Source organism: Bufo gargarizans, chromosome 2 (genome assembly GCF_014858855.1).
Source record: "Bufo gargarizans isolate SCDJY-AF-19 chromosome 2, ASM1485885v1, whole genome shotgun sequence".
Classification (NCBI taxonomy): domain Eukaryota; kingdom Metazoa; phylum Chordata; class Amphibia; order Anura; family Bufonidae; genus Bufo; species Bufo gargarizans.
In genome coordinates this window covers 38,765,297-38,837,385 of record NC_058081.1, presented here as the reverse complement: position 1 = coordinate 38,837,385, position 72,089 = coordinate 38,765,297, and the positions used below count along the sequence as shown (strand labels likewise).

The 72,089-nt window shown below is 44.2% G+C and overlaps 2 protein-coding genes across 3 annotated transcripts; both read right to left on the bottom strand.

The window, feature by feature from the left end:
* Nucleotides 1–30,295: 30,295 nt before the first annotated feature.
* LOC122925566 (intercellular adhesion molecule 5-like) lies at nt 30,296–47,195 on the bottom strand. The gene is made up of 4 exons (XM_044276926.1): nt 47,165–47,195; nt 46,473–46,618; nt 44,982–45,216; nt 30,296–31,198 (listed from the first exon to the last, which is right to left on the bottom strand). The coding sequence occupies exons 1-4, from the start codon at nt 47,193–47,195 to the stop codon at nt 30,993–30,995; spliced, it is 618 nt and encodes a 205-aa protein (XP_044132861.1). The 3' UTR covers nt 30,296–30,992.
* On the bottom strand, nt 45,110–68,576 carry LOC122927177 (intercellular adhesion molecule 5-like). 2 transcript variants are annotated; one of them, XM_044278783.1, is made up of 7 exons: nt 68,178–68,576; nt 55,246–55,506; nt 52,952–53,263; nt 50,716–51,003; nt 48,651–48,922; nt 46,385–46,618; nt 45,110–45,249 (listed from the first exon to the last, which is right to left on the bottom strand). In XM_044278783.1, exons 1-5 carry the CDS (start codon nt 68,221–68,223, stop codon nt 48,819–48,821), a joined length of 1,011 nt encoding a protein of 336 aa, XP_044134718.1. In that variant the 5' UTR covers nt 68,224–68,576; the 3' UTR covers nt 45,110–45,249; nt 46,385–46,618; nt 48,651–48,818. The 2 variants fall into 2 exon arrangements, with proteins under 2 accessions (XP_044134718.1, XP_044134717.1); XM_044278782.1 differs by lacking the exon at nt 68,178–68,576 and adding an exon at nt 60,439–60,534.
* Between the last annotated feature and the right edge of the window lie 3,513 nt (nt 68,577–72,089).

Below are 72,089 nucleotides of genomic sequence, written 5' to 3'. Positions count from 1 at the left end.
AGGTTAACTTACCTGGAGAAAGGGAAGGAGAAAACCAATCCTCTCTGGTATCTTGCAAAAAACGTCCTCCCTAATGATGAAAAGGAATAATATTGAGATATATACAGAAAAAATAATAACAAAAATATAGACAGAACAACTAAGGACCCGTAATAGAACAACTAAAGCCCTATATTTACAGTTAGTGGACACATTACAAGACTAAGTCCCTCCGGATGCATTACCATATACAAATTGAGATCAGCGATAGACCTTCTAAGCATGCCTTAACACTAAGTAGTGACGCATGCACAGAGTACATACTGAATAAATTCCGGAGAGGAAGGGAAAAATCTTGAAGTATAGGGGCATGCGCACTTTGATGCTACTAGACGGGAACCTAACATAAAGTACTTTCGCATGCGTAAAAGGTATCTGGACGAATATAGAAAATCTTCTAAGTGTTTACGCATGCGCATTCGAAGGGATGACGCGAAGAGATGACGGAACAGAAGCTCCCAAGGTACCGGATTGGGTGTTTAAGCTGCCACACGAGTTCTAAGCAGGGATTGGGCAGAGGATGACTAACGGCCCACCCCTAGCAGTTATAAACATCCTTCGATGAAGCACTCGTGTTGACAGTAGCTCCATCCCCTGATGAAGCCACATCCAGTGGCGAAACATGTTGGGGGAGCTCTAGTTTAACTTTTAAATTAGGTGCGTGAGGGATACTTGTGTCTAAGCGGTGAGAACTGCAGACTCACCATAACTTGGACACGCTAGCGAAAAGAATCGCATCCAGAGTGACTTTAATAGGGATTTATCCCAAAGCGATATACCAGGCCATCTTTGGACACTTTAGCGGCAGCGGCTGTATTTAAAGCGTCGCTAAGAGGGAATCATCCCCAAGCGACATATAAGACTATCCTCCACCTTGTCATATACGGAGAGACGTTTAGCAGGACTGCTAAAAGGAAATAAGGAGGCACTTATATGGGAATTATACCCTAATCCACTGCCGCTAGTATCCACATAGCACCTTTAAATTTTAAAAAGCACTTTTTCTTTTTTCTCCTGTTCTGTATTAGTTTTAATAAAAAGAAATAAACGCTACGCTTTATTTGACCAGAAACAGGAGCTTTGTAGCCTTCGGCTATCTGAACTATATAATTTCGAAATCCTGGGTCCAAAAGGGTCTATGAATAATAAAATTATGAAATGGTATCATCATCCTGAGGAATTCAGGAGGGCACCTGCGGCATCTGACTATTTTCAAAAGTGCCTGATGCTCCTATATGAATTAAAGCTGAGAGGATCAGATGTTTATGTACCTGGCTGGCGACCATGAGGAGGCCCACCTGGAGGCCCACCTGGAAATTTCCCTGTAGGGTCTTTGGCCAGTTCATCCCTGCACTATGCAGATATTAAATTAACATTCGTATAAATATGACTCCATAACTGAAGGGGCATCTCTATATTGTTTATTGCTTGCTGTCTTTGACACAAAGCACAGGATCAAGAAAGTCCAACCTTCAAACAAAAATTTTATAAATGTTTAACATTAACCTTCCCAACACTTGAACAGGGTTTACCAACACAGGCATTTATACAGTCATGGGCACCTGGGACCAACAACCATGTTTAGCCAAGCTAAGGTCTCCTCATCTGCTGGCAATCCACCTCTGGTAACCTAGCAATTAGGGAGGTTGGTGTTCCGGTGGGGTATGATGGTTGAACACCACAAATTGTAAGGCCAAGATACAGTCACAGAACAGTCAACGCTCAGGGTACATCACAGGTAGAATTGCGGTAAAACCAGCATATGTTCTTGGGAACACAACTGGTCCCTTTTTTTTAACTGTGGCTTGTCTGGCACGTAGATAGCTCTGCAAGAGCTCCCCGTAAGCTGAGGTCTTCAACTGTCCTCCTTTGCAATAACTTCTGTATTCTTCCTATACGACCTCCTTCCAGGTGGGTCACGTCGCCATGTACAGTGAGAAACAGAAGTATTTGAACACCCTGCGATTTTGCAAGTTCTCCAACTTAAATTATAGGTGTATTCCCACTCTGAGAGATAGAATAAAAAAAAATAAAAAAAAAAATGAAATCACATTGTATGATTTTTTAAGAATTTGTCTTGCACTGATGAACATAAGTATTTAAACACCTGAGAAACAGCAAGAATTCTGTCTCTCAAAGACCTGTTTACGGAGCCTTTAAAAAGTCCACCTCTACTCCACTCATTGATCAAAACTTCTTTTTGGCTGTTGTATGTTCCCATATTTCTATTGTAACTATTACACATCCATATGTTGCGGTGTAGTCTGTAACCATTTATTGATGTGGTGTTTCATCATTTGCACTTGCACCTTAGTATTTTTAGTTTTTTTTTTCCGCCCCCATACACTAAGTAATCGTGGTTACAGAACTACACGCAGAATTTAGGCAGGCATTGTACTTAACTTTTCTGCTTCCGTTCTTGTACTCCATTCCTCCCCTTCATGTTTCACCTGTGCTGATATGCCTCCTCAGATGTAGCCATTTTTTATCTTTTTATCTGTTGTCTCACGTTCTCGTCTATACGGTATATGTTATTTATTCAATAAAGGATTTATTTTTGATGATATCCCTGTTTAATCTCAGTTTATTCTCGATGTTTGGTGTATCTATGTACACTGGGTTTTTACTTACTCTTTCCGGGTCTATTTAACATAGTACATCCAATTACCGTTTATGTGTATGTCTATGTTTTGTGTAACCTACTTGTAATTATCCCTTGTCAGAGGCCTGAGAGGCAGAAAATGATCACTATACCCCATTGTGAGGGGTCCTATTTCTGCAGTTGTGATGGATATATCCCTAGTACTGATCTCATGGTTACTACCACTGCCAAATCGCTCAGCAGCGGGAGCACGGATGTTGTACGGTATATCTCCCAGCTCTTAAATGCCTCCAATCAAAGGGGATACAAAGAGGCAATCACACCAGGCCCCAGGATTGTCCCATGTAATTGCCGATTAGGACATACTGATTACAGTGTACAGGCAGAAAACTGATGAAATTATATGCGATTAAACAAATGCAATAAAAAGTTATATGCAAAAATAAGCAAAATAAAGTAAAACTTCTCAAAAGGACCACATCCTTATCCAGACTAGAAAAAACTTATAACAATCACATATTTGGTTATTCCCGTATGTGAATATACGTACTTAGTTTAGGTCAGCAACAAACAGAAAAATGAAAAAAGGAAGTGGTTAACTGGTTGTTGTGAAATGCCTAATATAATCCGCAATTGTGTCCACATTGTGAAAATGTGGAGGGCCGAGGACAACACTTTTAGTGGTGGCGATATGTAAGGAGAATGATTAACCCATATATAAGAGGTATTATGGGTCAGATTCACAATATGCAGGCCCTGTGATATGACATCTACCTCCAGGACTTACTGTAAATGGACAATAGGACAATAGATAGAATACTTCATTTAGGTCAGCAACAAAAGGGAAAATGAAAAAGGGAAGCGCTTGAAGGGGTTCTCAGCATTTGGATTGCCAATAGGGGGAGCTTTGGTGGAAGGGGAGGGACCCCATGGTGATGGCACTTGTAGCTACGGTGGTGGTGGTAGGGCCAGGGATAATGACAGTGACACTCTGGGCAAATGCAGAGCAAGGAATTGGGAGGAGGGCCAAGGAGTTCACAATGACATATCATAGTCTGCGAAAAGTTAAGGCGTGAGGACTATGATGATGATTGTGTGTTAGACAGAATCTGGGAGCCGGATCAGGGTATTGAGGAGGAGGAGACATCAGAGGAGAAAGCTGGTGGCTATTGTAGCCAAAACCTCTCAAAGAACTGGTAGGGCCAGATCTGCTTCTATCATGGTCAGCTTCGGAACTGGTGATGCCACTGATACTGTGGGCCCAAGCTCAAAACGTCCAAGACCTACACCATGATCAACTGCTTAGCTCTGTGGGAGCAGCTCCCATATGGCGGTTTTTAGAACCACAGGGGGGCGTAGTGATACCTAAACGGACCAAGTTGTCCTCCACCAGCGTCCAAAATATCACTTTCGTCAAAATGAATGAGGCATGGATTCAGGAGGATTTTCATGCTCCACTGGCTAAGGCTGATGAATAGATCTGTTCTTGCTGGCAGTGCCCCATCTGGCACTGCTGCTGTCTGCCTGTCACCATCATATTGCCTTCCTACCATCATGTTCTGTACAGAAGGGCTGCTGATGATGCTGCCTACTACTACCCCTAAACAGCCAATCTACTGCCCTGTCTGTTCCATACTATGCTACTGCTGCTGCCCCTACTGTTGTGGCCACATGCCATGATTACTCTTATTTTTCTGCATCCACGCTGTACTCTGCTGCTCCCAATTAAAAGGGATAATTTTTCTAGGCTTGTTCAGAACCAGCACTCTTTCTTCTGACAATTAATACTTGTGCGTGGCAGATCTTCTGTTTCTGTTAAGGCATCATTTTTGGATGCTTGGTTCCCCAACACCATAACACCTGTGAGGGGCCCTGCAGTCTATAGGAGTGGGCCCTCAAGATCATTTTCTCTGGTGGGCCCAAAGAACTTTAGTTTGATACTGATTAGTTATTTGTTCTAAGGCGGAGCTCCAGCCTGCAGGGGAAAAGTGAGATGGAGAGGAGGATAGGAGGGGTGGCAGTGGCAATGAAGGTGGTCGTAGTCCTCACAGTGGGTAATCCCTACCTTACTCCAGCACTCTCCTAGGCCATGCATGAAGTGATTGGAGGGGTGCAAACCTTCTTCCCCTAGGAGCACACCCTGGACTTGTGCATGATGGGCAGTGGAGAGTTGCAAATCCCCCTACTTGGCCAGGACCTGTAAATGGAAGCTTACTTACCTGTTTGCCATCTCTTTATCCCCACTACTTCTCCTCTAGGCATGTGATGCACTGCTAGGCTCCCTTGTAAATAAAAACATCCGGTTTGACTGCAACAAATCACTGGCCATGGCGGTGACCATATCCTCTTGTGTCATGTGACCATTTGTCAAGACATAAGGGGAGACAGTTCCAAGAAGCAGGTCATGCACAACCCCTTTAAGGTTTCCTGCCTGGTAGTGGCTGAGGTGCCCTTGACGTTAGTTGAGCAGTGGGGTGTGTGGCAGGAGAACAGGAGCCCAGGTCAGATATGTAGACCAGTGACTAAACTAGCCCAGTTATAGTAAAATATAGTCCCTCTCTTACTGAATACATGATGGGAGTCACATTGCAAAAACAAGCAGTAGGTACAGTTCTCAAGTATTTCAGTAGGGATTTCCCAAAAGCTTTGTATAGGGCATGTGCAGCGAGTCCCAGATGAACAGGTGCAGAGGATGGGAGTGGTAGTGGTCATGATGAAGTTTTGTTGCTCTGGAGTACTACACTCCCCCCTTGGTGAAAGCCAGGCCGTCCTCAGGCTGTGCTTGTGGTCCCTCCTGGTAACCTGGCATCAGATACCAAAAGCAGCTGTTAATGCTGACCCTTCCATCTCATTGCTCTGGAGAGACCAGGTTAAGGGCATAAGTTCATACATGAACATACATTGCCTAGGATAACATCTAGCTAGGGTGACATATAACTAGTGCACGTGGAGGCCCAGTCTATGATGGTGCCAAAGAGGGGTGCTAGCTAACCCTAGGCTAAGCATGGAACAAAATCCCAAACTGTTGGACTCTAGTACTTCAGAGTCCTGGTATCCACAGTTGGGAGGATTTTCCTGGGGTTGTGGCTCTTGACAAGAGTCCCTGTAGCACAAACCCAGGCTCGTCTTGGCTCAGGTAGGGGAAAGTCCTCAAGACGGGTGCATCCTTAGAAACGCTGCAAAAAAACATTTGGGGATCCCTTACTTGCAGCTCTCAACCAAGAGTCCCGGAAGCACAGGTGAGGCTATACCTCTGGCAGAAACTCCATGGATGGTCCTCTGGTGGCCTTCTGTGGCGTAATCTGGAACTGCAAGATCAGCAGCTTCAGCTAATGGAACAGGATTAGAGACGAGCTGTAGAGAAAAGAGCAATTGATCATAGCAACCAAAGTGTACAATTCTGTATCAGGTCAAACCACCACCGCGCCCTGACGTGTGTTTCGCCGTCAGCTTTCTCAAGGGGTAGTGGCTGGTGGGAGCAGAGCAGATAGTTATAGTGCTGCTATTACACTTTTACACTTATTACTCTTTTCTCTATATACATCTTTATTATACTATATTCTCTCCAGTATATTTGGCACATGTTATATACTTCCACAGCTACACTGCCATAGAGTGTTTCTAATACCATCCTATTATTTTGCACTTTATGTCTATCCCGTTGTCCGGCCACCACAACTGTGTTGTTTTTAATCTTTTTAGCCAGTTTGTGTATGCCAATCATGTTGTTAGTATATGTTTATTAAAATTAAATGGTGTGACTACTCAGTGATTTAGTATTTAACTACATATACTCCTTTTGGTTTCTGCAGTCTATTATGTACTGTATATGGGTGAATGTTACTCTAGAAGGGGAAGTAGATTTGGTATTCCTGCCCACACTTTGGCCTGTTTCTGGCACATACCATGTTCCCTGACCCCATGAACTTTTTGGCAAGCAGACTGGAACAGTGGCTGAAACTAGCTCAATATGCTCTCTGTTTCTTGTTTACAGCGCTGCAGGGGGCATGGTGACACCCAGACGGACTAAGTTGTCCAAATGAACCAAGCCTGGATTTGGGAGGATTTTCATACTCTTCTAGCTGAGGCTGATGCATAGATCTGGCCTAGCTGATGGTGCCCCATCTTGCTACTGTTGCTGTCTGGCTGCATGCTGTCCTGCCTACCATCATGTTCCGTACAGCAGCTGCCACCATCATGACACTGCTGCTGCCTGCTGTTAAAGATGTGTGAATTTTATTCTATATTTTGTATCTCTAGGACTGTAATGAGTTAACTTCTTCTTCTTCAAGTGCCTCCCACCCCCTCTTTGTTACAAGACTGGAGAAGAGAGGGGGGAGCAAAGGGCTGTGCTATGAGAAGTGTCTGTTTTCTCATCTTTGTACAGGTGTCCCAAGGGAGTCATATAGACTGTGGAGGAATGCATAAGCCAATCATATGGGTTGATGATATATACCTATTATTCACTGCCTATAGAGAAGCACCTCCTTCAAGTGTCACACGTGACGTATGCAGTATTCTTGTTAGGATAAACGCCATTACAAAATGGTGACGATAACCAGATGTTTACATTTGTGGCAGGGGCTGAGGTGTACATTGGCGTGGAGTCGGGAGGGATGCCTATCACCCTCCATGATCCATCTGGCTGAACTGTGCCCGGAGCCAGTGCGGGGTAGGCCTGAATAAGTGGGCAAAAAGACTACCCACGCTGTAGGAGGGAAATAGTTAATTGGACCGACTGACACGGGAAGTAACAAGGGCCAGAGTGATTCAGGCAGGAGCTGGGCTGTTAAATGACCTGAGCGAGCCGGGAAGGCACTGGGTAGTTGGTAAAGTGACGGTCCAGGATGACAGCGGAAGGGCAAGCTTGGGCGATCCAGGATGAGAGAGGCAACGTGGGCCTGGGCGATCCAGGATGAGAGAGGCAACGTGGGCCTGGGCGATCCAGGATGAGAGAGGCAACGTGGGCCTGGGCGATCCAGGATGAGAGAGGCAGAGTGAGCTTGGGCGATGCCGAATGACAGACAGGGCGAGCCTGGGCGATCCAGGATGACAGGAGCAGAGCGAGCCTGGGCGATCCAGGATGACAGGAGCAAAGCGAGCCTGGGCGATCCAGGATGACAGGAGCAGAGCGAGCCTGGGCGATCCAGGAAGACAGGAGCAGAGCGAGCCTGGGCGATCCAGGAAGACAGGAGCAGAGCGAGCCTGGGCGATCCAGGATAACAGGAGCAGAGCGAGCCTGGGCGATCCAGGATGACAAGGGCAGAGCGAGCCTGGGCGATCCAGGGTGACAGGAGCAGGGCGAGTCTGGGCGAACTAAGATGACGGGAGCAGGGCGAGCCTGGGCGATCCAGGATGACAGGGGCGGAGCGAGCCTGGACGATCCAGGATGACAGGGGCGGAGCGAGCCTGGACGATCCAGGATGACAGGGGCGGAGCGAGCCTGGACGATCCAGGATGACAGGGGCGGAGCGAGCCTGGGCGATCCAGGATGACAGGGGCGGAGCGAGTCTGGGCGAACCAGAATGACAGGAGCAGAGCGAGCCTGGGCGATCCAGGATGGCAGAGACAGAGCGAGCCTGGGCGATCCAGAATAACAGGGGCGGAGCGAACCTGGGCGATCCAGGATGACAAGAGCTGAGCGAGCCTGGGCGATCCCGGATGACAGGAGCTGAGCGAGCCTGGGCGAACCACGATGACAGAACGGGCCAGGGCGATCCTGGATGACAGGGGTAGAGCGAGCCTGGGCGGACCCGCCAGGGGACTTCGGATGACGTGAGAGTGTGTCAAGAAGCAGGGAAGACAGACAGAAGAGGTATGCATGATACCTGAAGAGTTCGGGAAGCTGATGAGCGGCTACTTGGCTGATCGGGAGGACTGAGTATCAGACAGAACCGCAGCCGTGTTTGATTTAAGAAAATAGTGCCCAAAATGGTACATTAGGAAACCGGAAAATAGCACGGCAACTGAACCCCACTACTAAGACAACCTTCATGGGGTTAGCTACACTTTTTTTTTTTTTTTTTCGTTCTGTTCCCAGGAATAGAAGCTCTGGCATACGCTCCCTCCCCTCTCTGTCTTCATACTTGACTCTCCCCCCAGCAGAAGCAGGACCAGCCCACTCCCACCGGAATGGAAAAACAGGCCGGCAAGCCCCGTGCCTGCCAACTGATGCCAACCATGGCTCCTCGGCTGAAATGCACTGTGAAATAAATGAAAAATAGAAAACAATACATGCAATTCTACCTGATTACAGTTGGAGATGCCCCCAGGTCCGGTGTACTGAGGAAATACTTGTACCAATTAGATTTTATTCTTATTATTTTAATAGACACCGCTTTAGGAGAGACAGGAAGAGAAGGAAGATGGGGGAACGGAGGGCCGTGGACAGGGAGCAAGGAAGGATGACAGAGGCAGCGTGGGCCTGGGCGATCCAGGATGACAGAGGCAGCGTGGGCCTGGGCGATCCAGGATGACAGAGGCAGCGTGGGCCTGGGCGATCCAGGATGACAGAGGCAGCGTGGGCCTGGGCGATCCAGGATGACAGAGGCAGCGTGGGCCTGGGCGATCCAGGATGACAGAGGCAGCGTGGGCCTGGGCGATCCAGGATGACAGAGGCAGCGTGGGCCTGGGCGATCCAGGATGACAGAGGCAGCATGGGCCAGAGACAGTGTATACCTGGGAGATCCAGGATGACAGAGACGGAACGAGCCTGGGTGATCCAGGGAGACTACAGATGAAGTGTGAGAGTGAGACAAGAAGCATGGAAAACGGACAAAATGACGTGTGCGTGATACCTGAAGAAATTCGGGAAGCTGAGCAGCAACTTGGCCGAACCGGAAGACTGGATATCAGACGGTACTGCAGCCCTATTCATTTTGGAAAAATTTATCAGCACCTAGATGAAGACAACAAGCTCATGAAGACAGCCCCGAGCCCGAAATGGCACATAAGACAACCGGAACAGCCGCTGCACCTGAGAAAGGAAGGGCCCGTTTAAGGGTTATCGCGCCCTCCCCCATACATGTGGCAGGGCGGAAAAACATGGCAGAGCCACACGCATGTGCACAGGAGGGCGGCACGAGACAGCTGTGCCAGGTACCGGAGCATGGAGGGTGGCACAACACCGCTAAGCCGTGTAATGCGCCCAGGAGGGTGGCATAAGATAGGGGTGCCGCACACGTGTGCACAGGAGCGTGGCATCACACCACTGCGCTATAACCAAGTGCTCAGGAGGGTGGAATGGAGAAACAGGCCGGCCAGCCCCGTGCCTGCTAACCATGGCTTCTCGGCTGGAATGTACTGCAAAATAAATGAAAAATAGAAACAATACATGCAATTATACCTGATTACAGTTGTAGATACCCCCAGGTCCGGTGAACTAAAGAAGAACTTGTACCAATTAGCTTTAATATTGTCATTATTCTTAAACATTGCTTTAGGAGAGCAGGGAAGAGAAAAAAGATGCGGGACCGGAGGACCGGGCGGGGAGCGAGGAAGGATGACAGAGGCAGCGTGGGCCTGGGTGATCCAGGATGACGGAGGCAGAACGAGCCTGGGTGATCCAGGATGACAGAGGCAGAACGAGCCTGGGTGATCCAGGATGACGGAGGCAGAACGGGCCTGGGTGATCCAGGATGACGGAGGCAGAACGGGCCTGGGTGATCCAGGATGACAGAGGCAGAACGGGCCTGGGTGATCCAGGATGACAGAGGCAGAACGGGCCTGGGTGATCCAGGATGACAGAGGCAGAACGGGCCTGGGTGATCCAGGATGACAGAGGCAGAACGGGCCTGGGTGATCCAGGATGACAGAGGCAGAACGGGCCTGGGTGATCCAGGATGACAGAGGCAGAATGAGCCTGGGCGAGCGAGATAAGAAGCAAGGAAAACAGACCCAAGTATAGACAACAAGCAATAATCAGCACCCAGGTGTAACACGGCGGTGCCACACGCATGTGCACAGGAGGGCGGCGGGGCAGCTTGTGCCAAACCTGAGCATGCGAGGACGGCACTGCAATGGTGCCAGACGCATGCGCCCAGGAGGGCGGCAGACACAGCCGCCAGACCTGTGTGCACAGGAGGGCGGCACCACGCTGCCGTGCCATAAACCAATGCCCCGGGGCGGAAAACATATGGAGTGATGCACAAGCACGGAACAAAGGTAGAATTCGCAAGAGCAGTTGAATTTAAAAGAAAACATTTAGAATGAAATCTTTAAGGAAATAAACTCTTGGCTCCGAATCAGAAACCCTTCTCTAGAATATGAATGTATTATTCAATACTCAATTACTTACTGTACTGACGGGATGAAAAAATAAATAAAAAATGCAATGTTATTATCAGTACAGGAAATGTTTTATCCCAATATGGCTTGCTTTATAGGCCGATTTAGCCTTCTTGTGACTAATGGACCGAGAAGGGGCGTTCACACTCTTCCATGTCAGTTACCTCCGGCCATTTATATCCATCAATTACAGAGGCCAACCTGTTGTACCCACGATTGTAGTTGTGATGGGGGGTGACCATGTGGACGGGTGGACTAGGGAACAGGGCCCCCCGTCCCAAGTCGCAGGGAGAGCAGGAGACCCAGATGTAGGAGCAGGTATCGGCGTGCGTTCCACACTGGAACGCACGCCGATCCGACCACAAGAAGCCCGGAACATGGGGGCCCGGACAGGATGCTTCTGGGATGAGGGACCCGGGGGAGACCCGCAGGCCGGACCCCACCCGTCCTGCCGACCCTGACTAAGAGCTATACGCAAGGGATGCGGAGGTGCACGCGGCAGCACAACAGGTGTCATGGACATGGCAAAGAGAGTCAGATGGGGATGGCATTGGGAACATGCCTCTGGCATATAGGGAACCACATAACATTTGAGGAACCTGCTGGATAAAACAAAAGCATAAGAAAATAGAACACGGGCAGCAGAGCAGTGTGTGCTCTTTTTTTTTTTTTTTTTTTTTAACATACTCCAGCTCTGCTACACCGCTGAAGACCTGAGGCGCAGGGGGAGCCGAGCGGAACAGTGCGCCCCCACCTGAAGCGCTGCAGGCGCCGGACCCGCCGAACCCTGCTGAGGACCAAAACAGACCTGACAAGAGGAGGCTCCCTCGGAGCTGGAGGGAAGAGAGAGTCCGGCCGAGCCCGGCCGGGCGATGGACGAACGCTGCCCCCAGCCGAGGCAGCCCAGGGAGCCGAGACTCACCCGGAAGTGACGCGACCGCGAACCGGAAGTGACGCGACCGCAAACCGGAAGTGACGGGGCGGAACGGAGAAAGCCTGCATGAAGCGACCGTCCTCAGGGGGAGGTTGCGTGGAAAGATATAGCCAGCAGCCCCGCCCACAAATACAGGCTGTAACCAGCCTTAATACTAGTTCACATTCCAAAGTAGTGCCCAGTGCTCAGAAGCCAGGGTGCCATCTCCTCTCTCTTATCTCTTCTTCCTTTTGAGCCAATGAAATAATGCCTGGGCCTCAGAAAGTACTGCCCTTTTATGAAGATACATATATCACTTACTCTGTGTAATAAAAGTTAAATATTGCTTTGACCAACTTCTGTGTCAGTGTCCAGTCTCTCAACCACGAGTGGATATTAACCCCTTGGGGGTACATTGATTTGGAGCACCAAAGTGCATCTCAAATGCTCTAATTTAGGGCTACTTTAACAAATGGCACCCCAGATGGGACCCCAAGGCAAAGGGAGCATCAACAGGCTTAGTCTGCTGTGAGGTGGTACCCATGTAAGTATAGTAGTCGGCTAATATGCTGAAAGCCTGGGGTCCATAGAACCATAATCTGAATTGATAGATAACTCTGGTGTGTATATGTTTTGTGTGTGTCTGTGATTTATCTGAGGAGTGAGTTGAGCACAGACGGTAAAAGTACAGACATAGGGAGAGGACAGTAACCTCCTAGTTTGGAAGAGGGCGCTGTAGCGCCGAGGTGTGGGACAAAGACACGGGTGTGGGACCTGGCCAGGAAGACACGTGGAGTCTCATGACCCTTAGAACGGAAGACTGCGGAGATATTCTCCATCTGACCTGACCCCCAGGAAGATGCGTGCAGAGCCCGTCTGACCCCTGGAGAGGGGAAGGCATGCGGGGAGTCCCAGCTGACTAGTCAGACGTGATAGTCAGATTTGAGCCAACCGGAGGGAGGGTGAATCCTTTGTCTGTGGAAGAAAGGGTTAAAGGTGCCTCTTTACTCCTCTGTTTTGTGTGTGTCAGTCTGAAATACTACTGTTGAAATGGGTCAGTCCCAGTATTATGAAGAAGGAGAAAATACAGCCCCTAGCTAGTAGCGAGGGAAGAGGGAGATGATAGGATGTGACATTAATGGAGAATTGAAAGTTAAAATGTGAAAAAGAATGTTACAGAGCAGTGTCAGGATGTTAATTGATGGCACCAGCAAGAAAGAAAGTGCCCCAGTGTCTGCAATCAGATCGGCGCTTGTGTTAAATGTTCAGAAATGAACTGGTTAAGTTTTGTTACCCTAATGATATGTGTGTGTTTATATAGGGAAGATCCTAGCACTAGCATTAGAGATTACAGCAGTAAAAGATGGTCAGTTAATGGAAGCATTGTATCCAGTGTGAGCTACAGAGATTCACTTCCCCCTGCCTTCACACAGAAACATTCCTGAGATAAGAGGAGCGGGCAAAGGGAAAGGGGGGAGGGAATCATGCAGAGTAAGTGATGTGTATATATTATACAAGACAAAGAATTGTTCAATAATTTTCTTTCTTCTTTCCGAAGCAGTGTAATGTGGGAATCCAGCTTTTAACAAAATGACTGTATGATTATAACATGTATATTGTCTTACAGCGACAGAACATCAGCAATTCTGGGTGTGGTGTGGCTATCTGTTTCCAGGAAAGCTGTGTTTGTCTGTGCTGCAAGTTTTGGGATGAAACAAAGTAAAATGTGTGGCTGGGTTAAAAGACAAATGATTCAGCGGAATGTGAATGGGTGTGGCTTTGAGTTGTAGTTGAGGCGAATATGTGTGAAGACTGATGGATGTTTTTAGCAGAGCTGTGAATGCAATTCATATTTTATGTATTAGGGCGAGGTTATGAGCTGTTTGTGAAAATGAGTACATGAAAATGTGACTGCGTATGGAGTACGATATTTGTTTTTAAATAATATGCGCATTGAGAATTTTATTTTATTTTTCTTGGAAGATTTTTGTTTTTTTATTGGTGCCAACAGTGTTGATTGAGCTGTACATTTTTTTTTTAATTGAAGTCAATGAAAAGTTTCTTATGGGCCTTTTGTGTGTTCATGTCTGTATTCTCAGATCTGTTTGTTTCAATGTTTGAAGTTACGTGTTACATGTTAAGTTTTGTGCTTCACATCAGAGCTCTGTTCTTATGGATAGCTGCAATCAGCTATCCATAAGACGGACAGAAGGAGGACCACAGCGTCCGACTGAAAGGGGTGGACTTAGATGACTCACAGCGGAGGGAGGAGGATAGGGGTGGATGTTACAGACAACAACAGCCCTTGTGACCATCCCCTAGTTATAAGACACTCCCATGGAAGATGAGAAGTCATGTTTTCAAGTCTATTAATTCTGCGATAGGAAAAGTTGGATACTTCTGTAAGCCAAAATGCAGAGTAACATCAAGCAGCATTGGGTGGTTCAGTGGTGCCAACCATAGATAGTGTTCTTTTGGCATTGCTTCAGCCCTGATGTCAAACGCCTAATTGAAATGAGGAAAAAGTAAGTCTGCCACCCTATGATGGGCCTGCAGAGTCTGTGGGACCCAGATCCCAGAAGAGAGAGTGTTGTGCTGTGTTTGGTACTCCTCGTCCACACCACATGAGAGGATTGTATTCTATGTTGACCATGCCTGGATCACTGTCCGTCCCCACAGACACCCATGTTTTTTGTCATAAGGAGAACACAAAGACATGTAAGGGGGGGGGGGGGGGAGTTAGATTCAGTCTGGCCCAATGATATCCCTCATTCTGGGTGATAAAAGAAGTAGTCCCATTTTTGATTGATACTGGAGTAGCCAAGACAGTTGTGCATAGCAAACATGGCCTCCCCTGATTTACTCTCCAAGGACACCAGTCTTTGGGTAGAAGTGGATGGGAAAGTAGTACGCTCCTTTTTCAACAGAAACCATCCATATTAGATTTGCCCCTAACCAAGATGCGCTTGCCCGTTTGCTGGTCAGTGGTAACGCCCCTTGTTGCCTCCTAGGTGCAGATTTGTTTGCAAAAGTACATGCTGGTATCTCATGTCAGGAGGACGGCACTGTGAAGCTTACAGGTGCCCTCAATGACCAGGAACTTTGTTGGCCATTAGTGATAAAATTCCCTGGTCCATGTTTGTATCAGTACTCCCAGAAGCTGAGAAAAGCAAAACCACTCACCATTGGATGGTACATGACCCACATGCCATTAATGAAGCCACAGTTTCTAACACCCACATCGTGCCCAACACACACACACCTTGTTGGCTCAGGTTCCCATTACCCCTACTCACTCCACTGTGATTGATTTGTCCTTTAGTCCCTACCGCCTCACAGATGAGGTGGTAGATGCTTTTTATGCCTAGAGCTGGCAATTTTGTGTTCCCCCACACTGGGCCTATAAGATTATTACATTTATATTGTATTGTTATGAAGTGAGTGGCCATGACTCAGCTGTCCTCACCCAACTGCATGGCCAGCAATAACGCCCCGTAGCATATTATTCAGTCAGACTTGATCCCAGGGCCAGAGGTGCCCCTTTCTGCATCAGAGCTGTAGTAGTTGTACTAGTTATGCTTGATGAAAGCTCTGAGATAGTTCTGGACCACAAAGTGATGGTGATATTACATCTATCCTCATGAACGGACAATCCAAATGATTGTTTTGTTGCCTGTTATTTTAGAATGCAGTGTTCCATTTTGTTGCCTGACAATGTTGCTCTCCAAAGGTGTAATACTTTTGACCCAGCCACCCTGTTTCCTCTGGACCAAGGGGGGGGGGGGGGGGGGGGAAGAGTTAGGGCACTGTACTTTAAACTTTTCTTCCAGATTCAAAGGAACTGAGGAACTGACTGTTTGCAGATGATGTCACAAGAGGTAGTGGGATTTGGTAAATCAGCCATTAGGTAATCAAGATCATGTGCTCTTTGTGGATGGATCGAGGTATGGCCAGGATGGCAGGTACTACACAGGTTGGGCAGTGGTGATTAAATGTGAACTGCCACACATGTCTGCTCAAGAAGTGGAGCTAAAAGACTCTGAAGATGGCTTGCAGATATGCAGATGGAAAAACAGCCAACATTTACACTGATTCCAGGTGTGCTTTTGGGATAGCCCATGACTATGGGCCCATATGGAAAGCCAGAGACTCCTTGATCGCTTCAGGTAAACCCATCGAAAATGGGGAAGCAGTGAGGTCTCTGATGGAAGCCCTCTTGTCACTAACATGAGGGGTGATGATAGCAACGAAAGGCCACTGTAAACGGATGCAGAGGAGGCAAAGGGGAAAGCCACGGCAGATCAGGCGGCAAAAATGGCTGCCATATTGCCTAAGTAGACCCCTGTCTTAAGTGGCCACAGTTCAGGTCCCTGAAATAACTCCTCCTGTCTCCCGAAAGTTCTTAAGACCTTACAGAACCAGATGGGGAAGGAGGAAAGGGACTGGTGGATGGAAAAGGGGGGACCACAAATAAGAAGGGAAACTTTGCCTTCCCAGGTCCCTCTACTCCACGATGGCACAGGCAACCCATGGAGTGATGCACCAGACAAAAACTGCTATGTGTGATTTAGTACGTAGCATATGGTACGCCCCAGGGTTCAGCACTGTAACAGTCAGACATACTCAAGGATAAATAATTTGTGCCCAGAACAACGTGGGCAAGGTGGTTAAGGTACCCAAGAAACACTTCTTGCTTTTTGTATCTGTTTCAAAGTTTGCAGACTACCTTCAACTAACCAAGGTGGGCATGTATGAGTATGTATTGATATGTGATGACTTGTTTTCAGGATGGCCAAAACCGTACCCAAAGAAGTAAAGAAGATTATGGCCGAAGTTGTGGCAGGTATGGGGTACCTTAGATCATTGAAAGTAACACAGGTGTTCACTTCACAGTTGAAGTGATGCAGAAGATGATGAAGGTTTTGTGTGTAGGACAGGCTTTACATGCTTCGTACCATCCACAAAACAGCAGTAGAGTAGGAAAAAGGAACTGAACGGGACGCTAAGTTCAGTAAGGTATACGCCTAACCGTGAGACAGGCCTTTGTCCCTATAAGGTCCTTTTTGGGTCAGCCCCTAGAATAGGATTTTATTTCCCACAACAGCTTCAGATGCAACATGGTTGTCTGACAGATTATGTGATCAGTTTTGTACAAGTATTTGACTAAAGTACATTTTCGAGCTTTTGCTTCACTTCCAGGTTTTGATAAAGTACCAGGAACCCACCCACTTGTGTCTGGAGATTGGGTGGTAGTAAAAGACACGTTAGAAAAGTCCTAATACCCTGGTTTGATGGTCCATTCCGAGTGTTGTTGACCTCAAGCACAGTGAAGCTCAAAGAAAAGCATAATGGATTGATTTCAAGGAAGTGTTGGGACTGATTTTCCCTTGTGTGACTGTTGATCATGACTATGGAAGAATATGGAAAAATTGCATGAAAACTTCGATCCAGAAAATCAGGAGCACTGATGACCTCCAGTCTCCCCCATATAATGTCAATGCCAGTTAGGGAAAGATCATCTGACTTCCCCTTGCTCAAATCCAGTGTCACGGGAGGCTGTTTGCTAGGAATGGCTTGTCGTGGAAGCTGGTGAAGAGGAGGCGGAGCATTGGGACAGATGTTTAGGTTTAGGGAGAGAATGAAATTCAAGGGGGGACTGTTAAAGATGTGTGAATTGTATTCTATATTTTGTATCTCTAGGACTGTAATGAGTTAACTTCTTCTTCTTCAAGTGCCTCCCACCCCCCACTTTGTTACAAGACTGGAGAAGAGAGGGGGGGGGGCAAAGGGCTGTGCTGTGAGAAGTGTCTGTTTTCTCATCTTTGTACAGGTGTCCCAAGGGAGTCATATAGACTGTGGAGGAATGCATAAGCCAATCATATGAGTTGATGATATATACCTATTATTCACTGCCTATAGAGAAGCACCTCCTTCAAGTGTCACACATGACGTATGCAGTATTCTTGTTAGGATAAACGCCATTATAAAATGGCGACGATAACCAGATGTTTACATTAGTTCACATTCCAAAGTAGTGCCCAGTGTGCAGAAGCCAGGGTGTTATCTCCTCTCTCTTATCTCTTCTTCCTTTTGAGCCAATGAAATAATGCCTGGGCCTCAGAAAGTACTGCCCTTTTCTGAAGATACATATATCACTTACTCTGTGTAATAAAAGTTAGAGATTGCTTTGACCAACTTCTGTGTCAGTGTCCAGTCTCTCAACCACGCGTGGATATTAACCCCTAGGGGGTTCATTGATTTGGAGCACCAGAGTGCATCTCAAATGCTCTAATTTAGGGCTACTTTAACACTGCCAACATGTACTAAATGGCTGCTGCTGCCACCACCTCCGCAGCTGCTACTTCTCACTGCCAATCCCCTACTGCCACCACTATTAACGCTATGCATCCGCTACAACTACTACTACCCCTACTACTACTACCTACTGCTGACCTGCTGCCTTGTATGTTCCATGCTATGCTGCTTCTGCTGCTGATACTACTGCAGTCACATGCCTCTTATTACCCTACCCAACGAGCCATTTTTTCTTCTGACAGTCAACGCTTATGTGTGTCGTACAGGCAGGCATTCTCACTCTGTCAAGGCATAATTTTTGGACGCTTGGTCCCCCATACCACTTTTAAATTTTTTATTTTTTTTATCTCATAACACCGTATGTGTTTAAACACCATCTGCCCCCAATAAGGGACAATTTTTGGAAGCTTTGGATAAGGAAAAAGCATGAGACACGTGCCGGCGCGTGATATTCAACACGCTGTATGATAACACTGTCACCCCTGCGTTCACCCATAGCTATGTATGTTAGCGTCAATCAGACATCATTTACTATTGCTGTCATTAGGAGACTAGAGGGTGTTATATACGAATTTTCAAGTTCAATTGGAGCCAATTGGGCCGAATCGATTTGGGTCAGAAAAAATTATCAAATCGTTAGCGACTATTGAAAATTTTTGCTTATCTCTACTCCGTTGCATTTGGGAGTAGATGTCTCAATCCCTAGGGCAATCTGCGGCATGGATCTAGTCGAGGGGTCAGGACTGGGTAGCCGTGACCCACTGTGGTAAAGATAGTGGAAAGTGCGAGGTGGCAGTGCGGCCTGTCGGCAGCCTATCCTTCTAAAGGCGAGGGGAGCCACAGCCTTTGTTCCTAATGGTATGGACTGTGGATTAAAAATAACAGGAAAAAGCATGGATTTAGGAATTTTTGTTGACAGTAAACTTAACTGTAGCAACCAGTGTCAGGCAGCTGCTGCAATGCCAATAAGATAATGGGTTGCATCAAAAAGGGCATAGATGCCCGTGATGAGAACATAGTCCTACCACTTTACAAATCACTAGTCAGACCACACATGGAGTACTGTGTAAAGTTCTGGGCTCCTGTGAACAAGGCAGACAGAGCTGGAGAGGGTCCAGAGGAGGGCAACTAAAGTAATAACAGGAATGGGTGGACTACAGTCAGAAGGCGATCTAATAACTATGTATAAGTATAATACAGAGATCTCTCCCGTCATCTATTTATGCCCAGGTGACATCCTCTGCGTCTAGAGGAAAGAAGGTTTGTATACAAACATAGAAGAGGATTCTTTACGGTAAGAGCAGTGAGACCATAGAACTCTCTGAGGAGGTGGTCATTGTGAACTAAGAGTTCAAGAGAGGCCTGGATTTATTTTCATTGGTGAAATCCTCAACAGATTTGGCATGATGGGGATTAGAAAATCCAAAGCATGTCCTCAGTTCTGCATGGATTTTCCCATTACATGTGTAATACCCTAGACCTGGGGCACTAGTATTTGTATATAGTTTTCATGGTTGTGTATTTTATTGTTTGCTTCTGGCGGTAGTTACCAGCAAAGAATGGATGGCAAAGGTTGGCAGAAAGATGGATAACCACCCTGTTCCTCTCCTCTTGGTAAAAGTGGGATGATCGCCTACCAAGAGCGGGAGTTCCTGTACAAAGACAGAAGAGAGAGGAAGCACCTTGCCGAGCTCCTGCTCCTGTTACATATTCTCCAGAGAGAACTACTCCAGTTTTCCTCAAGTAAAGTTTTTAGACGTTCAACAGCAGAGTGAACTGCTAACACACTACTGCTGGTAAGGGATTACAGCCAAGACACCCATCACCGGAGTACTGTTAAGCCAGTACCACCTAAGTGCTAAAATTGTCACCATACAACCTGCTTCCATATCTTTACCGGTGCCAGAAAAATTTGCACTTAAAATCAGCTGCTACTGAATGTATTTGAAGTTCTACGTTGCTCTTACTAAAAGAGACTTGCATACAGTACAGACCAAAAGTTTGGACACACCTTCTCATTCAAAGAGTTTTCTTTATTTTCATGACTATGAAAATTGTAGATTCACACTGAAGGCATCAAAACTATGAATTAACACATGTGGAATTATATACGTAACAAAAAAGTGTGAAACAACTGAAAATATGTCATATTCTAGGTTCTTCAAAGTAGCCACCTTTTGCTTTGATTACTGCTTTGCACACTCTTGGCATTCTCTTGATGAGCTTCAAGAGGTAGTCACCTGAAATGGTTTTCACTTCACAGGTGTGCCCTGTCAGGTTTAATAAGTGGGATTTCTTGCCTTATAAATGGGGTTGGGACCATCAGTTGCGTTGTGGAGAAGTCAGGTGGATACACAGCTGATAGTCCTACTGAATAGACTGTTAGAATTTGTATTATGGCAAGAAAAAAGCAGCTAAGTAAAGAAAAACGAGTGGCCATCATTACTTTAAAAAATGAAGGTCAGTCAGTCCGAAAAATTAGGAAAAGTTTGAAAGTGTCCTCAAGTGCAGTCACAAAAACCATCAAGCGCTACAAAGAAACTGGCTCACATGCGGACCGCCCCAGGAAAGGAAGACCAAGAGTCACCTCTGCTGCGGAGGATAAGTTCATCCGAGTCACCAGCCTCAGAAATCGCCGGTTAACAGCAGCTCAGATTAGAGACCAGGTCAAGACCACACAGAGTTCTAGCAGCAGACACATCTCTAGAACAACTGTTAAGAGGAGACTGTGTGAATCAGGCCTTCATGGTAGAATATCTGCTAGGAAACCACTGCTAAGGACAGGCAACAAGCAGAGGAGACTTGTTTGGGCTAAAGAACACAAGGAATGGACATTAGACCAGTGGAAATCTCTGCTTTGGTCTGATGAGTCCAAATTTGAGATCTTTGGTTCCAACCACCGTGTCTTTGTGCGACGCAGAAAAGGTGAACGGATGGACTCCACATGCCTGGTTCCCACCGTGAAGCATGGAGGAGGAGGTGTGATGGTGTGGGGGTGTTTGCTGGTGACGCTGTTGGGGATTTATTCAAAATTGAAGGCATACTGAACCAGTATGGCTACCACAGCATCTTGCAGCGGCATGTTATTCCATCCGGTTTGCGTTTAGTTGAACCATCATTTATTTTTTAACAGGACAATGACCCCAAACACACCTCCAGGCTGTGTAAGGGCTATTTGACCATGAAGGAGAGTGATGGGGTGCTGCGCCAGATGACCTGGCCTCCTCAGTCACCGGACCTGAACCCAATCGAGATGGTTTGGGGTGAGCTGGACCGCAGAGTGAAGGCAAAAGGGCCAACAAGTGCTAAGCATCTCTGGGAACTCCTTCAAGACTGTTGGAAGACCATTTCAGGTGACTACCTCTTGAAGCTCATCAAGAGAATGCCAAGAGTGTGCAAAGCAGTAATCAAAGCAAAAGGTGGCTACTTTGAAGAACCTAGAATATAAAAATATTTTCAGTTGTTTCACACTTTTTTGTTATGTATATAATTCCACATGTGTTAATTCATAGTTTTGATGCCTTCGGTGTGAATCTACAATTTTCATAGTCATGAAAATAAAGAAAACTCTTTGAATGAGAAGGTGTGTCCAAACTTTTGGTCTGTACTGTATATCTAATTCTGGCCTCATTCTTCAATGTTACTTTTCCACTGCACTGATCCCCAGGGAGCAACGGCCTGAGGGAGAACACCGTGACACAACACTTCATCAGAGCCACTATCACTCCCATTCTCTGCACTGGCTCCTCAGGGGCTGGCTGCACATACAGTATAAACTTCATTCATATGTGCTGTACTGAAAATAGTGCATTCACGGTGTAAAACTGCAGTACCCCAGACCTGGGGGTATCTGCTATTTTTATTATATTGTACATACTGTATTATTTATTATAATGTATTTCATATTTTATGGTTTGGCCATAACTTTCAGTAAGGTATGTTCCTCCCCTCTTGGTAGGAGTGTGCTGGTCCTGCTTTCAGCCTGGATGAGAGACGTAGAGCACAAGAAGCACATTACAGAGCTCTTGCGTCTGTTGGAGAGTCCCCATAGCCCCTTAAGGACACATGACATACCGGTACGGCATGTTTCCCGAGTCCTTAAGGACACATGACGTACCGGTACGTCATGGCTTTAAATAGCGATGCCGGCGCCGCGGGGTTAATCGGAACGGGATGCCGGCTGAAATCATTCAGCCGGCATCCTGTAACAATGCAGGGGGGGGTCATTTGACCCCCCCCCCCGCATCGACGATCGCAGAAAACCGCAGGTCAATTCAGACCTGCGGTTTGCTGCGCTTTTTGCAGTTTCTGATCCCCGCGGTCCCTGACCGCGGGGATCAGAAACTTTAGAGTGCCTAAAATCAATATAGTACACTGCACCCCTGCATGATTTGATGGCGGTGGGTGGTGCAGGGGGGGTGTCGCAGGCGGTGGGGGCGTTGCGGGAGGCGGGCGTTGCGGGAGGCGGGATCGTGATCCCCCGCCTGCCTCCTATTGCGTAATCGTTGGTGTACAGTGGGTATACCAGGGTGCCAGCACATTGCTGGCACCCTGGTATAAACGGCTGACATCGGTGATGCGATGTCAGCCGTTTAACCCTTTCCATACAGCGGTCCGTACGGACCGCTGTATGGAAAAGGTTAACAGTAAGAGGGAGCTCCCTCCCTCTCCGATCGGGGGGCTGCTGTGCCTTTGCAGCCCCCCGATGGAGAGGGAGAGAGCCCCCAGAGAGCCCCCCGAAGCCCCGTCCTCACCCTTCCCCGTCTGCGAAGTTCTGACCATAACTGAGCAGACGGGGAAGGTTCCCATGGCAACAGGACGCCTGCTCAGGCGTCCTGCTGTCCATGGTGCTGAACAGATCTGTGCTGAAAGCATAGATCTGTTCAGTGTAAGTAAAATACAGTACAGAAACCTATAGGGGTTCTGTACTGTATTTTACAGACATCAGACCCACTGGATCTTCAAGAACCAAGTGGGTCTGGGTCAAAAAATAAAAAGAATAAGTGAAAAAAGTTAAGATAAAAAAAAAAAACATTTATCACTGAATAAAAATTAAAAAAATAAAATAAACTACACATATTAGGTATCGCCACGTCCGTAACGACCTGATCTATAAAACGGCCATGTTACTTTCCCCGCACAGTGAACGCCATAAAAATAAAAAAATAAAAACTATGAGAAAATTGAAATTTTGCCCACCTTACTTCCCAAAAAAGGTAATAAAAGTGATCAAAAAAGTCGCATGTACGCCAAAATAGTACCAATCAAACCGTCATCTCATCCCGCAAAAAATGAGACCCTACTCAAGATAATCGCCAAAAAACTGAAAAAACTATGGCTCTTAGACTATGAAAACACTAAAACATCATTTTTTTGTTTCAAAAATAAAATCATTGTGTAAAACCTACATAAATAAAAATAAAGTATACATATTAGGTATTGCCGCGTCCGTATCGACCGCCTCTATATAAATATCACATGACCTAACCCCTCAGGTGACCACCGTAAAAAAAAAAAAAAAAAACGGTGTAAAAAAAGCTATTTTTTGCCATCTTACGTCACGTCAAGTGTAATAGCAAGCGATCAAAAAGTCATATGCACCCCAAAATAGTGCCAATCAAACTGTCATCTCATCCCGCAAAAAATTAGACCCTACTCAAGATAATAGCCCAAAAACTGAAAAAACTATGGCTCTCAGACTATGGAGACACTAAACAATTTTTTGGTTTTAAAAATGAAGTTATTGTATAAAACTTACATAAATAAAAAAAAATTGTATACATATTAGGTATCGCCGCGTCCGTGACAACCTGCTCTATAAAATTACCACATGATCTAACCTGTCAGATGAATGTTGTAAATAACAAAACAAAAAAACGTATCAAAAAAGCTATTTCTTGTTACCTTGCCGCACAAAAAGTGTAATATAGAGCAACCAAAAATCATATCTACCCTGAACTAGTACCAACAATACTGCCACCCTATTCCGTACTTTCTAAAATGGGGTCACTTTTTTGGAGTTTCTACTCTAGGGGTGCATCAGGGGGGCTTCAAATGGGACATGGTGTCAAAAAACCAGTCCAGCAAAATCTGCCTTCCAAAAACCGTATGGCATTCCTTTCCTTCTGCGCCCTGCCATGTGCCCGTACAGCAGTTTACGACCACATATGGGGTGTTTCTGTAAACTACAGAATCAGGGCCATAAATAATGAGTTTCGTTTGGCTGTTAACCCTTGCTTTGTAACTGGAAAAAAAATATTAAAATGGAAAATCTGCCAAAAAAGTGAAATTTTGAAATTGTATCTCTATTTTCCATTAAATCTTGTGCAACACCTAAAGGGTTAACAAAGTTTGTAAAATCAGTTTTGAATACCTTGAGGGGTGTAGTTTCTTAGATGGGGTCACTTTTATGGAGTTTCTACTCTAGGGTTGCATCAGGGGGCTTCAAATGGGACATGGTGTCAAAAAAACTGTCCAGCAAAATCTGGCTTCCAAAAACCATACGGCGCACCTTTCACTCTATGCCCCGCTGTGTGGCCGTACAGTAGTTTACGGCCACATATTGGGTGTTTCTGTAAACGGCAGAGTCAGGGCAATAAAGATACAGTCTTGTTTGGCTGTTAACCCTTGCTTGGTTAGTGGAAAAAATGGGTTAAAATGGAAAATTAGGCAAAAAAATGAAATTCTCAAATTTCATCCCCATTTGCCAATAACTCTTGTGCAACACCTAAAGGGTTAACGAAGTTTGTAAAATCAGTTTTGAATACCTTGAGGGGTGTAGTTTCTTAGATGGGGTCACTTTTATGGAGTTTCTACTCTAGGGGTGCATCAGGGGGCTTCAAATGGGACATGGTGTCAAAAAAACTGTCCAGCAAAATCTGGCTTCCAAAAACCATACGGCGCACCTTTCACTCTACGCCCCGCTGTGTGGCCGTACAGTAGTTTACGGCCACATATAGGGTGTTTCTGTAAACGGCAGAGTCAGGGCAATAAAGATACAGTCTTGTTTGGCTGTTAACCCTTGCTTTGTTAGTGGAAAAAATGGGTTAAAATGGAAAATTAGGCAAAAAAATGAAATTCTCAAATTTCATCCCCATTTGCCAATAACTCTTGTGCAACACCTAAAGGGTTAACGGAGTTTGTAAAATCAGTTTTGAATACCTTGAGGGGTGTAGTTTATAGAATGGGGTCATTTTTTGGCGGTTTCTATTATGTAAGCCTCGCAAAGTGACTTCAGAGCTGTAGTGGTCCCTAAAAATTGGGTTTTTGTAAATTTCTGAAAAATGTCAAGATTTGCTTCTAAACTTCTAAGCCTTGTAACATCCCCAAAAAATAAAATATCATTCCCAAAATAATTCAAACATGAAGTAGACATATGGGGAATGTTAAGTCATCACAATTTTTGGGGGTATTACTATGTATTACAGAAGTAGAGAAACTGAAACTTTGAAATTTGCAAATTTTTCCAAATTTTTAGTAAATTAGGTATTTTATTATGCAAAAAAATTAATTTTTTTGACTTTATTTTACCAGTGTCATGAAGTACAATATGTGACGAAAAAACAATCTCAGAATGGCCTGGATAAGTAAAAGCGTTTTAAAGTTATCAGCACTTAAAGTGACACTGGTCAGATTTGCAAAAAATGGCCTGGTCCTTAAGGTGAAAATGAGCCCGGTCCTTAAGGGGATAGAGAACAACAGAATATGTTCTCAAGTAAATCCTTGAGAAGTGAGACAGCAGAATTAACAGCTGAACACCTGTATTGAAGACACTCGTGTAAGGTGAGGGACTACGGTTAAGACACCCATCACCGCAAACTACCACTAGGCCAGTTAAAACTAATGTCTGGATCTGATAGTGGATATCTACACTCACAAGTGCTACACTGCAGCCATCCAACCTGCCTCCATATTCCTTACTGGTGCCAGAAATTGCACTTGAAATCCACTGCTATTGAATGCACCTGAAGTTATGCTTTGCACATAGTAAAAAGATACCGTTATACGTATACTTTTGGCCTTGTTCTTCAAAACTACATTTCCACTTCACCCTTCACCATGGAGCAACAGCCTGAGGGAGCACACCATGACACAATACTTCATCAGGGGCTGCTACCACTCCCATTCTCTACACTAGCTCCTCAGGGGCTCGTCGCTCCAAAACCATCTGCAAAAAGGGGTGGTCCCAGCCTATTTGTGAAATCATGTGAAGATGTTTCATGTTTCAATTTAACAACATAAGGACGAGGCGGTACTCCAAATGCTGGACTCCTGAAGTAAGACCGCCTATACCATTTCTTTGAAAACGACCCCAGCTGTGCCTTGAAAGCTGAAACCTTTTCAATGTAACACAAAAGAACAAAAAGGTATTATAGGAGAATACGACATATACAAAATGGTAAAAAAATAGCCATATGAAATAAATGACCATCGGCCATGGATCCGGTGTTAAACCACATCCGGCTCTTCTGTCTATAGTTTTTTCCCGGAACGGGAAGGTCCTGGAATTGGCCAGCAGAGCAGTGCTATGTGTCTGTGAATGACCCTTTGTGTACATTTGCCTTCGCTATTGCAATTCTTTAACCCCTGTATGTCATTTGTGTGTAATAGATGCATGAAACGGGCTCACAAACGGAGTCCGCTCCCTACATGGTGTGTGCTGGATGTGCAATACAGTTGAGACCCAGCAGCAATGACTGTGATCAGAGATTACTCTGATCCTGGTCATTTAACCGGTCACAGCTCTCCCCCCGCTCCGCACCTATCAGACAATGGGGACATATCCTAGCGATATGCCCCCATTGTATGTGATGGGGATACCCCTTTAACCCCGGAGTAAGACAAAAAATCAAGTGAGCAAGTTTCAGTGGATTATTTTCCGTGTGGATCCAGATTAGAAAAGGAGAATCAAGTAATCTTAGTGGATTCGGTTTTAGATTAGCTAGGACCAGTATAAAAAAAACTGCAGCCGTGTGTGGAGAGTATACGGGGAACGGTGTGATTGAGGAAAAATATGCACTGAAAGGGGATCCTGTGGACGCAAACAAGTCCTCTACAAAAGCGGTCAGAATAGGCCAAAAGCAGCATGAATCGATGAACCTTTCTTATCAGGCAGGTGGAGTAATTAATTTTTTGGGAACAGAATGGGTCCTATGATACCTGGGGATAGATGGACGTTTGGACAGTAGGGCTTACGTAAGCATTGTGTATGACCAAGCCCACCCTTTCATGACATCTTTTTGGCCTATGGCAGTAGGACAATGCACCATGTCACATGGGTCGTATAGTGGCGGATTGGTATCTTTGGTAACTCCATTTAATTTGTAGCAACTCCGAGAACCCCTCCTGTCCACATGATCCGATATTCTGAAGGACAAAGGAGCTCCAACTAGATGGGTGTCTCAAGTATAGTCACCATTCATATATTTGCATAATAATTTCCAACACAACATGTTAGAGAAACCAGTTTACTGTATAAAGTTTAAAGAGAACATATAAACAGTATATACATGTATACGCCCTGTGGTCCTGTAGTCATTCGGTCACTGGAAGCTTTCTAGATCTTCTCTTCAGTCTTATACAGCATGACTTCTTGTAAAGATGACAGGTCCATCCAATAGAAAACTAAGGAGTCCATACATTCTGCCATGGTCACTTACCATTACTGTTACACGTCAGTTCTGACCAGTAGAAATTGATTGCATCGGACATTACAGACTGAGGACTTGGAGTGACATCTTCCTGGTTGTATATACAGTAACAGAGAGAGTGTCTCGTAACTCTCACATACAAAATAAGACAGCAAACACTTAAAGCACAGTTCCACCTTACAATACTGTCTTAATCTATCTTTATAGGGAAGAGAGCACCATTTTTCTGATACACTGCTCCAAATCCCCTGCACAGACATAGAATTAAAAGGTAAGATTCTGTTTACCTTCAGCCACCACTAGAGGGAGCTCACAGCATACTGTTTATGCATAGCACTTAGGTATAAAACAATATGTGGTGCTCCCTCTAGTGGATCTATAAGGCAGACAACCTTACATGATATTATTATTACATATTCACATATTGCAGGCAGCATTATTCTTGTCATCAAGAGTCCATGACGTAGCCCAGACATAAATCATCAGAAATCAGCTGAATGCCATTGGGATATGTGCAAAGGATCCACTACAGCGCTATAGCTTATGCTAGGAGCAGAAGCCATGACACATGTATGATCATACCCTTACACCTCTACCATTTATATCTTTGCAGGCAAATTGGGATCATGTAAAAAACGGTTGTTTTATTTATTTGTTTGTATTAATGTGTAGGGGCAGAGCTATAAGGTGTTCTTCTAATATGTGACCTTCACTGTGAGATGCAGGGACAGGATTCTCAGCCTGCCTCTGCTCTCCCAGTTCCAGTTGCTGGTTCCTTCCCACACCATGTCTCCCTAAATGTCTACATTATTTTGCTAAAAACAAATGTTATATGTTGTTCTATACTGCATTTTATATGCTGAAGTGTTCCCCTGATATTCCCAGTATGTCTCTGGTTAGTGCTTGGAAGATAGAGAGAGGAGCAGGGCTGCAGTGTGCAGCACTGACAGTAAGTGTACTACGTTCCTGTGTGTCAGCGCAGATCTCTGCAGCCTAGATGTTGGTGATGAAACCTTTAGAAGCCGTTTTCTAATAAAGTGGCCTCTAAAGTGTTCCCTTCCCAGATGTAAGTCCAGGATTCTCAGCCTGCCTCTGGTCTCCTTCCCCAGGTGCTGCCTCCTTCCCCTGCCTTGCCTTTCTACATGTGTCATTTATTTTACTGAAAAACTAAAATGATATGCTCCATAATGCATTGGATCTGCTGTCAGAGCTGGTCACTTGCCACAGGGCTCCCCTTTTTCTTCCTAGTATGCCTCTGGTTAGTGCTGGGAAGGTAGGGAGAGGAGCAGGGCTGCAGTGTGCAGCACTGACATTAAGTATACTATGTTCCTGTGTGTCAGCGCTGATTGCTACAGCCCAGGTGAATAGTTTAGCATACTCTTTGTAATAACATTTATATTCCTGCCCCTACACACTAAAAAGACAGTTACACGTCACCCTATTATTTATCTTGTAAAGCTAGCTATCTAATCTCATATCTATCTATCTATCTATCTATCTATCTATCTATCTATCTAATCTCATATCTATCTATCTATCTATCTATCTATCTATCTATCTATCATCTATATATCTATCTCATATCTATCTATCTATCTATCTATCTATCTACACAATGGGTCAGCCCTTACCTTAGCTCTAATTTTCTCCAATTTTTCATTAAACAAATTCAATACAATATCACCACATGCTAGCTGTAAATGGCAACCACTGGGTGGCTGCACATATAGGACATAGGATAGACACTGTGTGACACACTATAACACAATCATCTCTTGTGAAACACACAATAGTACATATCCATCCATGAATAAAGGGTAGGGGACGGTCTATGTGTGCATACTGAAAGGTGGAGTTGTCCTTTAAATATGAGTAGTTCTAAATACATTATCTAGCTTATTTCAGAAGTGAACAATAAAACAACACCGACAATAAAACTATAAATCACCTAATGTGACATTACACCTGAGATGGACAGAATACACCGACGACGCATTACTCTGCAGTATGATATAGTAACACATTCACAAGAAAACAAATGATTGTGGAGGACCTGCATATGTCATACCAGTCTCTGAGTCTGTGATTAGGTAGATAGATGAATAGATAGATAGATAGATAGATATGAGATAGATAAATAGATAGATAGATATTAGATAGATAGAAGATATGAGATAGAAGATATGAGATAGATAATAGATAGATAGATAGATAGATAGGAGATAGATAGATAGATAGATAGATAGATAGATAGATAGATAGATATTAGATAGATAGAAGATATGAGATAGAATATATGAGATAGATAATAGATAGATAGATAATAGATAGGAGATAGATAGATAATAGATAGATAGATAGATAGATAGATAGGAGATAGATAGATAGGAGATAGATAGGAGATGTGAAATAGAGATAGATAGATCGATAGATAATAAATAGATAGATAATAGATAGATATTAGGTAGAGATAGATGAATAGATAGATATGAAATACATAGATATGAGATAGATAATAGATAGAGAGATATTAGATAGATAGATATGAAATACATAGATCTGAGATAGATGGATAGATGGATGGATGGATAGGAGATAGATAGATAATAGATAGACTAAGGACAGCACGTGTTGTACTCGGCTGGGGCATCAGATCACGATGTGACCGGCGGTCTCCGGAGGGCTCAGGCGCCCCCTGGGCATTGGACCACCAGGAGGTTTCCCTGTAGGGTCTGTGGCCACTCCTGATAGACAGACAGATGGACGTCTGGCCCTTGTGTTCAGGATCCACATAATGAACATTACCACAGGAGTAACTGATAGAAAACATAAAAACATATAAAAACCTCTCTCTGGGAAGGCTGGGGGAGGGGAGCCTTGTGTACAGACATGTGCGGTGAAGGAGAAGATGTGTTCTTGTGACTTCTGTTTTTTTAACTGTCAGCTGGAATCTGATTGGTTGCTATGGGTAACACCTTTCTTCTGATTCACAGCAACCAATCAGGTCACTGCTTTCACTGCTGGAATCTGATTGGCTCCCTTTTCCTGTTCACCACAATTTGGTTTCCAAGGAGACTGTCAGGCATGGCTCTGATTGGCTGCTCCCAGCCTGGCGGCTTACTCAGCAGTCCGCTTTCACATTGCTCCATCTCAGCGTCTGAGTTATCAGGTTCCAATAGTCTTAATATTAGACGCAAGATGTGCTGTTGGCGGGGGGCTCTGGGATGTTTCCATTCTGCTGACGTTGGTCGGGGGTTTTCCTCCACAGCGCATAGAATCCCTTTCGGCCTTGCTTCCAGCCAATGTACCGTACCAGGCTTATAATGCCAGCAAGGAGGCCTAAGGCAGCTAGACCGCACGCTAGACCGATGAACAGTCTTGTTGTAAAATCATCTGTAAAGGAAAGCGGAAATATATGAATAGAATGCCAGAACTACAGTGAAGACTGACACAGCCAAGCAGCATAGTAGACTAGAAAATGGGAGGAGGGGGGGTGGAACTGTGATTAACCTTTTAAGGCCTGGACCCATTTTCGCTTTTTCCTCCCCACCCTACAAGAGCCATAATTGTTTTCCGTTCAGACAGTCTTGTGAGGGCTTATTTTTTTGTGGGACAAATTGTATTTTCCAATGGAACAATTTTAACTACCATATCTTGTATTAAATATGCAAAAAAAAAAATTTATGTGGTGAAAAAAGTGCAATTCTGCCATTTTCACTATAATAACCAACAATTATTGTGATACTAAATATATATATTTTTTTGTTATGTTTTTTATTATGTTATGTTTGGGCAGCACTGCTGGATGGGGGCACGAAAAGTGCAGCACTACTGGATGGGGGCGCCAAAAGTGCAGCACTACTGGATGGGGGCACCAAAAGGGCAGCACTACTGGATGGGGGCACCAAAAGGGGCAGCACTACTGGAAGGTGGGCACTAAGAGAGCAGCACTACTGGATGGGGGCACTGAGAGGGCAGCACTACTGGATGGGGGCACCAAAAGTGCAGCACTACTGGATGGGGGCACGAAAAGTGCAGCACTACTGGATGGGGGCACCAAAAGGGCAGCACTACTGGATGGGGCACCAGAAGGGGCAGCACTACTGGAAGGTGGGCACTAAGAGAGCAGCACTACTGGATGGGGAACTAAGAGGGCAGCACTACTGGATGGGGGCAGTGAGAGGGCAGCACTACTGGATGGGGGCACCAAAAGTGCAGCACTACTAGATGGGGGCACCAAAAGTGCAGCACTACTGGATGGGGGCACCAAAAGGGCAGCACTACTGGATGGGGGCACCAAAAGGGGCAGCACTACTGGATGGTGGGCACTAAGAGAGCAGCACTACTGGATGGGGGCACTTAGAGGGCAGCACTACTGGATGGGGGCACTGAGAGGGCAGCACTACTGGATGGTGGGCACTAAGAGAGCAGCACTACTGGATGGGGGCACTAAGAGGGCAGCACTACTGGATGGGGGCACTAAGGGGGCAGCACTACTGGATGGGGGCACTAAGAGGGCAGCACTACTAGATGGGGGCATCAAAAGGGACAGCACTACTGGATGGTGGGCACTAAGAGGGCAGCACTACTGGATGGGGGCACTAAGAGGGCAGCACTACTGGAGAGGGGCACTAAGATGGCAGCACTACTCGATTTGGGCAGTAAGTGGGCCTTTTACTGTGTAGGGATGTTAAGGAGGCATTTTACTCTATGGGGACACTTGAGCAGTATAACTACTGTGTGTGGTTATTAAGGGGGCATGCCTATTATGTGGGGGCACTAAGGGGGCATAGCTAATGTGTGTGGGCTCTATGTGGGCATAACCAGTGTGAGGCGGCACTATGGGGGCATAACTACTGTTCAGGGACACAACAAGGTAATTCTACTCTGATGGGGCATTAAAGGGGCTTTTTACTGTGGGGGGTCACTAAAGGGGCATTCTACTGTGTAAGGGGCCTAACAAGTTAGTCTTACTGCGAGGGTGCACCACTATGAAAGAGCAGGCACATGCCACAATTGCAACATTTTGGGCACACTTTAGGGAGGCGCAGACCATGGGACACTGTAGGAGGCACAGAAAATGAGGCATGACAAGGGGACACAGAGCTTAGGACACTAAAGGGGGGCACAGAAGAAGAGGCACTATATAAAGGGGCAGAGATCCTGGGACTATATAAAGGGGCACAGATCCTGGGACTATATAAAGGGGCACAGAACTTGGCACCATATTAAGGAGATACAGAACAAGAGGCGCTATATGAAGGGATCTCAGATCCTGGCACTATATAAGAGGGCACAAAACCTGGCACTATATACCGGGGATGCAACACGTGTGGCACTATATACAGGGGCACAGAGCATGAGCTATATATTCATGGGGCACAGAATATGTGGCACTATATAAGGAGGCACTACCACTGTGTGTGGTGCATTATTTTCAGTGGGCATAGTGTGTGGTATGATCGTATTCCGTGGCACAGTATGTGTTAGTATGTAGGGTGAGAAGCTGAAGACATCTGGGCGGCAGAGACGAGCTGGGAGAGATCACAGAAAGGAGATGCCACCTGAGGTGCCACCTGTAAGTGACTACATGTAAACGTTGTCTGATCAGTGCTGTAGTCACGCATATGGTCCACAGCGTTGGTAGCATTCTCTTCTGTGAAACTACCACTCCCAGCATACGTCACACCCGTCCAGGCCAAGCTGGGACCTGCAGATTCACACTTTACATACTTATATGTCAAGGGCTAACCTGACTATGCGAATAATATCTGTGCGGACCTGTTTTGGTTCTGGTGCTGTATTTATGGACTGATCTTGGTTCTGGTGCTGTATTTATGTTCTGAGTTTAGTTCTGGTGCTGTATTTATGGACTGACTTTGGTTCTGGTGCTGTATTTATGGACTGAGTTTGGTTCTGGTGCTGTATTTATGGACTGTGTTTGGTTCTGGTACTGTATTTATGGACTGAGTATGGTTCTGGTGCTGTATTTATGTACTGAGTTTGGTTCTGGTGCTGTATTTATGTATTGAGTTTGGTTCTGGTTCTGTATTTATGTACTGAGTTTGGTTCTGGTGCTGTATTTATGGACTGAGTTTGGTTCCGGTGCTGTATTTATGGACTGAGTTTGGTTCCGGTGCTGTATTTATGGACTGAGTTTGGTTCTGGTGCTGTATTTATGTACTGATCTTGGTTCTGGTTCTGTATTTATGTACTGAGTTTGGTTCTGGTGCTGTATTTATGGACTGTGTGTGGTTCTGGTACTGTATTTATGGACTGAGTTTGGTTCTGGTGCTGTATTTATATACTGAGTTTGGTTCTGGTGCTGTATTTATAGACTGAGTTTGGTTCTGGTGCTGTATTTATGTACTGAGTTTGGTTCTGGTGCTGTATTTATAGTCTGAGTTTGGTTCTGGTGCTGTATTTATGTACTGAGTTTGGTTCTGGTGCTGTATTTATGTACTGAGTTTGGTTCTGGTGCTGTATTTATAGACTGAGTTTGGTTCTGGTGCTGTATTTATAGACTGAGTTTGGTTCTGGTGCTGTATTTATAGACTGAGTTTGGTTCTGGTGCTGTATTTATGTACTGAGTTTGGTTCTGGTGCTGTATTTATGTACTGAGTTTGGTTCTGGTACTGTATTTATGTACCGTGCTCTGTTCTGGTGCTGTATTTATGTACTGAGTTTGGTTCTGGTACTGTATTTATGTACCGTGCTTGGTTCTGGTGCTGTATTTATGTACTGAGTTTGGTTCTGGTGCTGTATTTATGTACCGTGCTCGGTTCTGGTGCTGTATTTATGGACTGAGTTTGGTTCCGGTGCTGTATTTATGGACTGAGTTTGGTTCTGGAGCTGTATTTATGGACTGAGTTTGGTTCAGGAGCTGTATTTATGGACTGAGTTTGGTTCTGGTGCTGTATTTATGTACTGACTTTGGTTCTGGTGCTGTATTTATGGACTGAGTTTGGTTCTGGTGCTGTATTTATGGACTGCATTTGGTTCTGGTACTGTATTTATGGACTGAGTTTGGTTCTGGTGCTGTATTTATGTACTGAGTTTGGTTCTGGTGCTGTATTTATGTATTGAGTTTGGTTCTGGTTCTGTATTTATGTACTGAGTTTGGTTCTGGTGCTGTATTTATGGACTGTGTTTGGTTCTGGTACTGTATTTATGGACTGAGTTTGGTTCCGGTGCTGTATTTATGTACTGAGTTTGGTTCCGGTGCTGTATTTATGTAGTGAGTTTGGTTCTGGTGCTGTATTTATTGACTGATCTTGGTTCTGGTTCTGTATTTATGTACTGATATTGGTTCTGGTTCTGTATTTATGTACTGAGTTTGGTTCTGGTGCTGTATTTATGGACTGCGTGTGGTTCTGGTACTGTATTTATGGACTGAGTTTGGTTCTGGTGCTGTATTTATATACTGAGTTTGGTTCTGGTGCTGTATTTATAGAGTGAGTTTGGTTCTGGTGCTGTATTTATATACTGAGTTTGGTTCTGGTGCTGTATTTATGTACTGAGTTTGGTTCTGGTGCTGTATTTATGTACTGAGTTTGGTTCTGGTGCTGTATTTATAGACTGAGTTTGGTTCTGGTGCTGTATTTATAGACTGAGTTTGGTTCTGGTGCTGTATTTATAGACTGAGTTTGGTTCTGGTGCTGTATTTATGTACCGTGCTCTGTTCTGGTGCTGTATTTATGTACTGAGTTTGGTTCCGGTACTGTATTTATGTACCGTGCTCGGTTCTGGTGCTGTATTTATGGACTGAGTTTGGTTCTGGTACTGTATTTATGTACTGAGTTTGGTTCTGGTGCTGTATTTATGTACCGTGCTCTGTTCTGGTGCTGTATTTATGGACTGAGTTTTGTTCTGGTGCTGTATTTATATACCGTGCTCGGTTCTGGTGCTGTATTTATGGACTGAGTTTGGTTCTGGTGCTGTATTTATATACCGTGCTCGGTTCTGGTGCTGTATTTATGGACTGAGTTTTGTTCTGGTGCTGTATTTATATACCGTGCTCGGTTCTGGTGCTGTATTTATGGACTAAGTTTGGTTGTGGTGCTGTATTTATATACCGTGCTCGGTTCTGGTGCTGTATTTATGGACTGAGTTTGGTTCTGGTGCTGTATTTATGTACTGAGTTTGGTTCTGGTGCTGTATTTATGTATTGAGTTTGGTTCTGGTTCTGTATTTATGTACTGAGTTTGGTTCTGGTGCTGTATTTATGGACTGTGTTTGGTTCTGGTACTGTATTTATGGACTGAGTTTGGTTCCGGTGCTGTATTTATGGACTGAGTTTGGTTCTGGTGCTGTATTTATGTACTGACTTTGGTTCTGGTGCTGTATTTATGGACTGAGTTTGGTTCTGGTGCTGTATTTATGGACTGCATTTGGTTCTGGTACTGTATTTATGGACTGAGTTTGGTTCTGGTGCTGTATTTATGTACTGAGTTTGGTTCTGGTGCTGTATTTATGTATTGAGTTTGGTTCTGGTTCTGTATTTATGTACTGAGTTTGGTTCTGGTGCTGTATTTATGGACTGTGTTTGGTTCTGGTACTGTATTTATGGACTGAGTTTGGTTCCGGTGCTGTATTTATGTACTGAGTTTGGTTCCGGTGCTGTATTTATGTAGTGAGTTTGGTTCTGGTGCTGTATTTATTGACTGATCTTGGTTCTGGTTCTGTATTTATGTACTGATATTGGTTCTGGTTCTGTATTTATGTACTGAGTTTGGTTCTGGTGCTGTATTTATGGACTGCGTGTGGTTCTGGTACTGTATTTATGGACTGAGTTTGGTTCTGGTGCTGTATTTATATACTGAGTTTGGTTCTGGTGCTGTATTTATAGAGTGAGTTTGGTTCTGGTGCTGTATTTATATACTGAGTTTGGTTCTGGTGCTGTATTTATGTACTGAGTTTGGTTCTGGTGCTGTATTTATGTACTGAGTTTGGTTCTGGTGCTGTATTTATAGACTGAGTTTGGTTCTGGTGCTGTATTTATAGACTGAGTTTGGTTCTGGTGCTGTATTTATAGACTGAGTTTGGTTCTGGTGCTGTATTTATGTACCGTGCTCTGTTCTGGTGCTGTATTTATGTACTGAGTTTGGTTCCGGTACTGTATTTATGTACCGTGCTCTGTTCTGGTGCTGTATTTATGGACTGAGTTTGGTTCTGGTACTGTATTTATGTACTGAGTTTGGTTCTGGTGCTGTATTTATGTACCGTGCTCTGTTCTGGTGCTGTATTTATGGACTGAGTTTTGTTCTGGTGCTGTATTTATATACCGTGCTCGGTTCTGGTGCTGTATTTATGGACTGAGTTTGGTTCTGGTGCTGTATTTATATACCGTGCTCGGTTCTGGTGCTGTATTTATGGACTGAGTTTTGTTCTGGTGCTGTATTTATATACCGTGCTCGGTTCTGGTGCTGTATTTATGGACTAAGTTTGGTTGTGGTGCTGTATTTATATACCGTGCTCGGTTCTGGTGCTGTATTTATGGACTGAGTTTGGTTCCGGTACTGTATTTATGTACTGAGTTTGGTTCTGGTGCTGTATTTATGTACTGAGTTTGGTTCTGGTGCTGTATTTATGGACTGAGTTTGGTTCTGGTGCTGTATTTATATACTGAGTTTGGTTCTGGTGTTGTATTTATATACTGTGCTCGGTTCTGGTGCTGTATTTATATACTGAGTTTGGTTCTGGTGCTGTATTTATGTATTGAGTTTGGTTCTGGTTCTGTATTTATGTACTGCGTTTGGTTCTGGTGCTGTATTTATGGACTGCTTTGGTTCTGGTGCTGTATTTATAGACTGAGTTTGGTTCTGGTACTGTATTTATGTACTGAGTTTGGTTCTGGTGCAGTATTTATGTACTGTGCTCTGTTCTGGTGCTGTATTTATGGACTGAGTTTTGTTCTGGTGCTGTATTTATATACCGTGCTCGGTTCTGGTGCTGTATTTATGGACTGAGTTTGGTTCTGGTGCTGTATTTATATACTGAGTTTGGTTCTGGTGCTGTATTTATGTACTGAGTTTGGTTCTGGTGCTGTATTTATAGACTGAGTTTGGTTCTGGTGCTGTATTTATAGACTGAGTTTGGTTCTGGTGCTGTATTTATAGACTGAGTTTGGTTCTGGTGCTGTATTTATGTACCGTGCTCTGTTCTGGTGCTGTATTTATGTACCGTGCTCTGTTCTGGTGCTGTATTTATGGACTGAGTTTGGTTCTGGTACTGTATTTATGTACTGAGTTTGGTTCTGGTACTGTATTTATGTACTGAGTTTTGTTCTGGTGCTGTATTTATGGACTGAGTTTTGTTCTGGTGCTGTATTTATATACCGTGCTCGGTTCTGGTGCTGTATTTATGGACTGAGTTTGGTTCTGGTGCTGTATTTATATACCGTGCTCGGTTCTGGTGCTGTATTTATGGACTGAGTTTTGTTCTGGTGCTGTATTTATATACCGTGCTCGGTTCTGGTGCTGTATTTATGGACTAAGTTTGGTTCTGGTGCTGTATTTATATACCGTGCTCGGTTCTGGTGCTGTATTTATGTACTGAGTTTGGTTCTGGTGCTGTATTTATGTACTGAGTTTGGTTCTGGTGCTGTATTTATGGACTGAGTTTGGTTCTGGTGCTGTATTTATATACTGAGTTTGGTTCTGGTGTTGTATTTATATACTGTGCTCGGTTCTGGTGCTGTATTTATGTATTGAGTTTGGTTCTGGTTCTGTATTTATGTACTGCGTTTGGTTCTGGTGCTGTATTTATGGACTGAGTTTGGTTCTGGTGCTGTATTTATGGACTGAGTTTGGTTCTGGTGCTGTATTTATAGACTGAGTTTGGTTCTGGTGCTGTATTTATAGACTGAGTTTGGTTCTGGTGCTGTATTTATGTACCGTGCTCGGTTCTGGTGCTGTATTTATGTACTGAGTTTGGTTCTGGTACTGTATTTATGTACCGTGCTCGGTTCTGGTGCTGTATTTATGGACTGAGTTTGGTTCTGGTACTGTATTTATGTACTGAGTTTAGTTCTGCTGCTGTATTTATGTACCGTGCTCTGTTCTGGTGCTGTATTTATGGACTGAGTTTTGTTCTGGTGCTGTATTTATATACCGTGCTCGGTTCTGGTGCTGTATTTATGGACTGAGTTTGGTTCTGGTGCTGTATTTATATACCGTGCTCGGTTCTGGTGCTGTATTTATGGACTGAGTTTTGTTCTGGTGCTGTATTTATGGACTGAGTTTTGTTCTGGTGCTGTATTTATATACCGTGCTCGGTTCTGGTGCTGTATTTATGGACTGAGTTTGGTTCCGGTACTGTATTTATGTACTGAGTTTGGTTCTGGTGCTGTATTTATGTACTGAGTTTGGTTCTGGTGCTGTATTTATGGACTGAGTTTGGTTCTGGTGCTGTATTTATATACTGAGTTTGGTTCTGGTGTTGTATTTATATACCGTGCTCGGTTCTGGTGCTGTATTTATGGACTGAGTTTTGTTCTGGTGCTGTATTTATGGACTGAGTTTTGTTCTGGTGCTGTATTTATATACCGTGCTCGGTTCTGGTGCTGAATTTATGGACTGAGTTTGGTTCCGGTACTGTATTTATGTACTGAGTTTGGTTCTGGTGCTGTATTTATGTACTGAGTTTGGTTCTGGTGCTGTATTTATGGACTGAGTTTGGTTCTGGTGCTGTATTTATATACTGAGTTTGGTTCTGGTGTTGTATTTATATACCGTGCTCGGTTCTGGTGCTGTATTTATGGACTGAGTTTTGTTCTGGTGCTGTATTTATGGACTGAGTTTTGTTCTGGTGCTGTATTTATATACCGTGCTCGGTTCTGGTGCTGTATTTATGGACTGAGTTTTGTTCTGGTGCTGTATTTATGGACTGAGTTTTGTTCTGGTGCTGTATTTATATACCGTGCTCGGTTCTGGTGCTGTATTTATGGACTGAGTTTGGTTCCGGTACTGTATTTATGTACTGAGTTTGGTTCTGGTGCTGTATTTATGTACTGAGTTTGGTTCTGGTGCTGTATTTATGGACTGAGTTTGGTTCTGGTGCTGTATTTATGTATTGAGTTTGGTTCTGGTGTTGTATTTATATACCGTGCTCGGTTCTGGTGCTGTATTTATGGACTGCGTTTGGTTCTGGTACTGTATTTATGGACTGAGTTTGGTTCTGGTGCTGTATTTATGGACTGAGTTTGGTTCTGGTGCTGTATTTATATACTGAGTTTGGTTCTGGTGCTGTATTTATGGACTGAGTTTGGTTCTGGTGCTGTATTTATGTAGTGAGTTTGGTTCTGGTGCTGTATTTATGGACTGAGTTTGGTTCTGGTGCTGTATTTATATACTGAGTTTGGTTCTGGTGCTGTATTTATATACTGAGTTTGGTTCTGGTTCTGTATTTATGTACTGATCTTGGTTCTGGTTCTGTATTTATGTACTGAGTTTGGTTCTGGTGCTGTATTTATGTACTGAGTTTTGTTCTGGTACTGTATTTATGTACTGGGTTTGGTTCTGGTACTGTATTTATGTACTGAGTTTGGTTCTGGTGCTGTATTTATAGACTGAGTTTGGTTCTGGTGCTGTATTTATAGACTGAGTTTGGTTCTGAAGCTGTATTTATAGACTGAGTTTGGTTCTGGTGCTGTATTTATGGACTGAGTTTGGTTATGGTACTGTATTTATATACTGAGTTTGGTTCTGGTGCTGTATTTATGTACCGTGCTCGGTTCTAGTGTAGTATTTATGGACTGAGTTTGGTTCTGGTACTGTATTTATGGACTGAGTTTTGTTCTGGTGCTGTATTTATATACCGTGCTTGGTTCTGGTGCTGTATTTATGGACTGAGTTTGGTTCTGGTGCTGTATTTATATACCGTGCTCGGTTCTGGTGCTGTATTTATGGACTGAGTTTTGTTCTGGTACTGTATTTATGTACTGAGTTTTGTTCTGGTGCTGTATTTATGGACTGAGTTTTGTTCTGGTGCTGTATTTATATACCGTGCTCGGTTCTGGTGCTGTATTTATGGACTGAGTTTGGTTCCGGTACTGTATTTATGTACTGAGTTTGGTTCTGGTGCTGTATTTATATACCGTGCTCGGTTCTGGTGCTGTATTTATGGACTGAGTTTTGTTCTGGTGCTGTATTTATGTACTGTGCTCGGTTCTGGTGCTGTATTTATGGACTGATCTTGGTTCTGGTTCTGTATTTATGTACTGAGTTTGGTTCTGGTGCTGTATTTATGTACTGAGTTTTGTTCTGGTACTGTATTTATGTACTGGGTTTGGTTCTGGTACTGTATTTATGCACTGAGTTTGGTTCTGGTGCTGTATTTATGGACTGAGTTTGGTTCTGGTGCTGTATTTATAGACTGAGTTTGGTTCTGATGCTGTATTTATAGACTGAGTTTGGTTCTGGTGCTGTATTTATGGACTGAGTTTGGTTATGGTACTGTATTTATATACTGAGTTTGGTTCTGGTGCTGTATTTATGTACCGTGCTCGGTTCTGGTGCAGTATTTATGGACTGAGTTTGGTTCTGGTACTGTATTTATGGACTGAGTTTTGTTCTGGTGCTGTATTTATATACCGTGCTTGGTTCTGGTGCTGTATTTATGGACTGAGTTTGGTTCTGGTGCTGTATTTATATACCGTGCTCGGTTCTGGTACTGTATTTATGGACTGAGTTTTGTTCTGGTACTGTATTTATGTACTGAGTTTTGTTCTGGTGCTGTATTTATGGACTGAGTTTTGTTCTGGTGCTGTATTTATATACCGTGCTCGGTTCTGGTGCTGTATTTATGTACTGAGTTTGGTTCCGGTACTATATTTATGTACTGAGTTTGGTTCTGGTGCTGTATTTATATACCGTGCTCGGTTCTGGTGCTGTATTTATGGACTGAGTTTTGTTCTGGTGCTGTATTTATGTACTGTGCTCGGTTCTGGTGCTGTATTTATGGTCTGATCTTGGTTCTGGTTCTGGTGCTGTATTTATGTACTGAGTTTTGTTCTGGTACTGTATTTATGTACTGGGTTTGGTTCTGGTACTGTATTTATGTACTGAGTTTGGTTCTGGTGCTGTATTTATAGACTGAGTTTGGTTCTGGTGCTGTATTTATAGACTGAGTTTGGTTCTGGTGCTGTATTTATAGACTGAGTTTGGTTCTGATGCTGTATTTATGGACTGAGTTTGGTTATGGTACTGTATTTATATACTGAGTTTGGTTCTGGTGCTGTATTTATGTACCGTGCTCGGTTCTGGTGCAGTATTTATGGACTGAGTTTGGTTCTGGTACTGTATTTATGGACTGAGTTTTGTTCTGGTGCTGTATTTATATACTGTGCTTGGTTCTGGTGCTGTATTTATGGACTGAGTTTGGTTCTGGTGCTGTATTTATATACCATGCTCGGTTCTGGTGCTGTATTTATGGACTGAGTTTTGTTCTGGTACTGTATTTATGTACTGAGTTTTGTTCTGGTGCTGTATTTATGGACTGAGTTTTGTTCTGGTGCTGTATTTATATACCGTGCTCGGTTCTGGTGCTGTATTTATGGACTGAGTTTGGTTCCGGTACTGTATTTATGTACTGAGTTTGGTTCTGGTGCTGTATTTATATACCGTGCTCGGTTCTGGTGCTGTATTTATGGACTGAGTTTTGTTCTGGTGCTGTATTTATGTACTGTGCTCGGTTCTGGTGCTGTATTTATGGACTGAGTTTGGTTCTGGTGCTGTATTTATGGACTGAGCTTGGTTCTGGTGCTGTATTTATGGACTGAGTTTGGTTCTGGTGCTGTATTTATGGACTGAGTTTGGTTCTGGTGCTGTATGTATGTAATGAGCAGGGTTATGGTGCTGTATTTATGCACTGGGCTTGCTTCTTGAGCTCTGTTTAAGTACCGTGATTGGCTTTGGAGCTGTATTTATGTACTGAGCTCGGTTTTGGAGCTCTATTTACATTGCATGCTTGGTTCTTAGTGCTGTATTTATGTACTGGGTTTGGTTCTGGTGCTGTATTTGTCTACTGGGCTTGGTATGGCACCACAGCTACTGTGTCTGCCTGTCATCTTCTCCATTCACTGTACAGAACTTCTGAAAATAGTCAGTGCTCAGCTATTTTCTAAAGTCCCATAGAGGGAAATGTGGTGGTCGTGCATGGTTGTGAAGGTATGTGGGTTGGGGGAGGGGGGGAGGACTTCTCGCATAGGGTGCCATGTAACCAAAGGCCAGTCCTCCATATACAGTCAGGTCCATAAATATTGGGACATGGACACAATTCTAACATTTTTGGCTCTATACACCACCACAATGGGTTTGAAATGAAACAAACAAGATGTGCTTTAACTGCAGACTGTCAGCTTTAATTTGAGGGTATTTACATCCAAATCAGGTGAACGGTGTAGGAATTACAACAGTTTGCATATGTGCCTCCCACTTGTTAAGGAACCAAAAGTAATGGGACAATTGGCTTCTCAGCTGTTCCATGGCCAGGTGTGTGTTATTCCCTCATTATCCCAATTACAACGAGCAGATAAAAGGTCCAGAGTTCATTTCAAGTGTGCTATTTGCATTTGGAATCTGTTGCTGTCAACTCTCAAGATGAGATCCAAAGAGCTGTCACTATCAGTGAAGCAAGCCATCATTAGGCTGAAAAAACAAAACAAACCCATCAGAGAGATAGCAAAAACATTAGGCCTGGCCAAAACAACTGTTTGGAACATTCTTAAAAAGAAGAAACGCACCGGTGAGCTCAGCAACACCAAAAGACCTGGAAGACCACGGAAAACAACTGTGGTGGATGACCGAAGAATTCTTTCCCTGGTGAAGAAAACACCCTTCACAACAGTTGGCCAGATCAAGAACACTCTCCAGGAGGTAGGTGTATGTGTGTCAAAGTCAACAATCAAGAGAAGACTTCACCAGAGTGAATACAGAGGGTTCACCACCAGATGTAAACCATTGGTGAGCCTCAAAAACAGGAAGGCAAGATTAGAGTTTGCCAAACAACACCTAAAAAAGCCTTCACAGTTCTGGAACAAGATCCTATGGACAGATGAGACCAAGATCAACTTGTACCAGAGTGATGGGAAGAGAAGAGTATGGAGAAGGAAAGGAACTGCTCATGATCCTAAGCATACCACCTCATCAGTGAAGCATGGTGGTGGTAGTGTCATGGCGTGGGCATGTATAGCTGCCAATGGAACTGGTTCTCTTGTATTTATTGATGATGTGACTGCTGACAAAAACAGCAGGATGAATTCTGAAGTGTTTCGGGCAATATTATCTGCTCATATTCAGCCAAATGCTTCAGAACTCATTGGATGGCGCTTCACAGTGCAGATGGACAATGACCCAAAGCATACTGCAAAAGCAACCAAAGAGTTTTTTAAGGGAAAGAAGTGGAATGTTATGCAATGGCCAAATCAATCACCTGACCTGAATCCGATTGAGCATGCATTTCACTTGCTGAAGACAAAACTGAAGGAAAAATGCCCCAAGAACAAGCAGGAGCTGAAGACAGTTGCAGTAGAGGCCTGGCAGAGCATCACCAGGGATGAAACCCAGCGTCTGGTGATGTCTATGCGTTCCAGACTTCAGACTGTAATTGACTGCAAAGGATTTGCAACCAAGTATTAAAAAGTGAAAGTTTGATTTATGATTATTATTATGTCCCATTACTTTTGGTCCCTTAACAAGTAGGAGGCACATCTGCAAACTGTTGTAATTCCTGCACCGTTCACCTGATTTGGATGTAAATACCTCAAATTAAAGCTGACAGTCTGCAGGTAAAGCACATCTTGTTTGTTTCATTTCAAATCCATTGCGGTGGTGTATAGAGCCAAAAATGTTAGAATTGTGTTGATGTCCCAATATTTATGGACCAGGCTGTATGTAACATCATTTTGTGTTAAGGGGGCTTATACTGTAGTCAGGGTCGATGACAACCCCTATGAACATTGTAATAACTGCTATTGCTGTTTTTTAGGAATTACTGAGGACAATATGAACATTTTTGAATTAGAGATTTGTATTTGTAGATTGTTTTTATGTTTTATTCTTATGTTTTGTTTTCTAAAACATGACCTGTAGTGACAAGAATGGGGCTGAGCTGCAGTATCCAACATGGCCTTTGTATAAGAGTGGCGCTCTTCTTTTCCTTTGACATTACTACTCACCCGGAGCAATCGTCACCTCCTGCTTTGCTTCCACTTCTCCATGTGCGTTCCTGACCACACACGTGTATGTTCCAGCATGGGTCTCTGCTGCTGTGTGAATAATGACCGAGCTTTTATCCGGGGAGTATGTCACGTCGGCATTCTCGGGGACCAGCCAGCTGTAAGTAGGTGCTGGCAACCCTTCCGAACTGCATGTTATGTTTAGTGGGTTTCCTAATTCGATCGTTTCATTTGTCTGAAACAGTCACATTTGGGTTCGTTGGTGGATCTGAGGAAAAAGAGAAAAAAGGTCATTTCTATGAGTAGTGCACAATATGATTGCCAAGGGGGAGGGGCAAAGAATTCCGGAGGCCGGTCACAGTGCTAGGTAGATTCAGATAATCTATAGCATATGATAATCTATATTATCTCATTGGCCATTACAGAGAATTTCCCCCTAAATGGCTTCAGTAGGATATTTTTTCTGGAGAACCTGTATAATTGAGGAGACTTTAATGCAATGCTTCCTGGGAAAAAAATATGCAAATTAGCACTTTTCTACTCTCCTCTACTGCCACCTATAGGAGAGAGGGAGAACTGTTTTTCAGTGACTTTCTAATTCTGTCCACCTACTTCTTCATTATATCTGTTTCAGGAACATGTAGGTGATGATCGTGGTCCCACAGAGGTCACCCACCTTTCGCCTGATCTCCCTTGTACAAAAGAGATATAGAAGCGGAAGATATGAAGATATAACAACAAATTTGATCTCACCCAGTTTTCCCAGATACAGATATTAGGAAGAAATGTCTAAATAGACTATTTAAAGTAATTTCAAATACCCTATTAGATAATAAATTGGGTTCCACCCATTCTTAGTTTCTCCCAGGGAATGGCTGCAGCGGTGCACCTGACCCTGTCCGGAATATTACGGCTGAGACTTGAAGGACCGCTGAACAGAGCCTTGGTGCTGGGAGCAGGAGAGTGTGTTTTTTTACATTAGGAAAAACAAAATAAAAATGGGTTTAAGGCGGGGAAGACCCTTTTAAATTGATTTCAATACTTATGATGTAATGCTTAATTTCCCCTGTGGTGGCGCTGCAGGGAGAAGTAAGCAGGGAGATCGGAGATATAGGGGGAGATTTATCATCTTCCACCGGTTCTTCCACTGTGCCCACCCCCCTACTTTTCCTAAAGGGGACATAGCAAGGGCGGGAAGGGTTCGTGGCCAGCAGCTGCCACAAGTTTATTATTTATGGCGCAAATGAAGCTAGAAATCTACAGCGGCTCTGAGCTTTCCTAGATTTCTGTTTCGGAGCACGGGCTTAATTTATGACGAGGTGTGCGCTGAAACGTGTTTCACTATATTGTACAGAGCATTGTAATGAGGAGGAGGTCTGGGTCATAGAGAGCGGCAGACATACATTGCACGGTGACGCTGACCAGCTTCAATGTGCCTCCTCCCAGGTTCATTGCAGTACATGTATAATTCCCAGACATGTCTCTTGTTACTGTAACCGCGTCAGTGATAGAGCGTCCATCGGCTTCACAGTTTACTATCGGCCTTGGGTTTCCATCAGCCTCACACGAAAGTGGGGTCTTTCCTTCTACCAGAAGTAAAGATGAGGGGCACGAAGTTTCAGAGAACTCTGGAGGGTCTGAATGGAAAGAGAAACAATAAAGATCACATAGTAATCATGGATGACATTATGGAAGGTTTGGGCGGCCGCCCAGGGCCCGAAGCTCCTGGGGGCCCCATAGCTGCCCAAAGTGCCCATATGTTAATACTCCACTGGTTCACACCTATTTCAACCTCATGCAACTGATCATCATCAAAAACCTGCTGCTACTGGCCTCCGATGATAAAAATGTAGAAGTTAACCAGGCCCCTTATTGTGGGCATGTCCCCCTCTTCTCCAGTTCCTTCTTAGACCAAGGTGACATGCTGCCAGTGAAAGAGGTAAAGATGTACTGGAGACCGCAGCAGCCAGAAGAGATGGAGATGGTCAGTAAGCGAGTCTGCCCTGTCTCTTCTATGTGGAGGGAGCTCCTAAGCTGCTGCCGGTCTGTGTTCTGGACAGGCAACAGCTTCAATACTTGTTTAATAGTTTTTACTGCCTCATTAAGGCAGAGTTTGTTTTTCTCCATAGACCCCCCTGCCCCCTACTGTGCCCCCTGCCCCCATCCTTCTCTCACAGCCTCACAGAGCCCCTGCCATCTTCTTTCCTCCTTCATTTATCCAATGTACTTTTGTCTCCTCCGGCTGCACCCCTGCCACTTGCTGGTACACTGAACAGAACTCCTGCCCGCCACTTCTTGTGTTCCCCCTCAGAGCCCCTTCCAACTACTAGAAGTGTTAACCCCCTCCTCCCTGCAACTCTGCCTATCCATCTTGTCCATCTAATGTTTTTCATATCTTTCTATCCCATTATCTATCTATTTATCCTCCAAAAAAGTAAGGCAGCACTCTCAAAGTCTGTGGGGAAAAAAATATTTTCTCTTCATTCACTCATGCTACTTTTTAGCTCTGCTCAATGGGGCTAAAACGCGGAATGGGTGAATAAAGAAACGTATTTTTTCACGGTGGACTTAGGAGTGTTGCCGCAAGTATTGCTAGCAAGACATTGTCCTTGGGTCTTGGAGTAATAGCACCCACCAACTGGGAGCTGTGCTGCTTTTTTCTGAACTCTATCTAATATCTATCTATTATCTATATATCTGACTATCTGTCTATCTAATATCTATCATCTATCTAACTAACTAATATCTATTATCTTTCTATCTATCAATCTATTATATCTATCTATCTATCTCATATCTATCTATCTATCTCATATCTATCTATCTATCTATCTCATATCTATCTATCTATCTATCTCATATCTATCTATCTATCTATCTCATATCTATCTATCTATCTATCTATCTATCTATCTCATATCTATCTAGCTATCTCATATCTATCTATCTATCTATCTATCTATCTATCTATCTATCTCATATCTATCTATCTATCTATCTATCTATCTATCTATCTATCTCATATCTATCTATCTATCTATCTATCTCATATCTATCTATCTATCTATCTATCTATCTATCTATCTATCTCATATCTATCTATCTATCTCATATCTATCTATCTATCTCATATCTATTTATCTATCTCATATCTATCTATCCATCCAGGGGTGGGATTCGAAGTTTTAACAACAGGTTCCCTACTCAACGTTGGACACGCGGCGTCACGACACATTTACATATACATACACTCTATATACACTACACACATACACATAAATACACCCTATATACACACTACACACATACACATAAATACATCCTATATACACTACACACATAAATACACCCTATATACACTACACACATACACATAAATACATCCTATATACACTACACACATAAATACACCCTATATACACTACACACACATACCACCCAACTAAAGAGCTATCAGCGGCGTGCGAAGCAATGAGAGCAAACGTCTCCAGCTAGCCGCCGCCAGAGCACCAGATTGGGACTCAGCGGGTAACACGGTTCTCTGATCCGGCTGTAATTTTAACAATCGGATCTGGAGAACTGGAGGGAACCGGCTGAATCCCATGCCTCTATCTATCTTTTTCCCCAGGTGTTAGTTGTGTATCTCAGAGATTTCTACAAGTCACTTACAATGTACTTCTAGGCCCTGTGTTGAAGACTGGGATATGTTTGTATTTTCGGTAATATAAGCCGTGCAGGTGACGGGAAGGCTCGGAGTCCTTTGGCTTGCAGTGAATGTGTGGGATCACAGAGGTCTGCCCCGTCTTCTCTTCTTTACCATCCACAGTAATGGTGAGACTATAAGCCCCTGGAACTTTGTTGGTTGATTGACAGGTAGCGGTCACGTTCTCCTCCTGGTTTACAGTGTTGTTCTGAAAGACTCAGATCCACAGTAGGAAGTTCTGGAAAAGAGGATTGATATTACAATGAGAATACACAGCCCACCATCACCTAATGGCATAGCATATTCTGGCTAGGTTGTATCCAGACAGGACTACTACAAGTACTGCTAGGAGAAAATCCACCTGAGACCCCAACATGGGAAACCTTGAAAGATTTACCAAAGCTTGGTGATTTGAATAAATCTGCTCTATGTTTCACAAGCCAAGGTGGCGCCCAACGTGACTCTATTGATCACATCCCATTCATATGTAGGACACTATGTCAGAGCCCCGACCACTGCTATTTACACAATGCTGAGATGAAACGTGAAGTCAGTAATTCTTAGGACGTCCATTGACAGGCAGCGGTCTATGTCAATCAGACATCTACTTCTTGGAGTTCCAAAGACATTCATCCCGCCAGACAGGAAAGGTAACAATCCTATCTTAGGCTATGTTCACATGGCAAGTGTCAAAATCCACCACATATTTTACAGCTGTAACCAGCATTTTCTGCCTTTTTTGTTATAATTTCTTTGCCGCTCACTGTTTAGCGCCATTAAATGGAGCTAAACCTTGTACAGACCTCCTTAGCTCTTTATTATTTTTTTAAGATGAGGTTGTCATGTACTAGATAATGTATGATTTTCCTTTCTTACATTAATCATGGGATAACCCCCTTAAGTGAACAATTGATATAGATCTACGATACAGCATGTCAACCACCTTATCATTAGGCTATGTTCACACTGTGGATTTTGCTGCCAGTACTTTGTTGTGAATCCCACACCAACATCCCAGTGGTGGCTGCGTGTTGTTCACCCCAGTGGTTTAAAGCCATGATCATGCCAAGAAAGGACATTGGGTCATGCTTCCACGCGACAATGATCGGGCAAATGGCCGTTCATCTCACAACCAATCCTGCAATCGTTGCCTTAAAGTTTTCCCTTGGGAAAGACAGCAGACAACAAAATGGAATAAAGTCAGTCATTTTTAGGCTGTCCATAGACAGTCAGTGGTCTGTTTCACTGAGACATCTACACAATCTCAGGCTACCTGAGAGGTTTACCCCACCTCACAGCCATGATTGTTGCATGGGAAGGTGGTTCATGACAACACCACTGGGTGCAGGCATGGACGTAGGGGCGTAACTACCATAGCGGCAGACCATGCGACTGCTATGGGGCCCAGGACAAGAGGGGGCCCAGTCTTAGTTGGGATTATCTCCTCTTCTATTGGAGGTGAAAACTTGGTCAGGACTCTACCCTCTAAAGCAGGGGTGCACAACCTTTTCTGGTTGGGGGCCACGTTGTGAGCCTGAACCAATTCCAAGGGCCGAAAATAAAACTTAAAGGGGTATTACCAACTGAAATACAATTTTTATGGCATATTGAACATACAGTATGTATCATAAATGTCTAGTTACACTTCCAGGACTCCCATCTAATGGGAAAATACATGAAAGATACATGTGAGCAGCCACAAGACATAGACATACATGTCTGTTACCAGATGGTTGGGGGCCGCACAGAATGGTATTAAGGGCCGCATGTGGCCCCCCCGGGCCGCAGGTTGTGCACCCCGCTCTAAAGGAACAACTTTTAGCAAATGAAGCAGTGGAAAAATGGCCCAAGAGTCATTGAAAAGAGTTTAGGCAGAAACCCTTCTGTCCTGTGTGGGGGGCCTGGTTTGATCCTTGCTATGGGGCCCTTACTTCTCTATGTACGCCACTGCTGTGAGGGGGCACTGTGATCTGGTAGAGTCAGAAAGAAAGAACCTCAAGATCCCCATATGACATGATCCCAACAACTTACCATAAATATTCACATTCACACTACTCTCCAAGGACAAAATAAATAAGTGAGCTTCACATCTGATGGTTTTATGTCCTAAGTCTGAAAAATCCGCAGACAGCTGAGTCGTGCTCTTTACGGTTCCTTCATTTGTCGTGACAGGAGTGACATTGAGTAAGGTGTCTTCAAAGACCATCCTCAGGCTGATGTTTTGTGGAGGAAATCCATTGGCAACGAGACACTCGGCTGTAAATGAGGTCCCATTTTCTATCCATTTCTTGATGTTTATTACAGGAGCTTCTGGCAGTGCTAATATTATAAGAAAAAGACATGAGACTGATCAAAATCTGTATGAAAGGCCATATTATTGTGCATTAACCCCTGAACGCCCCACGCCAGATATTTAGTCATAGTGATCTCGTGGTTGCTGTCACAGTACTCTGAATATCACAGGAGCCCGGCTCATGTCGCAACCAGGACTAGAGATTACTTTAATTCCAGCAGTTTAACTCCTTGGATGCCACCGTCAATAGCGACCACGGCATCTAAGCGGTTAGACAAAGGGAAACCCCAGAACCCTGGTGCTCAGTGCTTGCCACATCAGTCACAATGTCAATGGCCTCCATATCTGCTGTCTACAGAAGGCAGATCTAGTAGGCTGCGTGTCAGTGTGAATGAGAGAGGTATAACAAACTATCCTTTAGTCTCCTAGTGGAAATAAAAAAGAAATTAAACTATGTAAAAAATAAAATTAAAAAAAATCACATTTTCTCCTTACACATTGCTTGATGTTAAAAAATAAACCAATAAAAAAAACTCCATAAAATTGGTATTTCAGAGTCTGTAACTATAAAATTATCATATTATCTAAACCACATAGGTGAACACTCTAACTAAAAAAATAAAAATACTTTCTGGTTGTTTGCTGTTAGTCTCATCTCTCAAAAAAAAAGGAATGAAAAGTGATCAAACAGTTGCATTTACCCCAAACTGGTACCAATAAGATTACAGCTTGCCACAAAGAGCAAACCTTCACCCCACATATCACTGGAAAAATAAAAAGTTATGGCTTTCAAAATATGGCGAGATATAAACAGGAGTTGTGCAAAGGTAGTAAAACATAACTAGATTGACATTTCCTGAAGGAAATACATAGGGGAAAATTTATCAAACTGGTGTAAAGTAGAACTGGCTTGGTTGCCCATAGCAACCAATCAGATTTCACCTTTCATTTTCCAAAGGAGCTCTTAAAAATAAAAGGTGGAATCTGATTGGTTGCTGTGGGCAACTAAGCCAATTCTTCTTTACACCAGTTTGACAAATGACCCCCATAGTTCTTGAAAAGAGCTGACAGTGTGCGGGTGAGAAAAGGGGCCCTGCGTGTGTACTGTGTTTGTGAGACTGGGTCGTGGCTAGACATTTGAATCTCCGAACATCCCGCCATTCATTTCTATGGGGTATTTTTCTTTATTTTTAAACATAAATTAATTGAAAAAAAAAAATCCGATGGACTACAAAAATACGTAGCACACCTCTCAACGCCGAGAGCCTCGAAACGCAGAGTCTGCATGTTAAGCCGTTCGGGCTGTATTAATCGCAAAAAAACTGGAGACGAATTAAATATAAGCACTATAAAAAAAAACTATATAAATTTGGTATTGCCCTAGTCGTACTGACCTGTAAAACGCTGTAAAAAACTGCAAAAAATTTCTGAATTCCCAACCTCATTTCGCAATGCGTTATATGTGCCATTAATAACCGGTCCTGCAAAAAACTAGCCCTCATACAGCAATGTCATTGAAAAATAAAAAAGGTAGGACTCTCAGAAGGCGAGGATGAAAACGCACTGGGCGGGAGCTCACTGCGTAGGGATTTTTAGGGTGCGGTTACATGCAGTGATTGTGCTGAAATCCATGAAGGAGATGCACAGCATAAATTGACATGTTGCTCATTTAAAATTTCTGTAGTGTGTGGATAAGATCTGTTAAACTCCAACCCACTTTGCTGCTACTGTAAAAGCCACAGATTTCACGCTCACGCAATTTCGCTGCGCAAAAAGTCTGCAAAGTTTACACCATATGTGGCAATGACCTTCTGTACAGCTCCTGTTAAGCTAAATAGTACATTCACAAACTGGGAGCTCCCCCTAGTGGTTACCATTTTTATTTTTATTTTCTTTCTTAAAATTTTTGACCCTTAACAATAATTAGCATTCTCTAGGAGAAGACATAAGTTCCAGACTTGTGATCCCACTTACTGTAGGTCTGTACGGTTATCTCCGTGGACTTGAATGTGTGGACCTCTGACCCCAGTCGTAAGACGGCCTCACAGGAGAAGTCCTTAAGGTTGTCACTGCGACGAGCTGTGAATGTATGTAAGTGACTCACAGTCCTTCTGTTCACCACGTGTGGTCCTTCATATGATTTTGTGTCAATGACATCCTCTCCTCTGCTGATGTATATGGTAAGATACTCCAGAGGAGCAACTTCATGAACCGTACAGTTGATGGTATATTCGTTTCCTTCCTGTAGCTCCGTCTGCAGGTCTATAGTGATGTCGGAAGGCAGAGCTGCAACAACATCACAGGTATATTCATGTTAACATTGGGAGACGCTGTTTGGTTTGCATTACTCACCATGAACTGGTCCAAACGTCTGACAAACACTGTGCTTCATTTCCATTTTCAAGTTCCCTGTTTGCTGCCAGTGAATGGAGTACTGTTGCCTTCCATCCTCCAGTGGCTAAAAATGCGTAGTGATCTAATATACTTCTCACAGATGAAAGTTTGTTACAATTTTATCTAGTCTAGACAACAATCTGTAAGGTAATTGACCCATCGGCACCAGCACCACTGGCAGCCCTGCCCTCTCATAGCTCTCTGATCAGGACTGGGGTTACATAAGTATTGTTTTTATATTTATTTTGTAACTAGCAGGATGACCCGGCTTATCACGGGTATGTTTCATCTACTTCCTTTAATGTATGTGTGCTTGAAAGATATCCACAGTGTCCACCATAATAGTGACCTCCACAACACCCCGCTCCCTTAACAGTGACTTTTACAATGCCCTGCCCCCTTAACAGTGATCTCCACAGGGCCCTGCCCCCTTAACAGTGACCTTAACAGCACCACGCCCCTTTAATAGTGACCTCCACATCGCCTCACCCCGTTAACAGTGACCTCCACAGCACCCCACCCCTTAACAGTTAACAGTGACTTCTACAGTGCCCTGCCCCTTAACAATGTCCTCAACAGCATCCTTTCCCCTTAATAGTGACCTCCACAGTGCCCCATCCCCTTTAACAGTGACCTCCATAGTGCCCCATCCCCTTTAACAGTGACCTCCACAGCACCCTGCCCCTTAATAATGACCTCCACAGTGCCCCACCCCCTTAAAGGGAACCTGTCACCAGTTTTATGGTGTCCTAACTAAGGGCAACATAAATAAGTGACTGATTCTCTTAGCAAAATGCTGAGTCACTTTCTTTAATTGACCCAGTCAATCTGCTAACATCTTGTATTGAAAATCTCCAGCTGATAATGATGAGTCATGAATATTCATGAGCTCCTGACTCTCTCCACCCACCTGCTGCTGATTGACAGTTATTGGCAGGGGAGTGGCTATAGCTCTGAATTAAATATACGCTGGACTTAATGACATCACGCTGGACTCAAATCAGCTCATTAGCATGCGGCATCTTTGCGTGTATATTATGAGGTAACCATCTGTCACACCAGTAAGTGAATACATCCAAGGCACTTTTTAGTAGTTAATGATTGTATATAATTAGTTAGATTATAATCAAATATCCACATGACAGGTTCCCTTTAACAATGATCTCCACAGAGTCCCACTGTCTTAACAGCGACCTACAACAATGAAGAAAAATGGTTGAATTGTTATGGAAACCTGGTGTAAAACTGTGTCTATGTCAGTGAGGCTAAGACTGAAGGACCTGCAAGCTTCTATTAGCCAATAAGGGTCATGTGACCATGTGTATGTCACTTAGGATATGAGTGAAAGACCTGTGAGCTTCTATTGGCTAATACGGGTCATGTGATGGTACCATATTTGAATTTTTTTAGGAATATCTCAAGAACTGTATGTTCTAGCAAGCTGAAGCCTGGTCGAAAACCTTTCTAAGCACCTGATTTACTTATATGCCAACTTTGGTTTTACTGTTTATCTTGTAAAATACCTGTATGCCCCTGTTCAGATGATGGTAACAAGTGTAACACTTATCAGAGTTCTTGCAGCTTGGAGCTGGAGGTCGAATCTATGTTACTAGAGGGAAGTTCCTAACTCGATTAGCCAGAGTGGAGATCAGCTACAAAAAGCGTCTTTCACTCTGGAGGACCCAACATGTGTAATGCCTAATTTCTCCTGCGGTAGTGCTGCAGTGAAACTGAACCCTTGCAAAATAAAGCTGATCACTAGAGATTCTACAGTCTGCTAGTGATTAGGGAGCCTTTCTAATAAAAAATGAAGTGAACATACCCTTTAAACAAAAACACCCTTTGCAGCCTTTGATATATAATATACTACTTACCATATGCCATGACTTGGGTGTGACTTATTAATTGTTGGTCTCCAGTGTCAAGCATGCAGACACCCGTTGAGTTCTCCCAGTCATTGACAATCACTTGCACTGCCAACCAGTTGGGCCCCCTCTTGATCTGATTCTTGTATAATCTGCTTTCATAGAATGTTTGGTCAGGTTTGGGAGTAGAGCAGTTTAACCACACAGCCTCTCCTAATGGGACGAACATCTCCGAACTTGTGGCTCCGAAATCCATGTCCTGGGACCTCACTGCAAAAGAAATCACAAGGCAACGATATATGGTTACATAGTTACATGGTTAATAAGGTTGAAAGAAGACATAAATCCATCAAGTTCAACCAAGGGATTGGTGAGAATGCAAATTTTAGAAAAGTGGAGTGAGACCCAGACTGCTACACATTTTCATAAGCTCTTTGTAAAACGTCCACTGTTCCTGCTGTGACCATGTCTGGAAGGTGACTGTTCCACAAAGTCACAGTTCTCCCAGTGAAACAAACTTGACTCCTCTGGAGATTGAACTTTTTCTTCTCCAATCGGAGGCAGTGCCTCATTATCTTTTAAGGGGATTTCAAATGGAACAGGTTTTCAGCATATTTTTGCATGGCCCATTTATATATTTGTTTAGGTTATTCATGGTCTTGCTCGTACACTATAGGGAAAAGCACCGGCCTCTCTGGTGGCCGGGACCATGGGGGCACACATACTGTAGGCTGCTGCTTTTTTCCACGGCCACCGCGGCTGGATTGCAGGGTGGTCATAACCATAAAAACAAGCAGAGTATAATGTGATGGAAGAATGAATTCAGTCAGCAAAGGAAGCAATATGGACAATCACAATACATTAGTAAGAACCTTGTATGAACTTTCTCTACATAATAAATGCTATAAACCCCTTTAACTCGGCATATTCTCTTATAATAACTGTGGAAAATTACTAGCTTCTCAGTGTATAGGTAGAAAGTCCCAAAGTCTCTCAGGGCAGTGCAGATAATAGTGCAAATGAAAAGGATATGTTACAATTAATATATAAAATGCCGTTCAACAATATAAAACAGTATAAATTCACACAACGGCATAAATCACAGTGCAAGTTTGCCCTTTAGATTTCAATAAAGTAGGGAGTTGATGGCCTTGCATAGTCCAAAGTACCCTTGCTCCAGGGCACTCCAATAACATCACAGGAAATAAAAAAGCACCGACCACAGCCAAGAAGGGAAGATAGGAGCAAGCAAATACATTACAAAACAGCTACCTTCATAAATTATTGTTTTACAGGATGTTAACTGGAAAACCCCTTTAAGCTGGCTATTCACATTAAATTAATGTCAGTTGAATCCAATTTCTGCAGGACCAGCTGACCATTTTAATATATAAGGGGTGTCCCGACATATGTCATTGGAATGAACAGTTGGGTATGTTGGACCTTTACATGGGCGAGGGTTCTGGCTGCGGCTTAGTACACATGCAAGCCTAGGGAGTATTTGTATGGGGAAGGGGGGGGGGGATAAGGAAGAATGGCTGTCTGACGAACCAGCTATCTAAGGTATGCAGTCCCTGTTATCCAGGCCTTGTTCTGGGCCCTTGTGGACAATATTAGATGCAGGAATATGAATTTCCACATATGTTAATACATTGAGTAACATGAGCTGATGTAAACCATTACAAATACTGAGAGCCATTATAGCACATGGAAGGGCAGGGATCAGACAGACAAGTAATATAGATAGACATAACTAACTTGGCCAGCAGGTGGCAGCATTAAACTTCGAGGACGTCTGTTCATATCTCAGAGCCAGGAGTCTGTAAAGTCATGTTTAGTTCTTAGAGGACTACTCCAACCAAAAACAAGAAATCAGCCATCTCTTGGTATTTATACCGTATATGTTCCTTACTTTCAGTGTTCAGACATTAGGCTCTCTTTTATTTCCGGTTGCTACCTATTTTCCACATTGCAGCATCAAGGGGCTGCTATCTCCATGACTTCAAGGCCAGTAAGTGAGTCAGCTGTATGACAATTACTTCTCAGCACAAAAATCCTAGTTGATCACAGCACTCTGTCAAATCTGGCTGGTGTGGGTGCTCGTCAGGGGTTTGTTCCTGGCTCCACCTCCTGGAACTGAATTCGTGTCAAGAAATTTCATACAGCACTCCAATTTTTGTAATGCTTAATTGTTTTTTATTGGCCAGACATGGTGGTACACAAAGCAACGTTTCAGGCACATAGGATGCACTTCGTCAGGCAGAAATGTGTCCACTGGACCGAGGGAAGAGCCAGCTCTTCCCTCGGTCCAGTGGACACGTTTCTGCCTGACGAACGGCATCCTATGTGCCCGAAACGTTGCTTTGTGTACCACCATGTCCGGAAAATAAAAAACAATTAAGCATTACAAAAATTGGAGTGCTGTCTGAAATTGCTTGACAATTACTTCTCAGCACCTACAGTAGATGTCAATGGGTGCTGCACACAATTAAGTCCCTCCCAATGAGGGGAAAATGTCAATCTGGCAGTTAGGAATGATGTAACATGGATCTTGAGAGACATCTTCATCCAAACCTCATGGACACTGGTGTCCGGTTAGCATCCTGCAGGAGGGGGGTCGTCATCACTGTAACATTATGTGATGCTGTATGCATATATTTCTTATACCAACACTGAGGTGACAGAGGACATCACTGCTCTTTCACTATGGGAGCATAGGCTACAGATGAGACCTAGTCAAGGAGAGGAGTCATAGAGTAGGGTAGAAACCACCAGTTGACCACCACTGGTTTTCAAAGTACCCAGGTCCTGGTGATTCTCTAAATATCCACACCAAAGGTCTTACTCAGCCAACAACCGGAGGACAGCGTCATCATACACACAGTTGTGGTGGACCATTCCTAATTCTCCAAGATGACTCTCAATTGCTAAGAAACCACGTGTCTCACTGAAAGCATCATCACAGGAAATGCTTGTCAGCTAGCAAATGTTTTGTCATCATTTCCTGATAAACTTGCAAGTTTAAAAAACCAACTGAATCCCGAGTAATATCAGAAAAAGATTAAATCTATGTTACTGAGGGATCATATCAAGAACTAACAGATGTTATATAAAACCATGGTCTGTTGGTAGCTCACAAGTTACGGTAAGTTGCAGCAGTGGATACAACTGATCTGGAAGTCAACTACTAACAATATGAATGTTCCTGCAAGAGGGGTTAGTCTCTCTACATCTGCACTCCATGCTACGTGTGGCATGGTGGAGAAGAGTCATAGTGTTAGGCACAGGCTAGAACTCTGAAGCTCCTGAGCTGCCTTGTTTTCACAACAAAGAAGCAGAAGGGGTCAGGGACCATCCCTTCCCGAAGTGAAAAGGAGCATTATGGGCACTCTTTTTTCGTATGGGCTCGAGTTTCAGGATGGAGAGGCTGGAGGGTGCTTGTGGCATGTGTCACATAACAATGTAGGTTTCTCTGATGCCAGCTATAACTTCCAGATCTTCTTAGAAGGACCTCTGATGAGGTTTCAGGAAAGGAGAACATGGTTTATAGTGAAACAAGGAGCCACCTCTCTTCAAGCTGCTGCTTGGTAAAAAAACAAAAAACAAACAGATATTCACCTGTGACTGAGCTACATGTGCCCCTGTGTTAAAACAAGAAAAGAAGTCATACTTACCTTACCAATCCCCTGCCACATCTGCTCTGATACTTGCTGTTTCCCCTAACAGTTTTTGCTTCCTGTTCCTCCCGAGACATGGGAAATGACCACTCAGCCAATCTGGCTTCTTCGTTACTTCTATTTTGTGCTTTGACTTGGATCTTGACCCCGGCTTATCTCTGACCTCATCCCTGATTTGTCTCTAGGTCCTTGTCCTGGATTCTGACCTTGACTTTCACAGTGAGTCTGGTTCTTTCTAATCTGGCTATGCCTTTCCCTGCTGCCAATATGAGACTATACCAGGAACCTCCAACTGCAGCAAAGTTCAGAGCCCTGCATAGAGGAGTAAAGGGGGAAAACAAGGGAATCTCTTAGATTCCCAGCCTGAGTTAGTGTATGCCAATTGAATTGTGCCTTACAGAGTGCAGTACTGGCATCCCCTGGTAAATGACACATAGCGGTTGAGTATTGGATAGAGGCAAACCTAGTCTTAAAAGGGAGGTGTACCTAATGCACCTGGCCTAGGAGATGCTAATAGACTGCTGTGATATACAATTACGTGGTAATTAGTATAGTATGATAATTACATGTGTGTGGACGGCTACTTTCCCACTGGCGTTTTGGCTTTCCATTTCTGAGATCCGTTCAGGGCTCTCACAAGTGGTCCAAAACGGATCAGTTTTGCCCTGATGCATTCTGAATGGATAAGGATCCGCTCAGAATGCATTAGTTTGCCTACGTTCAGTCTCCATTCTGCTCTGGAGGCGGACACCAAAACGCTGCCTGCAGTATTTTTCTGTCTGCCTGACGAAGCGGGAGCCAAACTGATCCGTCCTGACACACAATGTAAGTTAAAGGGATTCTGTCACCAGGTTTGGGGCTATAGATAGCCGTAATCTCGCGATGTGCCGGTATAGTGTTCCTTCCCTGTGCTGGCATCAGCCTCAGGGAAAGAACTGCGCATGCGCGAGCTCGCGCATCGCGAGATTATGGCTATCGTTGATGAAAGGAGGAGACATAGGCGGTGCTGGGCTCCTTCACAGGCGGGCACGGCTGGGCAAGAGTAAGGTTAGTACAGCCCCTTGGACACATTCAACACTCATTTACATATCTATAAAATCCTTTTTTTAAAGAAATTAAAACCACACAGCCCTATAGGACACATATATTGCGGACATGCTAGCGGCGATCTAGCCGTGCATGTCCGCGGCTCTATAGCCCCAAACCTGGTGACAGAATCCCTTTAATGGGGACGGATCCGTTTTCTCTGACACAATCGGGCACAATAGAAAACGGATCCGTCCCCCATTGACTTTCAATGGTGTTCAAGGCGGATCCGTCACGGCTATAGAACACATAATACAACCCGATCCGTTCATGACGGATGCATGCATTTGTATTATTGTAACGGAAGCGTTTTTGCAGATCCATGACGGATCCGCAAAAAACGCTAGTGCGAACGTAGCCTCAGTGAACAGGAAAGCGAAAACTAAAGTCAAGAATTCATGCAACATAGATAGTGAGATAGGCAGCTGGCTTCACTTACTGTCACAGTATTTAGTCTTGATGGAAACCCCCTTGAGATGCCTCTCATACCAAACATACTCCAGATGCCCTCTGACATGGAACATCCCAAATCCCACGTCCTATAATAGGATGAAGCATAAGGTATCCAAATAAGAACTGCTCTAAAACTGCAGAATTAAAGAGCTCCCTCTACATCACTTTTACACCTAAGACTTCATGATGCTCAAGAAGTTGTCCCACTATTTCATTTTTAATAGATGTTCTTTGTACCAAATTAATAGATGTTCTTGTACCAAATGATTTAGTATGAACACTTTTGCAGCTGGTTTAGCTCTCCATTTGAAAAAAAGATATAAAAACTTTGGAGAAAATTATTTTCTTCTTTGCATTGTGTGACAGCAATTTTTTTTTTTTTTTTTTTGCAGGGCAGTTTGTAGTTTCAGAGTGCATATGACTTTGTAATCATTTTTTATTAATTTTTTTAGGGAGGTGAAGCGAAGAAAACAAGTCATGGTAAATCAAATGGCGCCATTAAAGCAATACAACATGGCCTCGTGTGGCTATGTGAACGGAATATTAAAAAAGAAAATGCAAAAACGTCTTGAAGGCGGTAAAGTTCATTATTTGACTCTTATATTATTAGCTCTATTTTTTTACTACTTGTCCGTATAAAATACAGACCTTTGGGAGTCATTATTAGAAGCATACATATCATGCCAGATTTGCTTCTCAGCAGTCTGTAGACTTTAGCTATAACCACCATTGTCTTCTTATGTAGCGGAAGGGCTGCTACTTCTGCCCCTTATAGCCTCACCCTTGACTTCAGTCGTGTATGGATTTAAAATGTTTGCTCTTCTCCGAGAATCTCGTACAGGCAGAGGCCTATTGTGCCTATAGGTAAATCCAGTCCCTGGCACGTCTGCAGTCCCATGATGACCAGGACATACAGAGGCCGCACTGAGTATAGACAGATGGTGAAGGCAGAAACTGTCTGAAGCTACACAGTTCATGTGGTCCTCAGGGGGTTAATATATGTGACGTTCACGGTATTGTGTGAGGTTTCCTGTGACCTGACTGCGCAGACACGCGGTGCTGGCAGAGAGCAGTATCTCCTCACTAAAGCCTGAGATGGTATATATGAGTTGACTGCTATCAAGAGGGGTACTCTTTATGACACAAATCTGCAAGTCTCCTCTCGTATATGAGCCCCTATATCAAGGTGAAGAAACATTGGCATGGCTGCGTTGCTGGATATAGCAAAAACAGACAGGTGCACCATGCGGTCTTACTAACCCTCGCACTGGTGTAAAATTGAGGATTAGCCAACACATCCTTCTTGGAGGACATGTCTGAGCCCGAGCACCGCGCCAAGGTTTCTCAAGTAGCTCGGGACCTAATGCTAAACCTACCTGGGCCGTATGGATATAGCCCAAGTAGCAGTATGGCTACAGGGTGCAAGGCCATGGGTTCATATTACCTATCGGGCACAATGCTATACAGCTGCCCAGAGGTATCTATCATTTTACTAACCTCCATCTAGCCAGGGCTTGATTATGGTCGGTGGAGGCCCTGATCCTACTTTTGGTACCCAAACCCTATCTGAGCCCGTATCTCAGTTATATTTAGGAGAAGGGCCATACATGTGCATGTGCATTTCCCTCTCCACCAGAGTCTATATGAGTCTCTATAGAGACATCCAAGCAGATGACTCCTATAGACTTCAAATCAGAGCACCACAAATATCTATGGGAGGACTAATTAAGTGGTGCCATCTGTATGGTCTGCCTTCTCTCCAGGGTGTCTGACTATCACCAACGCTGGCCATACGCATCATACAAGCAGTCAACTTGTTTGTTCAACAGCTATCCCCCCCAAACCCCCATAAACATGCATGCTCGGCTTAGCAAAACATGCATGAGTCTTGAACTGGGAGAGGCCAGAAAGCCACGTATCTCTGACAGTGAGGACAAAAAGATCAGATATCTTGAAATCCAACTGTGCAATCTTTATGTCCCTATTGAGGGAGAGTTAGGAGGCCCCGATACACATTAGATGGTTGGTCGGTTCTGGAAAAATGAGAAGATTTGGCCGACACAGGTAGAATGCGTATGATCAGCCTACGTCCAGACAAACAACAAAGATATAGCAAAAAAAGGAAAATCTTTCCCCAGTGTAGAAGATGTATTTTGCCATATATAGTTGTCCCTAGACAAATAGTAGACTGGTCATACTTCATGTGAACCCTCTTGTTCTAACATGATTTGGAGATCTATGCGTATTAAGCCACTGATGTGAAACACGGGGACTACCAGGAACTTCAGTCAGAAGACACTGTTCTGCTTTTAGTCAACACAAGACCATTCATGTGAGGAAATATGTGATTCATCCCCCTATTCTCCACATCCCAGAACTAGGCACATTTCATACCCAAGCTGTAGAAAACCACGCGGTGGTTGTAATGGCTACCAAATTGTTTGTCCCCCTGTTGTTCCTCAGGCATAGTGCAATTACAGTGCTTACGTTCTAAATGTTTATATATATACTAGCAGAAGGAGCCGGCTTCACACGGGTATATTTAATCTAATTAATGTAATGTTTATGTGTGTCGTTAAAAGAAATCGACAGTATCCCCCATAACAGTGAACTCCACTGACCCCCTCCACAGTGCCCAGCCTTCTTAAAATGGGACCTCCACAGCAGCCCATCCCCTTAACTTTGACCTTCACAGCAGCCCGCCCCTTTAACAATGAGTTTCACAGCACCCCACTCCCTTTACAGTGACCTCCTCAGGTGCCCGCCCCTTTAACAGTGACCTCCACAGCAGCTGCCCCTTCAATAGTGGCCCCTGCCCCCTTAACAGTGAACTCCACAGTGCCGCCCCTTTAACAGTGACCTCCACAGCGGCCTGCCCCTTTAATAGTGGCCCCTGCCCCATTAACAGTGAACTCCACAGCAGCTGCCCCTTTAATAGTGTCCCCTGACAACTTAACAGTGTCCTCCACAGTGAACACCCCTTCAACAGTGACCTCCACAGTGCCTGCCCCTTTAACAGTGACCTCCACAGTGACCGCCCCTTTAACAAAGACCTCCACAGTGCCCGCCCCTTAACAGTGACCTCCACAGTGAACGCCCCTTTAACAGTGACCTCCACAGTGCCCGTCCCTTAACAGTGACCTCCACAGTGCCCACCCTTTTAACAGTGACCTCCACAGTGCCAGCCCCTTTAACTGTGACCTCCACAGTGCCCGCCCCTTTAACAGTGACCTCCACAGTGCCCGCCCTTTTAACAGTGACCTCCACAGTGCCAGCCCCTTTAACTGTGACCTCCACAGTGCCCGCCCCTTTAACAGTGACCTCCACAGCAGCCTGCCCCCTTAACAGTGACCTCCTTAGTGAAGCCCTTTAATAGTGACCTCCACAGTGCCCGCCCCTTCAATAGTGATCTCCATAGTGCCCGCCCCTTTAACAGTGACCTCCACAGCAGCTGCCCCTTCAATAGTGGCCCCTGCCCCCTTAACAGTAAACTCCACAGTGCCCGCCCCTTTAACAGTGACCTCCACAGCGGCCAGCCCTTTAATAGTGGCTCCTGCCTCATTAGCAGTGACCTCCACAGCAGCTGCCCCTTGAATTGTGGCCCCTGGCAACTTAACAGTGTCCTCCACAGCGCCCTGCCCCCTTAACAGTGACATTTACAGTGCCCTGCCCCTTTAAGGCTTGGGCTACATGACGACATGTGTCGTGCGAAATTTTGTTGTACCAATGGCGCGCAACAATTTTTATAACGATAGGCTATAGTGTCGCACTGCGACATGCTGCAACTGCGACATGACAGTGGCAAAAAATCCATCCAAGATGGATGCATGTAGCAGTGTAGTTGTGCCCTATGTATCATGCAGCCCTAGCCTAAAGCTGACCTACAGCAGTGAAGAAAAATGACTGAGTTGTTATGGAAACCTGGAGTAAAACTGTGTGTATGTGAAGACTAAGGACCTGTGAGCTTCTATTGGCTGATAAGGGACATGTGACCGTGTGTATGGCAGTTGGGATATGAAGAGAAAGACCTGCAGGCTTGTATTGGCTAATGCAGGTCATTTTTGGGGAATATCTCAGAAACGGTACATCCTAGAGAGCTGAGACCCCCACAACATTTCTTTCCAGGTAGCAAGGGATGTATATACCAAGTTTAGTTGAAATTAATGGTTGCGTTTTTGAGTGATTGCAGAACATACATACATATATACGTATATATATATATATATATATATAGTTCAATTCAAGTGGAGCTGCAATACCAAGCACAGCCATTATACAATGTATGGCGCTGTGCTTGATATTGATGTCGTGAGGAGGCCGGAGCACTGTGGTCCCTTTGAAAAGTTGATCGGCTGGATAAAGAGTGCACTCATAAGCAATGTAGTGAGGGCCTCTATAAACAGTGGTAGATAGAGCGCGCTCATAAGTAGTGGCAGCCAGAGAGTGCCCCCTAAACAGGGACAATTGTATCACCACACCTGAAAAAAATATGCACACAACGCCACCTTTCTCCTTCCCTAATGTCTGTAATTGGTAAAAAGTGTCTGCTCTTGTCACTTCATCAGTGCCTTGACTACTCCAGCCTAAACATTTTTTGTCAGACTTGCCTGCCCTTCTGGGAGTTTTGGAGGGGAGAGGGTTTATTTATCATACACAATCCAGGAAGGTTAGTAAGTATGTATTGTCTATGGCCTGGGCTTTTTCATCGCAGCTAATTTGAATACAGACCCTTAAACAAATACAGACTTCAGACTAGACCCCCTAAATAAATAATACAAACCTCTGACCAGACCCCCTAAATAAATAATACAGACTACAGACCAGAACCCCTAAATAAATAATATAGACTATAGACAAGACGCCCTAAATGAATAATACATACTCCAGACCAGACACCCTAAACAAATACAGACCCCCTAAATAAATAATACAGACTCCAGACCAGGACCCCTAAATAAATAATGCAGAATCTAGATCTGCCCTTTAAATAATACAGACTCCAGACCAGACCTCCTAAGTAAATAATAGACTCCAGTCTAGACCCTCTAAATAAATAATATAGACTCCAGACCTCCTAAATAAATAATACAGGCTCCCACACAAGACCCCCTAAATAAATAATACAGGCTCCAGACAAGACACCCTAAATAAATAATAAAGACTACAGACTAGACCCCCTAAGTAAATAATAGACTCCAGACCAGATGCCCTAAATAAATAATACAGACACCAGATCAGACCTCCTAAATACTTAATACAGACTCTAGACCAAAAGCCCTCCGTAAATAATACACACTCCCCACCAGAACCCTTAAATAAATAAGACAGGCTCCAGATCAGAACCCCTCAATAAATAATACAGACTCCAGACCCCCTAAATAAATAATACAGACTCAAGTCCAGACCCCTTCAATAAATAATACAAGCTCCAGATGTAATAACCCAGAGTGGCATTACCACCTCTTCTATACCCCCACTATCTTTGTTGGTGCATCAAGTGTCATCTCATATATATTAACTGTCCTTTCCTGCAATGTTTATATGAATTTCCTTATAAACCAATGTTAACATGTAATATGTCTGGTTCACCAGCAGGTGGCAGCAGCATTGGCAGAGAGTTAGTTTCTCTAGAGAGGAACTTCGAATTCCATCCCAGCCCTCTTTAGAGAGGGAGGAGTTTAGTTAGTCTACCCTCCTTAGGGAGAAGTTGTGTGTTGGCCAGCTGAGCTCTGCCTGCTCTGCTGTTCCCAGAGGCCCTGCTCTGAAGCCTAGATGGTTGCTTGTCCCCTCCTGGGCTTGCATTGCCTTCATCCAAGCTGAAGCTAGAGCTTGAGGTACTCAAAGACAGGACAAAAAGTTCCTAGGACTAAAGATAAAGTAAGAGATAGACTAAAAGCTAAGCTAAAGTTCCAGCAGAAGAGAAAAAGTTCCTGTTTAACCCAGCTAGCATAGCAGAGCTGAGAGAGTCCAGATATAGCAGAGCTGCGATTATTGCAGAACTGCCTGCCAAAGTTAAGCCAATACCTGCTGATGACCAAGATAAAGTTTAGAAACTGTTTGGATTACAGTTTATGTTAAAGTTGTGTTCAACGTTACAACAAGTCTGGACTCAATTATTCCTTCATCATCCAAGTTATTCATTCCTTTTGCACTTGCTTTGGACTACACCACGTCTGGGATCCAAGGATATCCAAGTAGGAGCACCATGACACGTGTATACAACATCTACAGAGATTGTAGGCCACTCTACACCACTCTGGCAATCCGACTCTGGGTTCCACCAATACCATCTACAAAGGGGACTCCATGTCCCCGTTGCTTAACTGCAACTGGCATCATGTTTACTTGCTATATAAGAGGTACATATTTCGTAGAAATCTCTTACGGAGCAAGGGATAATCCAGACGCGGGAAGTGGGCTGCTGTACAGACCCCTTAAGTAAATAATACAGGCTGCAGACCAGATGCCCTATATAAACAATACAGACTCAAGACCAGACCCTCTACAAAAATAATACAGACTCCAGACCAGATGCCCTAAGTAAAAAAAAAAAACTCTAAACCTCTAAAACTAATAATGACCCCAGTCTATCATAATAAATATAGATAGATATATAGATAGAGTTTATTAAAATGATAGGATACCTTGGGTATTGGGTATTTATCAAAAGGGTTTTCTGGGATTTAAATACTGATGACCCCACTGATTACTATCTGATCGTGGAGGTCCAGCTCCAGGCACCTATGATGAGTGGCTGTTTTAAACACTGTGACAGCGCATACACTGTTTAGTGGCTGTGTTAGGTATTACAGCTCAATCTCATTCACATAGGCTAGTTTCACACTAGCGGCAAGGGACTCCGGCAGGCTGTTCCGGCGAGTGAACAGCCTGTGGGATCCGTGCTGCCGCTAGTGCACGCGTGCCCCATTGACTATAATAGGGGCGGGGCGGAGTACCAGCGGCAGCATCGGCAGTGCATGCCGAGAAGCGGCCGGAATAAAAGTACGACAAAAGTACGGATCTGTGCACTAGCGGCAGCACGGATCCGACAGGCTGGTCACCCGCCAGAGTCCCTTGCTGCTAGCGTAAAACTAGCCTTAAAAAGGGGGACTGAACTGCAGAAATGGCATGTGACTGATGGGCATAGTGTCAGAGTCTGAAGAAGAGTGCTGCATCCGCATCAAACAGCTGATTGGGGTGCGGTTAGTAAGACCCCCACCAATCAGATATTTAAGACATTTTGTTATATTGCAGGTCCCCTGGAGAGAAGCTGATTGTGGGGTTTTCCCAGTTATGGACTTCTTAACTGGCACGGCACGCCTCCAATGCCTCGGTATCCATTGATCTGAATGGTCCTCCAGATTTCAGGGCTCAGGACTGGTTATTCAATCACTAGATGATTTGGTTCTTCAACCAGAATAGCTGAAATTAGTAAAACATTAATGTACGTGCCTACAGCCATGCTTAACCTCCCTCATGCTGGATCAGTATCCCTCACCAGTTACTAACTGGCAATAAAAAGTATGACATATCTCAACGGGATCTTGTTATTCATTACGGGTACGACCGTCTTAGTGGTCAATAGATTGGTGGGAAGCTTTCGACAAATCAACTGCTCCTTCCTAAGATAGCAAGATAATACCCTGCTACATCTACTATGATAAACCCAGCACTGCAACATCTCTACCGGATTAAAATACGGCATCTCAATACGGTTCTTCCTACCTTGGGTAACCAGCATAACGGTACACAGTGCAAGCAGAATCTTCATGGTTAGATGTGATGTAGCAGCAAAGAGTTAAGTCCAAATGGCGGGTACGGAGATGATGAGGAGATCAGTGTAGGGTGCCCAAAAGAGAGGAGAATGTTATGTTCCTGAAATGTCCTTCTTGTGGTCTTCTGTCCTCCTTATCTACTCCACACTAAAGCCAGTTCTTTCTTTCACTTAATGTCTGACTCTGCTGCCTAATCTCAGTGCCAGCCCCCAGTAGTGTGCTCAGGAACAGGGGGCGGTTTGGGGGAGGACATATGAATAAAGGAAGTCACAGTGGTACCTCGTTACATGAACTGACTTCCTGCACTCTCTAAGTCTTGCTGCAGTCTCTCTCCCTGTATCCTGAAACCTGTCTTCCTAAATCCTGATGTCGGTTCCCTCACAGACCCTTCCTCTCCTTTGAAAGTCTTGATTACATCCAGTTTCACTTTCTTGTAGGTGGGGAGAGCTGGAAGTTATGGGGGTTGGGGGAATTTCCAGGTCAGAAGTTGGAATTTCCCAAATAAAACAAGTAAAGCACAGATTATTAATATATTCTACACTATTCATTATGACGTAAGAGAGTCCGTAAATACTTTAGGTCAGTGGTTTCTACTGCCTGTTGTGATGAGACTCATTCTTTTACATTTTAGCTTATGCCCTGCCTAACCTACAGCACATACCATTCTCATCACAGACAAGTAGAATACAGACTCCGTACCAGATCACCTAAACTAAGAGGATTCTAGACCAGACTCTCTAAATACATTCAGATTTTAGACCTCCAAAAGTAATACACACCCCAGACCACCTCGATAAATACAGACCTCAGACTCTAGAAAAGGAATGCAGAGACCCAGACCACCCAAATAAATACAGACCACAGACCAGTCCTCCTAACCAAATACAGACTCGAGACTAGACCCCAGACCAGAACTTCAAAACTAATAATGACCTCTAAAAAATATAGACCCCTCCAAAGCAACAAAAAGCAAACAAGACCCCTAAACTAATATATACCTAAGATCTAAGCCAGTAAATAAATACAGACACCAGAAAGTAATACAGACCCCGGCCAGCCCCTAAACCACAATCCAGAGCCCCTACTAATATAGAACTAGACCAGACCTCCCAAATAAATATACTCCACACTAAACCCCCTAAACTTATACAGATCCCAGAACCCCCCCCCCCCCAAAAAAAAATAAAAAATATCCATCCTACACCACCTAAATTAAAGGAGTTATCCCATGATTGATGTATAAAATGAAAATCGGACATATAGTACACGACAAAGCTAGAACCAGCGCTGTACTTCACATGGATCCAGAGATCTCCCCATTCATTGCTCCTATTGCTCTGCAAACATCTCAGTGAAGTGGACAAGGAACAACAAACAGCAGGTGGCGCCATACAGATACATTTTATTGAATAGCTCAGTCAGGGGCTATACTATATATACTATAATAACATGCAATTAGAAAAGTAAAAAGCAAAAATAAATAATGCCACAGCACTTTGCAAACACAAATAATGAAGTAAATACAATCGTGCCATACTCACTATAGAAAATATATTAATGCTACGTTATAAATGTGAGATTCTTGGCAAATACATTTTGTACAAAATTATTTGTGCCTGTCCACCAACAGCAAGGCGATCTCTTTAGGATAGGAACCTACACTAAATGCTTTCTCCGCTGGTGCCATACTGGCCTCCATTAAATTCAGGGAATGCAGCCTCCACATCAGGGGCGTTGCTAGGGTCTCAAAAGATCCGGGGCACAAGCCCCAATAAATATGTTGCCCCCCCCCCCCTGCACTTTGCTGTACTTGCTATACAGCAGCACTTACCTGTCACATCCAGGGCCTCCAGGTGACGTCTCCTCTCTGTCATCATCTTCTCTGTAGATCTTCTTTCTCATCATCTTCTCCACTCGGTCTGGACAACTTCTCTCAGCCGCCTCATCTCTGCAGAGTGTGACACACAGACATCTTAGCTTCCTCACATTCTATCATTATCCCCAAACTGGAGTCCCCACAGTGTTCTCCTGCTGCTTGCTGTGCCCCCCCCAGGGGTGTAGTGTAGCTATAGGGGGTGCAGGAGCCTGAAGGGGCCCAAAGACACTTGTGCCGCATAAGAAGACACACAAAGCACTGAGGGAAGGGGGGCCCAAGCTGAACTCTTGCACCGGGGCCCATGAGCCTTTAGTTATGCCCAATACCCCCAAATACTATCCTGAAGAAACATTACTGCCCCCATAGTAATAGTGCTCCTCATAGTCCCACCAATAGTAATTCCCTTCTAGAATGCCCTCATTAGTAACATTGCCCCAACCGTGATAATGCTCCTCAACAATGCCCCCCAGTATTAGAAGAGCTCTCCCATATTAATAATACCCTCACAGAGTCCCCAGTAGAAAGAAGGCCCCCTATTGTTCCCCCAGTGGTAATAAAGCTCCCGTAGTGCGCTTAGTAGAAATAAGGCCCCCATAGTGCGCTTAGTAGAAATAAGGCAGATCTATAAGACCCTCCTATAGAGCCCCCAGTAGTAACAAGACCGCCTATAATGTCCCCTGGATCTGCAGTGCCCCCTGCAGTTATAATCCTCCCTCCACCATACAGTCCCATGTAAATAACATCACCTCCTCCCCAGCCGCCTCCAACGCACAATCCCATGTAAACATCACCCCCTAAGACTACTTTCACACTTGCGTTCGTGCAGATCTGTCCTGTACTTGTACAGGACGGATCCGCACCGATAATACAAACGAATGCATCCGTTCAGGACCGATTCGTTTGTATTAGATTTGAATTTCTAATTCCCAATACGGATCCGGATGGGGGACGTTGCGTTTGCAATTGCACCATTTTGTGTCAATGCAAAGGGATCCGTCCCCATTTACTATCATTGTAAGTCACAACGGATCCGTTTGGCTCTGCAAGGCCATGCGGACACAAAAAAACGCTGCTTGCAGCATTTTAGAGACCGCCTCAAAAACGGAACGGGGGGCCGTACGGAGCCGAACAAATGCATTCTGAATAGATCCGCATCCATTCAGAATGCATTGGGGTTAAACTGATGCATTTGGGGCTGCTTGTGAGAGCCTTGAAACGGATCTCACAAGCAGATCCCCAAACGCAAGTGTGAACGTAGCCAAAACATTAAGTTCCATGTACATAAACATCATTCCCCCCACCATCCACTTTCCACATACAGTCCCTCAAGCACACAGTTCCATGTCAATAATCTCCCTCCCTTCAGCCCTAACATACAACCCAGTTCAATAACTACAACTCCCAGCCAGGGCCGGACTGGGACAAAAAATAGGCCCGGGCATTTTTGACTGAGCAGCTCAATCACATGACCCCAAACAGGCCCCACCCCCTTGCATTCTAGGGGCGGAGCCAAAACCGGAAGCACAATTGAGAGGCAGGGCCAGCCACCAGTAAGATAGGAAGGTTTCAGCCAACACACACCTTTGGGGGTCCCCAGGTGACATTAGGGGTCTTAGTACGATCCGGCCACCTAATCCGGCAGAAAATGCAAGGAATCGACTGCCCTATGGCCAGTCCGGCCCTGCTCCCAGCATTGCTCTGCCTCTCCCTTCACTTACCTCTCCTCATGTACAGACATCACCATTAGGCTCCTTCTCCTTTTCACTCTGGTCCAATCCTGCACTGGTCACATGATGGTGACATCATCCAGGTCATCCTATCACAGCCTGTTTTGCTGATCACATGACCTGTGATGTCACCACAGGTCCTTCATCTCTTCCTAGTGTATTAGATTCAATTGTATTGCCGTCCAGGCCCCCGAATGTTTTAACCTAGTGACGCCCCTGCTTCACTCTGTATTTTACCTCTCCTGGTGCCAAATGGTCT

What these genes read in the sequence shown, in the direction of transcription:
- LOC122925566 (XM_044276926.1), bottom strand. Translation starts at nt 47,195, where the DNA reads ATGAAGGAGGAAAGAAGATGGCAGGGGCTCT. An exon ending in AAGAAGATGGCAGGGGCTCT is followed by an intron (nt 46,619 to 47,164) that starts GTGAGGCTGTGA and finishes CTTTCCATTCAG; the next exon opens with ACCCTCCAGAGTTCTCTGAA. An exon ending in CTATCACTGACGCGGTTACA is followed by an intron (nt 45,217 to 46,472) that starts GTAACAAGAGAC and finishes TGACTGTTTCAG; the next exon opens with ACAAATGAAACGATCGAATT.
- LOC122927177 (XM_044278782.1), bottom strand. Translation starts at nt 60,523, where the DNA reads ATGTTCCATGTCAGAGGGCATCTGGAGTATGTTTGGTATGAGAGGCAT. An exon ending in GATAACCGTACAGACCTACA is followed by an intron (nt 51,004 to 52,951) that starts GTAAGTGGGATC and finishes TTATAATATTAG; the next exon opens with CACTGCCAGAAGCTCCTGTA. An exon ending in TGTGAATGTGAATATTTATG is followed by an intron (nt 48,923 to 50,715) that starts GTAAGTTGTTGG and finishes CCTCTTTTCCAG; the next exon opens with AACTTCCTACTGTGGATCTG.